A 60948-nucleotide genomic window follows, 5' to 3' on the forward strand; every position below is an offset into this window, starting at 1 on the left:
TGAAAAATATAGTATACTTTAGATACCTACTTTGACTAAACAATAATTTAGGTATTTAGATAAAAAAAATATGATATACTTTATATAATTATTTATGATATAAACTTTTTAATATAATATTTTTAACTTTAGCCCCAAAATTTTCTATTTTTATTTCAGTCAGTCTTAACCTAAAATGCATGGCTCCATCCATAATTAAAGCTTGACGTTAACAACCATAGGAAATCAAATTATATCAAATTAAAATACCAATTAAATCTTTAAATTATCAATTATCTATTAATTTAGTGGGATTAAACGTTAAATCTTTTAAACAAATTTAAGGGATCCAATCCTAACGCTATGAATAAAGCAATTTGAATTAGAAAGGTTGTCTCATAATATATCTATACGGTATTCAATCTGAATTGATTTAATTGTCAGTCTAATAGTTCTATCAAATTTGAGTTCCAATTACTTCTATGTTGGTTGATGAGAGCATGTAATGTTGAATGCAGAAACATCGCTTGAACCATCACTTCAGGGTTTGGGGTAAGCACGATTTTATGGGACATAGCTTTTGGGACCGTACCGAAAACGAAAGCTGCAGAGAAGAGTGGATAGATGACAAAAGTACTTCACCAAACATACATTAGTTTGCAGCTGCCTATGATGTCTTCTGCGGAAGGTATTCAATAGTTTTATGTACGAATTGAGTGGTTAGGGATGTGGGATGAACTTTCAATATCATCCTTTTTATCAGGTGTACTTGTTTGATGAATAACCTATATTGTGTACCAAGTAAATAAAACATATTGAATGTGTGTACGAGTCTGGTCTTACGCAAACTGTAACAGAAAGTTGCAACTTATAATTGGAATACACATATATTTTTACTGTAAGTTGTAGTGAGTGTAACATCCGAATTTTTAGTCAACGAATGTGTATTAACTCAAGAGGTCTACGGACCGATGAGTCTATGTGATTGAAATCATCGGGTTAAATTTGAACTTAATCGGTTAAGAATTGAGCTCGAATAGTCGTACCAAATGTATAATTAAACAATTGGTCATTTTAAAGGATGAAATTTATATATTTTTGGTGAGGTACAAGAGCAAATATGGGGAGAAAAGTTAACTTCTCCTTTTCTCTTGGTTGATCTTTTTGTCTTCTTTCTTCATAGAAAGGTTCTCTTCTCGTGCTGCTGCCTCAGTTTGAATTTGTGAAGGTAAGTGCGTTAATTAACTCCTCTTGAGCTTGAATTTAAGCTCAATATCTCCATGGATGATAAAGGTGGCTAGTGAGGGGTTTAAGAAGGTTTTGAACCCTTAAAGATTTCCTAGTTGAATTAAATATATTTTAAGCATAAAAAGTTCCTAGAGGTGTTAGCAATACATGCTTTACTTGTTTGATTAGTAAAAGAATTAAACGAGACCTCCAAAAACAAGAACAAAGAGAAACTAGTGTTAGGTTCAACAGGAAAGGTTTTTGATTACTTGAAAACTGAGGTTGTCATAACTTTTTTTTTTTTAAAAAAAACAATTAAATATCATTTTAAAAAAACAATTATGACTTTATTTAAAAAATTGATGATTTTGAATTAATTTGATTAAATTGAGTAGGAGAAACCATAGACCTTCGAGTTAGGTAGGTCGAATACCTAAAAACGTCTTTTTTAGTTCCCAAAAGCTCATTTTTTTTCTTCTTTTTTTTTCTTTGTTCGAATGTCTCTCTTTTCTATTTTTTTCCAGTTCCCAAAAGCTCATTTTTTTTCTTTTGAATCCCTCTTTGGTTTTTTTCTTTTCGAGTTCTTCTTTGTTCGAATGATTTTTTTCACTGAAAAGCTTCTCCCGAATATATGGTTGCATGTTCGATTTATGGATGATTTTGGGTGAAATGATGAAATCTAGGGATAGGGATATGATTTCTCTGATTTTCAGTAGGTTAAATCCTGAAAAATCGAGATTTAACCCATTTTTAATGGGGTTTTAGGGTTTGGTAAGATTGACTGATTTTTTTCTATGTTTTGGGTATGTTGATGACGATGGCAATTACTCCTTACGTGTCGGCATTGGACAATCATCTTTGTCTTCGATCGGCGGCGGTTGGCTGAGATGCATTAGAGTTTAACCCTAAGATTAAATTCTGGATGAAATCGAGTCGTTCGATCGGCACCATATCCTATGGTCGAGAAGCTGGCGCCGCCAGATGAAGGAGTAGCTAGGGTTTCTTCATATGTCAATGAGTGGGCTGTTGGGCTTGTATTGAGCTTTGGATTTTTTTGTTATATAGGCCTTGGTTTCGGGCCTACAAATAAAATGTAAATAAATATTATAAATAATTAAAACCCGAATAAAATAGGTGTCTACAGAGGTAACACACTCTTAATTCTTTCTTACTATTTATATGTCGTCTACATTAGCTTGTTCGTTTGCATTGGGTGTTAAAGCATGTTTTGATAATTTGAGTGCTTGTGGATTAGTTTAAAAGATTTAAACATTAGAAATGCATGAAAATGATGTATTATGATCCCTTAAGACTTTTGTAAGATTTAATAATCACTTTATGGCTTAAAATAAATATTTAAGGAGAGTCTAGATATGTTTTCGAGCAAAACATGACGTTCTTGGGTTTGAGTATACACACCAGATGAACTTGTATGGATATTATTCTTAAGGAGGTAAAATTTATGTTTTTATGAAGGCAGTATCGATACCTTATTCATAGGGTATCAATAATGTTCTTTTGGTATCGATTTTGAGGGTATGATATTAGTATCAATGTTTTTTATTCTAACAGCATTGCTAAATTTTGTATCGATACTCCAGGTTAGTATCGACACCCATCAAGTAAGTATCAATACTCATATAGAAGTATCGATATCAAGAAATTTTAATTCAATTTCGAGGCTTAAAATAGTATCAATACCCAAGTGGATTATTGATATCCTTCAATTGAGTATCAATACATTGTGAGGTATCAATACAAGAGGAAGTTATTAGGACTTTGAATCTATTTTTTTACTGATACTCAAGGAGATTATAGATACGCATTGCTTGGCATCGATACTCATGTATAAATATTGATTATATTAGTGAATGGTTAGTGGATCTTCTTATTAGATGAGACTCGAGCGTGAGGTGTTTCATAATATGGAGATCGAATAAAAAGCTATAAAGTGAAAACTTGATAAAATGTGTTGATAAGCATAAGAAATATTATAATGTGAGATTTTGTAAAACTTGTGCCTTTATTTGACATTTGTGAAATTATAAGGACATTCGAGTTATGTGTGTACGACAGTCGTTTATTATGTTTAATAAGTTACCTATATTTCCTAAGAGTTGTGCTATGTCCCTCGAGAATGTTAGTCAGATGACGCTCTAATATTATGTGACCTAGATTTAATCTTATGTACTCTAAAAGAGTAGGTTAGTCATTTGTACCTTTCTTATGCATGTGTGATCCAGATCTCACCCAAAAGACTTAGGTTAATAGATGTACATCTCTGATGTATGTGTGACATGGATGTCATCCAAAGTATCATGTTAGTATGTTAGACAGTTAGAGGGATTTGAATCATTGAAGCTATATAATAGCTGGCTAATCATGGTGTATGGTTAAATCATGATGTCTACTTCTGTGTAGTAGATAGATTATGTTAATGATTACTTCTTAGATTATATTTATCAGTATGCTTATATTATAAATTCATTTAGTATGATAGAATTATTTATATAACACTCATATTAAATATTTTAAAATAATATATTATATTCAGTATGACAAAATCTAATTTAACTTGAAGTTTTAATTTTAGGTTTTTTAAAATTCAAACAATTTAACCGCTTAATTCAATTCTATTATTTTATTATCATAAAGAATTAACCACATGGTCCATGAGAAATCTACTTTTATTTAATATGGACCCAACATCTCCACTCGAAGTAATTTTCGTTTTCTTCTCTTTTTTTTATAGGCTTAGAATTTTAGCTAAAAAGTAATAATGTAGGGCCATCAGCCGTGACGTCAGATCATGTGCTGTTGTCTTTCAATTATTTAATTTGCATTTTCTAAGGCCAACTCCAGCGCTACGCTGGAGTGGAGTTAAATTCCACTTTTATTGCTCCAGCAGCGCTGCGCCACTTTCCTACTCTATTTTGGCGTGGCTATTAGTTTCACGCTACTTGTAGCGTGTTAGCAGAAACGCTATAAAAAAGTTTTTTTTTTAGTTTTAATTTTTTATTTTATTTTGTTATATTAAACATAATATAATATATTTAAGTAGGTTAAATTGTAATATAAATAAAAATATATTGAAATCAGATGAATAAACATACTAATTTTGCTCTACGAAATGCACTGAATGAATATTCTGATTAGGAGAATTAAGATAAATAATTATACAACTTATGTTTTTCACATTATTATTATTAATTGTAATTTTCTTATTTATTTGTATTTTTGCAATGTTATTTATGAATGTTTTATTAATACTTTTTATTTTGATATTTTTTATAAATGTATATGTTTTATTTTATATTTACAAAATTAATATTATAATAGTTAAATATTATGAATAAAGTAGAGTTTGTGATAATGTAGAGATAACGTTGGAAATGAATTAATGTTTCATCTTTAAAGTATAGATATAGATGTTCTAGAGTAGAGATGAGGGCTGAAGATGACCTAATAACATTATGCTCATAACGTGTATCAATTAAGTTCCATTAACCTCAAAAACAAAAATTCTAATACTTTTATTATAATCACTAATTTTTTAATTTAACAACTTATGTTATACAAATTTTTTTTTCAATTTCCGAACATAAAATTCATTGCTTTGCCGCATGAACCGAGGAATTTTAACAATTAAGTAATTGTTATTATTTTGATAGGTTTTGGCTTTAAGTATCATGTTTGCAGGGGTATTTAAACGTTTATTATCAAATCGTTAAAAGTCTTTTGAATAGATATTATCTTGTAATCACCTCAAATTATTCACACACAAAAATCTTCACTTTGCCCATGTTTTTATATTTGATATTTATTTTTCTTAACCATTAATAATGCACATCAACTATGTAAACAAAACTACTTAAACTCAAAACCTGATTATTCAATAAATTTCTTTTTTATTTATTATTAATTACTTACTTTATAACTTTTAATTATTATAGATACTTAAAGTGGGTGCTAGATTTCTTTTTGTAAAAAAAAAAAATGGGTGCGAGATATTATGAAACAGATATTTTTCCACCGATGATTGAAATAGTGTCTGCTGAGTGAGTATTAACGGGGGGGGGAAATTAATAGTATATGATGATTATAATATATTATTTAATCATAATGTTTTTAATAGTTAATAGTGTACATATTTCTCGTAGACATGATTGTTAAAATCTAATTTAATGAATTTATTAATTGGACATTTCAATTCTAATTTTTTAAGTTATTTTACTTGTATCTTTTATTCAAGTTAAACTGTAATTTTGTAGATAGTTATTTTATATTAAATAATAAATTTTAAAAATAAATTTAAAAATTATTTCACAAAACTTTTATTAGTTTAGAAATAAAAAAAAATTAGGACAAGTTTATCACAAAGTCTTGTTTATTTAAGTAAATTTCTTATTTAACAATGATAGATTTTATCTTCTTAATGAGATCTTTATGAATTTAACTATCGGAGATAAAATATCTTATATCCCACGAAATCATGTTCAATGAAGTCAAAATTATCTTATACTTATTTGATAAGACTAAGATGGTCCGGTATGAGTCTTGGTCAGCGAGCCTTCAATTGTTGCTTTAGTGTTTGTTGGACCCAACTGGAGGTGACCAGGCGAGTTGCCGAGCTGGTGCCAGTTTTGACCTTCGGTTGAGAGCGTTGGCTGGTTGTTCAATCCTCCATTTAGATAGTAGGGAAGTTTTTAACGAGGTCAAGATCTAATTTATCTTCTTGCTAATAAAAATTCTTTGCTGAGAAAAAAAATAATATTTATCAACTATTTTTTTTAGATAAAATTTATAACAATTAAAGTAAAAAAATAGACTTGTGTCATGTGTGTATGTTTTAAGAGTTTTATTGTTTCGTAAAACTCAAATTATTTAAAAATTATCGTAAGTTTGATATTGAGAGTTTGCTCACCCTATAACCAATGTATGTAATTAATGTATAAAACTAAGATGATTGATTGAACCGTGTAAATAAAAACTCTAATATTATTATTTATATTTTAATTTTTTTCAGTAATTTTAATAATTGATTTAAGTGATTACCAGGTGTAATTCCAACATCCATTGAATTATTACTAACGACAAAGAGTTCAAGTGATTAGGCGAGACACATAGCCAAAGCTGACTCCACCAACCCAATCACAACACAGTCCCCATAGATCTTAAAGAAAAAAAAGCTACGACAACCCTACACCGTAGATTTCAATGTTCGTCCAGTGCACTCTCTTTTCTATCCACTCTTCTCAGCTGCTTTGGTTTTCGGAAGGGTCCCGAAAACCTTATCCCATAACGTGGTGGTTATCCCAAAGCCCTTGTTTTGGATCCTAAAGTGATGGTTCAAGTGATATTTCTGCAAACCAAACATGTTATTACATGACAGTACACTCTTGTCTAAATGTTTGAAGCAACACAAGTGTGTTAGTGTCTTACCTTGAGGGTTTTGATGGATTGTTTCGTGGGTTGGCCATGGTGAACGTAGTAATGGATCATATCGTATATAACGTACCCGATCAGTCCACCTCCGAACATCACGGGTCTTATTGAGAGAGTGAATAAAATACCATATAGATTCCAAAACTGGGGGACAGAGAAATAAAATATATCGATTTAGGGTCAATAATTTATGTTGATGTGGACATCATACAAATTTGTCATCAAATTTTTAATATATTATATGCTATAAATTCTTATTTTATTATATTGCAAGGACGCATATCTCATGGGAAAGAACTATTATTTTATCAATTTTACCCATCGAGATTGTCTTCAACGTCCAAATTAAACGGGGACCAACTTAAAAAAGGTTAAAAATATCAATGATATATTAATGGGTAAACTACGTATTAGTCTCTCAAATATTTTTGCAGTTCTGTTTTAGTTGTCTAACAATTTATTTTTCAAAATCACACCTAACATTATATTTTAGTTCTGTTTTAATTATACGTCGTTATAAAATAAATATAACTATTGATGTACTATTATTAGCTAATGTCACATCATTATTAAAAAAATAAAAAAAAATATCACTTCAATATTGAAGTTTTTTTTTAACGAGTAACTAAAACAGAAAATTAAATATGATTTTGAAAATAAAAAAAAATTGGGTAACAAATAGGGAACCGCGAGATCAGATGAATGATTAAATACTTAGTTTACCCTATATTAGTTTCGATATTGTCACTGTCTCTAATATAAATTCTAAGTTATATTATTTAATAATTGATTTGTTTATATATATATATATATATATATATATATTCATTTTAATCACCTAAATATCTAGCAAGCATCGTTTAGCTTATGAAGAAAGCAAAAAATTAAAGCAAAAACATATGCATACCATTACGGCTAGTATAGCAGCCTCTGCAGGTGGAATCACAAGCCTTAATCCATCGTTAGGGTGCTTGTGGTGGCAACCATGGATGAGATAGTGAAATGTGTTTCCCCTTTGCACAAAGTCGTCAATGAATTAGTACAAAAAATTAATTCGAATCTAATTTAAAAAATACCGAAATAAATAATACGATTCGAAATAAATTTCAATTTTTTTGGCATGTATTAGTGTTGTAATCATCAAGTGAAAGAACTAACCAGTAACTGTGTGTGTCAAGGTGAAAAAGGAAACGGTGGAAACAGTATTCGAGAAATGTCCACACAAAGGCCCCAAAAACAGACAGTATGGCCACTATGGGAAGTGGGAGACCCATTGTGTATGACATTTTGATGAAATAGAACGCAACCGGCAGCCATACGATTGGCACCACCCACCACACAGTTCGAGTCAACATCTGTTTCATGTCAAAGAAGGGGGGGGGAACACTATTAGCTCGTTTTTCCACGATCGAATTCGAACAGAGTTCTGAAAAGAAATACGGTACCTCCATGAAATCACTCTTGAAAAACCGAGGGCTTTCCTCGGTCATAATAGGGGTGTGAACCCAGTCTTGGTAAGTTTCTCCAAGGTGACCAACCTGCCATACATTCAAATAAGATGCGAAGCTTTATGAACATTATTTATTCAACCGGCGTACATTTGAAATAGAGACGAACATATAATTCTACAAACAAAAGTACCTGGAAGACAAGGGGTTTATTCAGATCAACAGTAAACTCCTTTCCAGCCATCTTTTGCTACTGCAACAAACAAACCAGGACTTAACATACAGAATCATCCAAAAGATTCTACTTTTATCTCAATCAAAGTGATAAAAAAAATCAGATCTTAATAGAGATGAAGGAAGAATCTGCAGAAAGAAGAAGCAAAAGCACACAAACCTAGAGAGAAGCAAAAGCACAGAAATTTGTTTAGTGAAGTGAAGATTGAAGAGAAGAGAGGGAATTATTCAATAATTATATGGAGGGATCCTTTATGGGAATCTGAAACATTAATGAACGGTGGCGAAAGCAAGTCGAGTACCTTTTTTTAATTTTGGTAGGTGAGTTCCAATGAGCTTTGCTGGATATATGATTCTGCTCTCATGTAAATAAAACAGTCATTTTATTTTTCTTGGAATGTGTTTTATTGACGTACACTTTCTTAATTTAGTGAGAAAATCTCAGATCCCGCCTCGAAAAAGTATATAAATATAGGCTAAAGTACATAAATGGTCCCCAACTATAAGGAGTTATTTTTGTCAGTCCTCCGACTATTAAAAGTTATAAAATGGTCTCTCAATTATAGGGAAATTTTTTTTAAGTCCTCTGACTATTAAAAGTTACAAAATGGTCATATGACTATTCGTATGTTCTAAACTCATTATTTTCTGTTAAAAAATTGATGACCGTCTGAGCTGAACGTTAACCTGCTAATTATGATACGATAAAATGATATTTTAACGATATGTATTGGCACCATCATTGCTTTTAAACATTGGTTTAACGGAATAATGTTAAAAAAATTAACGATGATAAATAGTTTGATGAAACAAAGTAAATTAATTTAAACATAATATTTACAAATGATAGAACTCCTATTTAAAATCTCAATATTTTTAAATATAGACTTCATAGTTGTATACATAACTATATCATTTAAAAACATTAATTTATTTAAAATATAATTTTGTATATCATCTCATTAAAATAATTTAGAAAAGGATGGGTTTACAATGCATGACACACACTAATATACACCGCTAACGACACATATCGGTATGCACCACTAATATTTTCATATGGTAAAATTTATAAATGATCATTATTTTTTGTTAAAATAATTTTATTTGTCATTATAATTTTAAAAGTTGCGAAATAGACATTAGTCTTTGGATTTTGTTAAAAAATAGATATCGAATATTAAATGTTGTTAAGGGTGTGACGTAGCATGCTAAATTGATAAAAAAAAATTATCTTATTTGATCCCTTAATTATAATTAAAATATCATTTTGATATATATATTTTTCAATATCTTAAGTAATAATTCTAAAAAAGAGAAAAATTAGATTTTTTAAAAATATATATATGATAAAAACATATTTTTTAATTTAAAAAATAAATTTATAAAAGTTGTTAGTTCATCAAAAACATCTAAACTTAAATAAATAATCGAATAGCCCTTAACTTTTAGTAACATATCAAATTATTTATATGATACAAACTCAATATCAATAATATAACAATAAAAAATAATATTTTTTACTTACATCTATTTTGTTTTCAATTCAATGAAATTAATAAAATTGATGTTAAAATAAAATCATAATTGTAATTAAAGAATCAAATGAGAATTTTTATTAATTTAACATGTCACATCATCTATTTAGTGGTATATAGTGGCTATTTGTAACAAAATCTAAAATTTAATGTCCTATATAGAAGTTTTTAAAGTTTATATCTAAAAAATCATTTGAATATTATTTAATGGCTATTTGTGAATTTTACCTTATAAAATTAATGGTGAATATAAGTCATGACATTGTTAGAATTTTCCTTTAGAAAAATTATAAAACAATCACATCCAGCACGTGATGTTGGTAAGAGCCAACGTATGACATTGTTTTTCACTTTTGTTACCCTTTTTCGTTACGACCGAGGCTTTTATGTTTATTAGATATATATTATAATTTACTAATAAAAAATTAAATTTTATTTTTTGAATTTTACTTAATTAAAAAATGAAAAAAATAATAATTTAAAGTAATTACAAAAAATTATTTATTCAAAAAAAATTAGCCATTAACGTAAAGTACACACTCTGCGAACATAACTGTTTAAACCCGAAATCTCTAGACAAAACAATATTCATTTTTATCGCAAGTTGCTTAATGGATTCAAAAACTAGGTATTTAAATTATACTTCTTTTTTTATTTTAGTGTTAATTTTTTTTAATCAAATAGATCTCTAAAATTTATTTAGTTACCAATTACGGTGTCTAAAGTTTTATTTTTACTATTTTAAGGTCATTTCATTAATGATCGTTAAAAAGAATTTCGTGAATCAATGATTGATTGACACATAATATTAGTTTTTGATTAATATTAATTTTTTAAAAAAAACTAAATTTCCATAAAAGAAAATTTTATTTTTTAATTTTCTCAACTTTTAAAAATCAAAAACCAAACTGTGAACGGCAGTCAGACAACGATGTTGCCTCACCAATGATGACAAATATATGATGGCTAGATGAAAAAACTAATTTTGTCCGACAGAGTTAGGGACATGTCTTACGATTTCGATGGCGTGCGATGATAAAGGAAGAAATCAACTAGTGTTAGTCCTACAACATAAGGGGTGATCGATGGTGACATATAATATTTAGTGATCTGGGATTTGAGATTTTGGATAGTCTAGGGATTTTATATTTTAAAAAAATAAATAATTTTAATTAAAAAAAAATAAAATAAAAAATAAAATACTTCAAGTATTGATTAAATAATATATTTTTAATGACAGTTAACGACCAAATATATTAAATAATAACTTTAAAAACATTAGACACTTATATTGATAAAAATACTTAAGACACCCAAAATAAAATTATTTTTAAAATTAAAAATAAAAAATTAAATTAATATAAAATTATAAGAACATAATTAAATCATTGTAGACAATTTAAATTTTTTATAAAGAACTAGATAAAATTAAATCAATCTTATCCCTGGATATAAGAATTGCCAGGACGGATTTGAAAGTAATACCAATAATATATTTTAATAAAATTCTTTCACACTCCATCCGTAATTGGAGTGACAGAGCTACGCATAAGATTTTGAGATCAATTGACCGTAATATGTTTTACAAATTTTAATTTTGACCATATAAGAATAAAAAAAATATTAACTATGAATTTATATGATTTTTTAAATTTTTTTAATTTTTGACCTCATCCCTAGGTTTGTCAATGTCAATGGATTCAAACTTTTGGGTAAAGTTTGTTTTAATAAATTAATTTTTAAATAACAATGATATTTTAAAATTTGTTAAAGTAAAAGTAAGTAAATGATTTGATGAAAACTATTCTTTTGTCGTTTTATTATTTCATTCAATAGATATTGACATTTATATTAGTATATTAATTATGATTAAAATATTGTTTTCAATTTTAAATAGTTTAAATTATTTAATGTGAAAATATTATATTAATATTTAATTACTATAAATGATACTGTTTTAAAACAGTAATCATATTAATATAATTTTTTAATTTTTTAAATATTATATTAATATTTAATGAACGGTGGGAAAGTAGACAGGGTTTTCAACGAAAACAAAAAGTTAAAAAGTTAGTCGTAGCTAGTTTGGTCAACAAACATATAATTAATCTTATTTGATTACTAACGTTTTTAAAATTGATCACTTACCGTCAAGAAGCTGACAATCCATTTTTAGCTGACATAATAACAATTTAAATCTTAAATATTTACAAATCATATTAACATACTATAAATTTTAAATAATTTAATAAATTCAATTTTTTACATTTACAGATTCTATCAACATAAATATAATACAATCACTCTTAGAGATTGTTTGTTTGACTCTGAATAGAATCATTTAACGTTGAATGTAGAACAGTTCAATATTTAACGTGTTTGTTTCTAACTTTTAAATAAAGACTGTATTGAATGACTCAATAAAACAGTATTGAATGATTCAGCATCAAAGTACATTATGAATGATTCAAAGTCATTATCAAACAATATGTTACCTTCAGAGTTAATTCATACAAAACCTTTGAATCACTCAGACCATTAAATCATTCAACACTTAATTATTCTAAAATAAATAAACAACCCTTATCTTCTTATTAACGTGTTAGGTAAGTCGTGCTTTTAATGATTTTTGTAGGGCACGCCCTTACTAACCTGATAAAGTTCTCCGACAATGCTTACAATAATTGATTCACCCAAAATTAAAATAAAAGAAATAAAAATAATTGTCAGATCTTTTACAATAATACAGTTGAAACAAATTATTTTAATAGTGCATTTTTGAAATTATTTCTTATAATTACTACAGTACACCCAAATATGCAAATATAAATTTTGGAGATACGTATGAAATGTAATGTGTCTCTCATATTTTTTTATTTAATTTTTAATCTTTAGATAAAAAATTAGGAAGACTAAATTTGGGTTGATTTTATCGAAATATCATCCTGACAGATAATAATTACCTGTCATATACCATTTTCTTAATTTTATCGATCTAGCATCCTTTTCGACAAGGCGCGGATCACCCTTCGCTCCTTTATGGGGTTTTGTCTGAGCTGGTGTCACGTAAGGAAAGGTGCGGATCGTCATCCGCATCTTACCATTTTTAAAAAATATGCTTAAAAAATTAAAAAAATAAAACTATAGGGACTAACATCGTATTTTAATACATGTTAGTTCATTGAGTTGAATAGCTTAATAAGGTTAGCTTATATAAACATATTAGAATGTTTAGGTTATGTTTCATCAACTCATGGAACTAATATGTATTAAATTACGATATTAGTCCCTATAGTTTTATTTTTTAAATTTTTTAAAGTATGTTTTTTTAAATTTCTAAGACGCGGATGACGATCCGCGCATTGTTAAAAATGTCAGAGGTTCAGCTAAGGTGCGGATGACGATCCGCGCCTTCCCTTACGTTGCACCAGTTCGGATAAAATCCCGCGAAAGCGCGGATGATGATCCGCGCATTATCAAAAGGGTGTTAGATCGGTAAAATTAAGAGAAAGGGTGTCTGACAGCTAATTAGTACATGTCAGGGTGATATTTAGGTAAAATCACCAAATTTGGGGAGGGGGAGAGAGCCGCATTGTGATCGGGAGAGACTAGGGGAGTCAAGTGCAACTCCGATGTGTTTCGAGCAAATAAAAAATAAAATATGAAAAAAATATAGGAGACGAGTATTTGGGGTGTATTGTAACAATCACCTTATTTACATTATTATAAAAAAATAATTCTGAGAGTGCACTATTCAAAATTTTTTTTCCGACTGCATTATTGTAAAAATTCAGCAGAAAAGAATTAGTCCAAAATGCTAAAATGATTATATTAAACTTTTTTTAAAAGGTAGAAACGTCCGCGATACGTGTTAAAGTCACGTATTTACAGTAGCACAAACATGTGTCACGGATTGTGAGTCGAGACCCGAGACCCATACAAACATATACACTCGAGGATATGTTCGTCAATTCAGTGAGCTCACGTTACAAGTCTCTGATATGAGCGACAAAGATGCCCTCTTCACCTTTATAGATGGTTTGCAACGCTGGGCAAAGATAGAGCTATAACGAAAAGGTGTTAATGAGCTTTCAAAAGTTATATTTACCGTCGAATCACTGTTCAAGTTTGTTAAGGACACGGCGACCAGAGCTAAGTCTTCCAGTTCTCAAAGCGAGGGTACCGACGAAACCAAACCCAACTAGTGGGAGAGGGAAAAGGAGCGACAGCCATTAAAATATTGTACAGGGTGCGCATCCTACAACTAACGTGTGTTAGGATTTGTACCTTTTGTGCTAAAGAAAATTATAATAGATTTCTCTTAGACCAAGACTTTGTATAAATAATATCGTTCATCGATCTGAACTACACAAATAAATTTTCTTATAGTTTCGTTAACGTTTTAATTTTTCTAATAATTCATCTAATAGCAACTGATTCAAACATTCGTCTACACTACGACACTAACATATAACCATTATACTTTCACCATCACCCTTGATTTATTAATAAAGACAAACACTTCAAGTGATTAGGTGAGGCACGAAGCCAAAGCTCACCTCACAACCCGAATCACAACGACGACAACACAATCCAGCTACGAAAAAGGACAACAACCTACATTGTCCTACACGACCAAATTATTTAATGTCGTCCACAGTCACAACATGGGCTGCTGCAAGTTTGATGCATGCATGCCTTAGCATACTTTGTTATCTCTTCTCTATCCACTATTTTCAGCTGCTTTCGTTTTCGGAAGGGTTCCAAAAGCTCTATCCCACAACGTGGTAGGTATCCCAAAGCCCTTCTTTTGAATCCTAAAGTGATGGTTCAAGTGATATTTCTGCAAACCAACATGTATATGTTATTACATGACAATACTCTTGTCTAAATGTTTGAAGCACCAAAAAAGTGTGTTAATGTCTCCTACCTTGATGCTTTTCATGGATTGTTTGGTGGGTTGGCCATAGTGAACGTAGTAATGGGTAATATCATATATAACATAACCAATCAATCCACCTCCGAACATAACTGATCTTATTGAGTGAGTGAATAAAATCCCATACAGGTTCCAAATCTGATAAATAAAGATCGAAAGAAAAACATCGGTTGAGTGATAATAATACAAACCCTAAAATAATATTGTTTAATTTATATATATATATAGTTTCATTTTAATCCCATACCATTAAGGCTATTATAGCAGCTACTGCAGGTGGCCTCACAAGCCTTAGTCCATCGTTAGGGTGCTTGTGGTGGCAACCATGGATGAGATAGTGAAATGTGTTTCCCCTTTGCACAAAGTTGTCAATGAATTAGCACAAAAAATATAATCGAATACATTTGAATAATAACATTGAATCGAAATCGAACCAGGTTTGGTTTATCAAATCAAACACTACGATTCGAAATTGTTTTTTATAAGCGCCAAGAGAAAAAACTAACCAGTAACTCTTTGTATCAAGGTGGAAAAGGAAACGGTGTAAACAGTACTCATGAAATGTCCACACAAAGGCCCCAACAATAGACATTATGACTTCTAAGGGAAGGGTGAGACCCATGGAGTGAGACATTTTGATGAAATAAAATGCAACCGGCAGCCATATGACCGGCACTAACCACCACACAGATCGAGTCATCATCTGTTTCATGTCAAACAAGAGAAACAAGCATCAGCTCGTTTCTTATCATTTGGGCCCGAATCGATCCAAATCATCTGTTTCATGTACCTCGTTGAAGTTACTCTCGAAAAACCGAGGACTTCCCTCGGTCAGAATAGGGGTGTGAACCCAGTCTTGATAAGTTTCTCCAAGGTGACCAACCTGCCATACATCCAAATAAGAGATGGAGTTTATTTCTTCATCTACAAGACTCGAGCTCGTTACTTAACCGGCATAATACGCCGGAAACCGAAAGTTGTACAAACTACAAAGTACCTGGAAAACAAGGGGTTTATTCAGATCAACAGTGAACTCCTTTCCAGCCATCTTTTGCTACTGCAATAAACAAACTAGGAGTTATGTTTAGTGGGAGAGATGAAAAAGGTAAAAATAAAAGGCACACCAACCTAGAGAATGTGTGTCAAAATCTCAGCACAGAATTATGTTTAGTGAAGTGAATACTGAAGGGGAAACACATTAGTAATATATATAGATATATGATGTCTAAAACTCACATAAAAAACAACAATATGGCTCGAATAAAAAAGGATACAAAGAGTTGATATATACAATTATTAAGATAATAAATAGTTTAACAAAAAAACAAGAATATTTTAACAAATTAATATAAAACTGAACTTTGATATAAACATAGTATTTACAAATGATAGGTTAGATCTAAAATTAATTTTATATATTAGTTTATCAGTCGCATTTGCCACATAAGCCCTTTCTCCGTGGTCACATTCAATGCAGTTGCCATCGGTGATTTATCCGATATGTTATACTCTTCGGATAGGCATAACCTCAAAATTATATTTAATAATTGTAACCATTATGTCTAAGACAAACTACAGATAGACTTTCGCATCATAAGTTTGACACCAACAATCTTATAGTTGAGGTATTTATATCATGAGGAAAGAGTAAGAGAGGGGATATTTTCTCTATTTCCCCTTCTCTCTAGAACTTTTCCATCTTCAACTTAGAACAATCTTCTCTCTCACTCTATGTTTTTCCTCTCCTCTCTCATAGAGAATCATCAGCTAACGGTAGTTCTTGCAATAGCTACGACTCTGTGCTTAAATCAGAAGGAATGAACTGTCAATGATCGAGGCAACCCATTTATTACTATCAACAATTGATTTGATGAACGTTAAACACTTCTAACCTAAAAGAACCAATCTAGATGAATTCCTAAAAAGCAAAACAACTACTCTTGCCTTCGATATTCATCTGAAAGCATTTTCAGATCTGACATCCAGTCTCCTGGAGGGATAATAAATTATGATCATATAAGGAGCCTGACCCTCGCGATCCTCCAAAAAGAGATCACACTAGTGAAATGTGATGTCAATATGAACGACTGTCAAAAGGCTAAGACATGCAGAGGATTGGAAGATTAGTAATGGGGACTTAGATTCCTTTCAAGTCCTTGATAAGTCAGCTGATGCCATTGGTAGTTTCAAGTTGTATTAATAATTTCACTGTCAAGATATATTGGTGGACGGTGGAAGCGCGATAGGGGAGGTACAATGAAAAGCTTTTCAGAAAATGGAAGGGTCACAAGAATAGCCGAAGTCTTATAGACTCATTTATGGTTTTTTAAATCATCTAGTGGAGTTAAAGTGTAACACCACGAAGTCGGGGCTAAATTTTTCTGAAAATAAATATGGATTAAATTGTAATTTTATTAAAAGTTTGAATCAAATTTATCATATGAAGAAAGTCCGAGGAACTAAAGCTTAATTTGACCATTTCTCAGGTTAAGTTGATTTTAAACTCTCGCGTATTTGGAAAACACATGTTCACCTTCCCCAATTTAGTAATCTCACGTTCTCTCTCCTCTTTCTTTCAAATTTTATTTTTTCTCTCTTCAAGAAAGCTTTTAACGTCGATTTATCACTGTTCAATAGTATGTGAATGATGCCGTCGGCACCGTTGTGTTCCTCATCATTTTTTGAGTCAACCGATATCCTCAAATTTGACGTCATCATCAGAGTGAAGATGGGTGAGAAGAACGAAGTTTTCGCCCGTTCATGAGACGAGTCTCTGTTGTTCTCCATCGCGAAACAACATCAGTAAGAGATTCCTCGTCCTTTAAAATTCATTTTTGGAAACATTGATGAAATTTGGACCACCATACGCGCCCCACGCGTCGCCCCTGCTCGTGGGGATTGTCTGGCAGCCATGAGGCTTCTAGAATCGGCTTGAATCGGTTCAAACCGCTTTAATTGAAAACATAGACTAAAATATAAAAGTTATAAAAATATTGACTAAAAACATACATCCAATTCTTGCTATTTTTTTAATTATAGATTATTTTATTATTATTTAAATATTTTATAAGTTTTTAGATTTTTTAATTGTATGATGTAATTATAAAATAATATTTGTTCATAATTTTTTAATTAATTGACAATAAATATATACTCTTCCAATGTAATTGTTGGAATTTAATTTTTTTAGAGAAAATAATATTACATTTATAACTTAAATCAATTGATGGTTCATAATATATTTTTAATTTCTTTGAAAACAAATGTTATATTAACATCAAGGACACGTGACTTATTATACGGGTTGTCAAGCAAGGACACAAAGTTTATTTTGTCCAAATTTTGTTGTGTCTAGAGATTTGCGTCTTTGATACTTAAATTTTCAGCCAACCAATTCCCAATGATTAATTTAAAATTCACAAAACCTAGAACCTAGATAAATGATCATGTAGCAGTCTTAATATACGATTAAAAAAGTGTTATTGATTTTGTTATTATTTAAATAATAAAATCGGTAAAAAATTACCAGAAATATTATTATTTTTATTGATTTTGTTATTATTGGACGTTTTACCGATTTTGTTAATAAAACCAGTAAAATGTTATAGGTTTTATTTTTTTTTTCTACCGGTTTTATTATTGTTGGGTACTTTACCGGAAATGTTAAAAAATATGAATGTTTTAGATATAAATAATAATGTTTTAGGTAATTTTTTACCTGTTTTGTTATTTAGATAATAACAAAACCGGTAACATTTTTTTTAGTTGTATATTAAAGGCGCCGAACTGTAGAACTTCCCTAGAACCTACGCCTACCCTTCATGGTAGTTCCGCTGTGTCGCAATCTAATTTAAAAATAATTTAAAACGGTTTTAACTTATAATATTATCATGTTTAATTTAAAATGTTATAAAATTTATAATATTCTCAATTAAAGTTGAAAAGTTACATTGCATGGTAGAGTTTACTATCGAAAATGTTATAAAAAATGTAATATTTCTATTGCAATCTAATTAACCTAAAATATTATCATGTCGAATATAAAATACTACACTTTAAATAAAAATTTTAATTACAACTTATTTTTATTATTTCTTAACCTTATATTAACAAGTTATATTTTAAAATCTCATACCCTAAGGCTCTTTAGTCGAACAACTTAATTAATTACCCATACTCCACCACCTACCACCCTTCATTTTCTTGTGGAATTTATACGAGAATTTTGGAGAATCAAGGTTATGATACATATATATTGTACATAAACAGTTGTTGGAATTCGGGTTTTTAAAGAAGTATAATATCTTTTTATTATTATGATTACTCAATAAATTTATAAAAGCCAAAATTAAATATACTTACACGTTCGGCATCTTATAGTTTGAAGACAAATTGAAATTTGAATAATTAAAACATGGTATTAAAATTTTATATTAAAATGATTTAATATAGTATTTTGATCTAAGACCAGTAATTCAAAATTTAGTAAATTAAAAAAGAAGAAAGAAACACAACATTAATCACGGGTGTACAAGAAAAGCATAGCAGAAACAAAAGGTTCAAGTATTGACATGTGCTTTACTTCACCAACCCATTACGAGGATCCAATCTCGTATTTAGGGTCGTTTTAATCAGATCTTATGTTTGGAATAAGTTCTCACAGCTTCTTAGGATATTTGATACTTAAATACTATGGTTGGATAAGAATTCATAACTTTTTAAGATATTTAGTGTTTAAACTATACGAGTCAGATTAGTCGATCCGAATTAGGTTAATAAATTAGACTTATTTTGAGTTTTTATAGTATTTAATCTAGATTAGTTAATCAATAGATAATATACTGGTAATTAAATAAAATATGTTAGTTCTCTTAATTTCCCCCCGAAAATGATGGTAATGTTTGACTGAATATTCATTTTGATCTTTATTTTCCTTTAAACACTTTAGGTCTTAACATTTCATTTTGGATTAATGCATCCCCTATAAAAATGAAAACCTACATTTTCAAACAAATGTTTTTTATGTGATAGTGCCACGTGTGCAAAATATATTAATTATTTTATTCTTTATTTAATAGTTTTGTCATCCAATTATTCTAAACAAAATAAAATATATATGTTGTTGAGAGGACTCAAACCCAAAATGTTGGGAAGGAGATATCGCCCCTAGATAACCAGGCAGAGTGATTTACTGGTATATTGACGAAATTTTAACTGATAGAGTTAACGACACGTTAATGGAATGACCAAAATAAAATGATTGTGATAGTTTAAGGATTAATATAGAATGTTTTAAAGTTTAGAGATTAATTTAAAATATATGATATAATTTAAGGATTAACATAAAATATTTCAAAAGTTAAAGATTAATTTTTATTTTATAGAAACTGCTAGTTTTATTAAAAATAGAAAATATCCAAATTATAATAAAAGTTTGCAACTACAACCGTGAACTAAACATATAATGAAATTTTCCTATAATTATTAATACAAGAAACTAGTCACTTAAGATCACGTAACGACTATGTAAGAAAAATGTTAAAAAAAACTAATCAAATTAAGTGGAACAAAAGATAGATATGAACATATCTGGCTGTATCAGTAAATGAACCATAAAAGATGATCAAACTATTGAAACTTAAAAGTTCATCTACAAATCACAAATCAGAGTCAAACGACGTGAAAAAATTATCTACGAATGTAACTTGCATATCCAAATTCAATTATAAGATCCAAAGCAGGGAATATCAGTATGATAATAAATAAGTGTCATATTAGTCAGTCTTGGCGATGTCAAATCTAACCATGAGAAAAAGGATAAACGAAAACAACAACCAAACGAACTAAAATATATCAAAAGACAGATGAAAACATGTCATAATGTCAAAGTTATTAAAAATTAAAAACAAGAAAAAAACTAATAATGATTAAGAAAAAAAAGAGAGATATAGAGCACCAAGGAATTTTTTTTATCAAAATATTTTTTATTTAAAAATTAAATTTTAAAAAATCTTAATTTAAAAATATTATACATAATTATATATGTATAATTTAAAAAACTTGATTGACCAATCACCATATAAATCGACGTTTTCCTACTCATTTCATATACAATACGCCAAAGAGTTGATGAAGTATTTGATAAAATAAAATAATTATTTATTGTCTCTATAAATCACCTTCCTCCAGGTTAACATAAACTAAAACTCATTACAAATGCTGTGTGTCTATTATTTCATTATATGATTTAACATGTACTTAAATAGATAATATAAATTCAGTTTAGTACTTATTATTTACAATAGGTTCGGAACAAATATAAATATTTATTATTTATTATCTGAATTCATTTTATTCTTACATAGAATAAACAAATTACTAATGAATATACATTAATAATTTATATATATCTTGCATCTTGAACAGATCCCTTAGTGAGGAAGAGTGGGGATACTTTGTTCATTCCTAAAGAAGTTACTTGGATCAACCTTAGTCTTAATTTGGACCAACCTGTTGAAATTGGCCTTAAAATACTTTATCCCATAAACCCTCCCTTCAACATAGCTTAGTCTCCCATTGTGATTGACACCCAAATCAATGTCCCTATAATTTAGGAATGCCTCCCTAGGGTTCTTGGACACAAAAGGAGTCATGTACCCATAGAGCTTCCTAGTCAACCCTACGTAAAGATTTGATGCTTCAAGTCCACCTTGGTTCCAATTTGTGACATATTGAATCTTCCACAAGTTTCCAGCTCTATGAGGGAATGGTGTTGCTGTGGATGCAATTTCACCCATTTTCCCACCATATGGATTGAATATCAATTGGGGCACTTGTAGTTCAATCATTCTTTGCCATATCCACTCCAAGCCGGCCCGAGGGACCGGTTCTTTCACGTAATCGGATTTCCGCTTGAGATAAACTAACGAAGGGGTTCGATTCAACAAGACATCGGTCGGTGAATCGATTGCGAGGTTGGTCCAGAAAAGGACTGATCGTATCCAGCTTGTTTCGATGCAATCTGATTGGGACAAACCGAGTAAGGGGATGTTTTCGTTCATTATGGAAATAAGTCTCTTGGAGTCTCCGAGGTACAACGAAAGGAATGCGACTCTTACGGTCTTTTTGTCGGCTTGAGTGCTACTATTTACGACGTCAATGACGAGACGGATGAAGAGTTCGTCAGGGAGCGTAGCTGCAACATGTTGCCATTGATAAACGATGTCCGTTGCGTTGTCTTCGAGGGTTTTTTCGACACGAAAGACTGTGACGGTTTCCGGTACGCGAACCAAGTTGATTTTGTATGCAAGTACAACACCAAAGCTTGCTGCTCCACCACCTCTTATGGCCCAAAAGATATCTTCACCCATCGATTTTCTATCATGGAGTCTTCCGTTGACATCGATGAAGTAAGCATCAATGATATTATCGACGGTGAGACCGAATTTCCTCATCATATTACCATATCCACCGCCACCAAAGTGACCACCTACACCAACTGTGGGACAAACACCACCAGGGAATCCATGTACATTGCTCTTCTCAGAGATTCTATGGTAAAGCTCACCAAGTGTTGCACCACTCTGAACCCATGCCGTCTCAGTTGATACATCGACATCAATATCTCGTAAATTGAACATGTCGAGGACGAAGAAAGGAACGGAAGCCACATACGATAAGCCTTCATAGTCATGGCCACCGCTTCGGATTTTCATCTGAATGCTGTCCTTTTTGGCACAAACAATGGCGGCTTGGATATGCGATTGATGCAATGCGGTGACGATAAGAAACGGTTTCGGGGTGAAGGTCTCATTGAATCGAAGATTTCGAATCGACGACTGCAGAACGGAGGAATACGAAGGGTTCTGAGGAGTGAAGATGGCTTCGGAGATGGGATGTGAAGGATGAGAATTGTCTAAAAGACATTGAACGAAGGTTTCATCCATGGCTGAAGCTGCCATGGACGAAAGAAGTAAAAGAGCAGAAAGCATATGAACTACAACACTAGGCCTTGAAATTCCCATTTTTTGGTTTCTTGAATTAGAATATGACTAGGTGACAAGATTTTGAAGGAATTTATAGGATTTTAGGTTCAGCCCATAATGCATTATATATAGATTATATATATATAAAGCAAAACCAAGACCGTATAATTTGACCTAGACAACTTCACCTGGTGGAAGATGGATTAGACCAGCTGTAACGTAAAAGATTTGGCCTTTGACATTCAGAATTATGCGAATGTCAACCGTGTTAGTGTGTTGGCGATGGCAGACATACATATATATATATATAAAGAAAAAGATTTGCATATATTAAACGTCATGCTATCGTTCTTTATCTCTATCACTTCTGCAATCTCCAAGGGACAGCCGTATTTAAAAATAATTTTGATTGATAATATAATTTTTTATGAAATGAACACAAATGAAATTTTAAGATGAACACAATCAACAAATAAATAATTGATAAAAAATTTAAATTTTAAAAATAATACGTGTTTATTGTGAATTAAAAGAGGATTCACCACTGCTAAGGGATGAAAAGTTAACCATATTGGGTTTCGGCTTAGGGTTTGAGAACGAAGAAAAAAATTTAAAAAGTACACGTGCAAAGCAATTAGCCACCCAAAGCAGGGTCAAACGGCTGCATGGCTATATGTACATGAAGAGCCAACAACTCTACTTTTGAACACCACCCATCGGGTCAAAAGCTAAAAGATATTCTTTTTGTAAATATCGAATGTACGAGTAGGACTAAAAATTGGATGGTTAAGATTTGAATCCTCTAAAAGTAAATATTTTTTCATTTTATTATTGGAAATCAGATTTAAATATCTAAATCTACAATATAAGTAACGCATATACATATAATAAATATCTACAAATTCCTATATATTAGGATGTTCATAACCGGATACTCGAAGTTATGACTAAAAAGTTATGTCCGTCACACTTAACGACAAAGTGACTTGATTCTTATAATCGATAAATAGAATGATATATTTTCAATTTCCTAAAATATGATAACCGAATTATAATCTTACTAATAATTAAGTGGCATATGGTTGTGATTTACCCTAGTAAATAAAGCAATAAAAAAGTACAGGTCCTTGAGTAGTGCACGCATGCAATTTATATATAAGATAAAGATTATTGACTAAATAGTCCATTTCCCTATTTTTTTAATAAATCAAAATTGTTTAATATATTTCTCAAAATAATTAAAAATATTTAATATAAATAAGTTCCAGTTTTCGACTAATTGAAGTTCCATCTTTTTTTCTAGAAAATCTAATTGTTATTTTATTTCATTATTAATTAAGTACTTTTCAAAACTCACAACTCGTTTCCTTCAAAGAAAAAGGGAAATTGTATTTTATCTTTTGCTTTGACGGAGAAAGTCAAAGATTTTTTGTGTATTTAGAAAGGGATAAAGGCACGTTTGGGTAATTTACAATTTATATAATTGTACTTAACCTTTATTTCATATAGATCATAAACTTTTAATTTAATTTAGTTTTTATTATTAATAAATTAAATCACCTTTATAAATATCGGTAAACTATTTTAATGAAAAATTAATTATAACTTTTTATTATATTTTTTAGATTTCATTATATATCAAAGATCATGTTAATATATATATTAGTAGTAGTAGAAGTAGGTGAAATTAAAAATCTTTTTCGTGATCATGCAGAATTGTACGTTGCTTGTCATAAATGATGAGAATTCCTTTCAACTTGGCCTTTCTTCTATATATGATATATACCTATTATACCGATAAAAAAATTCAATATTTTAATGGATAAAGTATATAAATGATCCCTGCTATAGTGTATTATTTGATTGAATTCTCTGATTATTAAAAATTACAAAATGATCTTCTTTCTATAGAATGATATTTTGTTGAGTACTTCAACTATTAAAAGTTACAAAATGGTAAATCCGACTATTAAAAGTTACAAAAGGCTTATTTAACTATTAGAAGTTATAAAATTGTCATCCGACTATTAAAATTGTTAACATGCTTACTAGAATATGATAAAATCATAGTTTAATTATGTCACCGATACCATTATTGCTTTTAAGCGTCAACTCAACAAAATAATGTTTTAAGCATTGGCTTGACTACATAATGTAAACGAAGAATCGATACACAAAATACAAATCAAACGACTCTAGTATGTGATTTATTTCATACCGCTCTCGCATTGATTTATTTTCCACTTATAAATTTCTAAATTAATATATTTGTACATATTTATTATTTCTAGACACGTGACATCAATTGATCGGCCATGTCAACAAAAATTTAGCGAAATTAAGTTTTTAGATTAATATATGTGATGATTTTAGAATTCAAGTATCAAGTGGGTAAATAAATGTCTAGCTACGAATCAGGTGCTTAAGACCAAATTCATGGGTCTATTTTTAAAGACGTGTAAAGTTTATTGATCGACTAATGGTGATATAAATTTCTAAATTAAATAAATTAAACTAACCTTAATTTTATTTACATTTTTTATATCTCTATCAATATTAAAATTAAAAGTTTAACTTTTAATAATTTATTTTATTACATCCTCGAATGCAAGATATTGGAGCAAGAGGGATCATCAAATGGATAGAGGTTAAATTATAAGTTAATATACTAATCGTGTAGTAAATACAAATTGTATCAAATGGATATTTACTATAAGATTAGTACACGAATGATCTCTCGATTATAAGGGCTATTTTGTTGAGTTCCCCGAATATTAAAAGTTACAAAATTATCCTCAACTATAGGACGTTACTTTATTTGAGTCATCCGACTATTACAAGTAATGGACTGGTCATTCGACTATTCATATATTCCAAACTAGTCTTTTTCCGTTAAAAAATTGATGACAGTCCGAGTTGGACGTTAACATGTTGACTAGAATATGATAAAATCTAATCTCATAATCTCAAATAATTATACAACTCAAATGCTTATGGGATCAGATTTTATAACATCTCTATCAATTGGTTAATGTCCAACTCAGATGACCGTCAAATTTTTAACGGAAAAAGATGAGCTTGTAACGTATGAATAGTCGTTGGCCATTTTAAGTCAAGGGACTCAACAAAGCAACACCCTATAGTCGAAGGATTATTTTATAACTTTTAATAGTTGAGAGACTTAACAAAGCAGTACACTATAATCATGGATCATTTGTATATTTTATCTATAAATTTATATAGAAATAATGAGGATGGTGAGGGTCCAGTCTCATTATAAAGTGACCCACTTCTCTCTAGGCCGGGCATTAGGCCCATTGACACCGTCACTATAAATTTATATACTAATCGTGTAGTAAGTACAATTGTAAAATTATAAATTAGTCCTTCTAGAATTTATTAAATGAAAGAGTTGTTATTTAATCCTAAAATTTATATGATAAATTAAAACACGATCGTGGAATAACTGTTTTATGCCATTCGAGAAAACATTGATGTATTAGGGACATGATTAAGTTGTTTAATTAAGCTTGCACATAGGGTTCATTCAAACCTTGGATATATTTTCTATCGATGCTAAATTTTTTATGTAGTCTGGATTGATTACGAGGTAATATTTGTTTAGAATTTTTTTAATCAATTGATAATGCTCACACATCCTATGACGCAACTGCTTGAACCCGAATCCTATATGGAGAATAACATTCATTTTTACTAATAAAGTCACTCAAAAATCATAATAGCGGTGTCTTTAGGTCAAACTGGATTGAAGCCTATTTTTTAAAAAAAAAAAACTAAGTCCAACTTGATCTATTTAAATTACACTTTTTTATTGGAAAATAATAAAATATTAAAAAATAATTTTATGTTAACTTTTATATATCTCCTTAAATCAATTTAAATAAAATAAATATTTTAAATAACTTAACTTATATTTAAATTTAACCAGATAAGCCAACCTAATTAATGGGTAAGTTTGGGTCAGAATTAAATTATAAAATTTTGAAAAGTAACATAATTTTACATTATATTAACTTGTAATTTTGTAGTTTTTAAAGAGAGTAAACTAAAATTTTACCATCTTTTAGGTCAAAATAAAATTTCACCATTATATTAACTTATATATTTGTCAATTTTACTATTTTGGGAGCCTAGTCTCCATGGTGTCAACCGATTTTAAATTAACCATTTACTATTTACAATTTTTTGGTGAAGGGGACAATTTTCTGGTCATCGTCAAATGCAACTGAATGTAATTTTTTTTAATTTATATAGAAAGATTAAAAAAAATAAAAGAGACAGCTGGCTATATGAATTAAGTAATTTCTTAATTTCTTGTGACAAAATAAGAATATTGGCTTGACCATAGTACTTCTGCATGTTACATCGTCACATGTTTAAATACAATAGTTGTATTTATTTTTAAATAAATAAAGGAAGGAATTCATTGACATGACGTTGAAACCACAAGTTTTATACCTTTCTACAACCTTTAGATCATAGTTATCTCAAGGGGTCATATTAAAATATTATTATATTTTAAAAGTAATATATTATTATATATAGAAGAAGAATCTACTTATATAAAAGAAATAGTTAGAAAATTTTAATTTATTCAAAATTTGATATATATTATCTATGAAAATAGAATATTAATTTACGGTTGGAATAAAATGAGTTGAACTTGCATATGAAAACAGTAAAACACAAAAATACTCCAAGTTTGAATAATTAGAATGACTCATATTCATGGTATTAAATTCAAATCGATAATCAAATTCTAGTGTTGTGAATGGAGGAAATTAGGTTGGAATGGTCGCTCCCATAATAGGTCTCTACAATACTTGATCTAGATTAATCGATCAATAGATTGAAAATCAGTTATTATACCCAAAAAAAACCCTATTTGTATAAAAATGGGAAAATTGAAGGGTTATTTCCAACAAACATCCTTAAATATGGTTTAAATTTTAAATTGGCCTCAAACTCTAAAACATTTTGATTCAGTCTTTAAATTATTGATATTATACCGACTTAGTTGTTAGTCTGGACATTAAATGCCAATTAACGTTGAGTGTATATAAAACATGTGGATCAAATTTTAAGCATGCGTACTTATTGTATGAACAACTTGTACTATAAATGTTAGGGGGCTTCCTCGCCCATGTAGGCGTTGGGAAAAAAATTCTCCATATAGGGTTCTACCCAAATTATTTCTTGAACTGGGATGTTTGTTATAGTGACCTCATTGGTCGCCAAGTGCTTCTTGCGACAAAGGCTCCTCTGTTACAGCAACTCTTCTCTCTTCCCTCGCTGTTGCAGCTCCATAGGTCGCCAAGTGACCTATGGTGGTCACTGTAGCAATCACCATACTTAAGCAAATAATTGTTCGACTGCATTATGTGAATAATTTTTTTTCCATTGCATTATTCAAACACTTTTGCCAATGTTAGGGTACATCTCAGAACCACGAATTTTGATCCAATATATAATATAATACATGAATTTTGATTTTATGTAATTGTACATATGAAATTTTGAATTGATTCAACCTTAAATAGTAGTTTAACTCATCGTCGACATTGTAACACCGAGGATTGATTTAAAACTTGAATTATAATTTGAGGACATGCCGGTGAAATTAACCCGTTTTTAACACCCATATCTGAATTTCTTATTAGTACTTGAGCTATATTCGATTTTCATATTAGTACTTGAGCTATATTCGATTTTCATATTAGTACTTAAACTATATCCGATTTTCATATTAGTACTTAAACTATATCCGATTTTCATATTGGAATGTGAGGCAAATGCTTTAAATTCCGTTGGTTATGGCAGAGTCTTTGAGGGAGTCGAAAGGAAAGAAAAGGTTGACGATCATTATAACTATTATATGCGTCGGAATATTTGCCATTGGCTTAGGCATTTGCTTCATCTTGCTTGCCTTGCGGAAGAAGAAAGGTAACTTCTCTAAACTATTAATATACTTTTTATGTCATCATTTTTTAAGAATCAATCTCCTATATCTTCTTCATATAAATATGAAGTGGACGGCTACTTAAAAGTTAATTTTTAAGTAAATTAATAACATATAATAAATATATTAAAATATGTGGTTTTCATTAATTAAGACTATAAATAATAAAACGAGAAGGGTTAATGAAATAATTTCTTCTGATCTACGAAGTATATGCTCTTTAAATTTGAATGTGTCAATTTGACTCCTTATTGTTTTTTTCCTAAAAATATTTGGGAGATTTACCTTAAGTCCTATGATAATCGACCTTAGTATAAATAGGATTGAAACGGTTAAATTATAAAAACTATATTGTAAATTATTTAATTATTAGTAAGATTATAATTTAACGATCGAATTCTAATTCAATGATAGAAATAATATTTTGGTGGTTGATCTTTCTCCGTGTCACTCGGTTAGTCTTTCTTTTTTCTCTCTTTTGAATAGTCTAGAGTAATTAGAATTTAGTATTTGTTCAGAATTTTTTTAGTTAATTAACAACGTATATATACTTTACAGACGTAATTACTCGAACTCGAATCCTCTAGATGGAATAACAATCTATCCCTTTTATAACAGTTAATTCCCAACATGATCCAGAGCAAGAAAACATCGATGAGGGAAGGAAAGCAGATTTGGAGGTACCATTATTTGATTTTGAGACGATATGTAAAGCCACGAGCAATTTCTCACTGCGAAATAAGCTCGGACAAGGCGGCTTTGGAGTAGTATACAAGGTATGTTTGTAAAATCCTACTCTCTTAAGGTTCGATAGATAAAATCTCGAGATTAAAATAACATACGACACCTCATAAGTACAATACGTAATATAGAAATTCACTCAACTTTTTTCAGGGAATATTGGAAAATGGACAGGAAATTGCTGTGAAGAGGCTTTCAAAGAGATCATGCCAAGGAGTTGTGGAGTTCAAGAATGAAGTGTTATGCATCTCCAAACTTCAGCACCGCAACCTAGTGAAGCTTTTAGGGTGTTGCATTGAGCCACATGAAAGAATAGTGACCTATGAGTTCATGCCTAACAAAAGCTTAGACTCCTTTATATTTGGTTAGATTATTTCATTTTCACCAAATTATTATCGAATAAAGTATATCATAAGTCACTCCAAATGATCATTTCAATCATTAAACTATTAAAAATTATAAAATGATCATTAAATTTATCGAATTGTTACAAAATAATCATTGCGAGGTTACAATAATTGTAAAATTTCGATAAATCTAGTGTCCGTTTTGTAACTTTTGAAAGTTTAATGACTAAAATGATTTTTTTGAGCATAGTTTAGTGACCCTCTAGCGTAATTTACCCGTTATTATTTTGAAATTGATTGAATGCAAGTAACATGAATATATAATGTGGCAGATGAAAAGCAAAGCGTATTACTAGATTAGCCTAAGAGGTTCCAAATTATCAATGGAATTGCAAGAGGTCTTCTTTACCTTCATCAAGATTCGAGACTCAGAATTATACACAGGGATTTAAAAGCTGTCAATGTACTACTCGATTATGAGATGAATCCAAAAATTTCTGATTTCGGTTTGGCTCGAAGTTTCGATGGAGATGAGACTGAAGCCAACACAAATAGAGTGGTTGGAACGTAGTAAGTATGGATGAATTTTTTTTCATAAACCATGTATGTTATGAATGTGATTTTTTTTAAATCGAATTGACGATCTTCTGCAGTGGTTATATGTCTCATGAGTATGCAATCGATGGATTATTTTCAATAAAATCCGATGTTTTTAGCTTTGGAGTTCTGGTGCTAGAGATAGTAACCGGGAGAAGGAACAGGGGATTCTCAGATCCAGACCATAAGCTCAACCTTGTTGGGCATGCAAGTGCTCGGACAATATTCTTCGGTCTAATTATGATCTTCATCCCTTTACTATGATGAAACTTGAAATTTAATCCACCCATTTTAAATTTGTTTAATAAAGATCCTTTGACGTTGTTCATCAGGCTTGGAGGCTTTTCAATGAAGGCAGTTCATTGGAATTGCTTGATGAAAAGACAAAGACATGTGAAATATCCGAAGTGTTGAGATCAATACATGTGGGCTTACTATGTGTACAACGTCGCCCGAAAGACCGGTCATGCATGGCGGCCGCGGTTCTAATGCTGAGTAGTGAGACTTCTTCATTACTTCGACCAAAAAAACCGGCCGTTGGTCCGGAAGGTCCCGTTGAGTTGCGAACTCGGAGAGGATTTTATCGAGTATCCGAGAATCAAGCTGCCGGACTCGCGACACGGTTGGTTCAACCGGACCATGGATTTGAAACAATGCAAGGATCGATGCTTGGGGAACTGCTCTTGCACTGCCAATGCAAATTTTGATGTTAGGGATGGTGGAAGTGGGTGCATACTTTGGTTTGGTGATCTCATTGACATTAGGGAGTTTGAACAAAATGGACAGACTATTTACGTTAGGATGGCTGCCTCCGAAATAGGTATCATATATCGTATTTTCTATTTACGTACTTACAATTTTTTTATCAAATTAGATACTTGAAGTATTTCATCTTTTTCATTTAAGTATTTAAAATTGACATATTATTCAAAAATATGTGAAAATAACATAAATCATTTACTAATATATCAATAACTAATTGACATTTACATATTATTATTTAATATATTTATGTATAGTTCTCATTTTTTAAATAATGAGGTGGCGCCGTTGATTTACAAAGTTATATAAACTAGTACACTTGGGACTTTTGTTTTCAATTACGTACAAGTGAGTACTTTGGGATAAGTAATTAAGAATTAGAATTGAACGAGTAATTTCAAATTTTATGAGATTAAAAAATGTATCAAGTCAATATATTTATAATTTTAATTACATCGATTGATAAGTAAACTATCCTAATTTTCATATTAGTACTTAAACTACATCAGATTTTCATATTAGTACTTAAGCTATATCCTATTTTTATATTAGTACTTAATGTATACCCGATTTTCATATTAGTACTTAAACCATAACTGAATTTCATATTAGTACTTAAGCTGTATTCGATTTTCATATTAGTACTTAAACTATATCCGATTTTCATATTAGTACTTAAACTATATCCGATTTTCATATTGGAATGTGTGGCAAATGCTTTAAATTCCGTTGGTTATGGCAGAGTCTTTGAGGGAGTCGAAAGGAAAGAAAAGGTTGACGATCATTATAACTGTTATATGCGTCGGAATATTTGCCATTGGCTTAAGCATTTGCTTCATCTTGCTTGCCTTGCGGAAGAAGAAAGGTAACTTCTCTAACCTATTAATATTTTTTTATGTCATCATTTTTTAAGAATCAATCTCCTTTATCTTCTTCATATAAATATGAAGTGGATGGTTACTTAAAAGTTAATTTTTAAGTAAATTAATAACATATAATAAATATATTAAAATATGTGATTTTCATTAATTAAATAATAAAATGAGAAGGGTTGATGAAATAATTTCTTCTAATCTGCGAAGTATACGCTCTTCAAATTTGAATGTGTCAATTTGATTCCTTATTGTTTTTCCCTAAAAATATTTGGGAGATTTACCTTAAGCCCTATGATAATCGACCTTAGTATAAATAGGATTGAAACGGTTAAATTATAAAATTTATATTGTAAATCATTTAATTATTAGTAAGATTATAATTTAACTATCGAAATCTAATTCAATGATACAAATATTTTTTTAGTGGTTGATCTTTCTCCATCTTACTCGGTTAGTCTTTTTTTTTCCTCTTTTGAATAGTCTGGAGTAATTAGAATTTAGTATTTGTTCAAAAAAATTTAGTTAATTAACAACGTATATATACTTTACAGACGTAATTACTCGAACTCGGATCCTCTAAATAGAATAACAGTCTATCCCTTTTATAACAGTTAATTCCCAACATGATCCAGAGCAAGAAAACATCGACGAGGGAAGGAAAGCAGATTTGGAGGTACCATTATTTGATTTTGAGACGATATGTAAAGCCACGAGCAATTTCTCACCGCGAAATAAGCTCGGACAAGGCGGCTTTGGAGTAGTATACAAGGTATGTTTGTAAAATCCTACTCTCTAAAGGTTCGATAGATAAAATCTCGAGATTAAAATAACATACGACACCTCATAAGTACAATACGTATTCGACTACGTAATATTGGAATTCACTCAACTTTTTTCAGGGAATATTGGAAAATGGACAGGAAATTGCTGTGAAGAGGCTTTCAAAGAGATCATGCCAAGGAGTTGTGGAGTTCAAGAATGAAGTGTTATGCATCTCCAAACTTCAGCACCGCAACCTAGTGAAACTTTTAGGGTGTTGCATTGAGCCACATGAAAGAATAGTGATATGTGAGTTCATGCCTAACAAAAGCTTAGACTCCTTTATATTTGGTTAGATTATTTCATTTTCACCAAATTATTATCGAATAAAGTATATCATAAGTCACTCCAAATGATCATTTCGATCATTAAACTATTAAAAATTATAAAATGATCATTAAATTTATCGAATTGTTACAAAATAATCATTGCGATGTTACAATAATTGTAAAAGTTCGATAAATTTAGTGTCCGTTTTGTAACTTTTGAAAGTTTAATGACTAAAATGATTTTTGATCATAGTTTAGTGACCCTCTAGCGTAATTTACCTGTTATTATTTTGAAATTGATTGAATGCAAGTAACATGAATATATAATGTGGCAGATGAAAAGCAAAGCATATTGCTAGACTGGCCTAAGAGGTTCCAAATTATCAATGGAATTGCTAGAGGTCTTCTTTACCTTCATCAAGATTCGAGACTCATAATTATACACAGGGATTTAAAAGCTGGCAATGTACTATTCGATTATGAGATGAATCTAAAAATTTCTGATTTCGGTTTGGCTCGAAGTTTCGATGGAGATGAGACCGAAGCCAACACAAATAGAGTGGTTGGAACGTAGTAAGTATGGATGAATTTTTTTCATAAACCATGTGTGTTATGAATGTGAATTTTTTTTAAATCGAATAGACGATATGTCTCCCGAGTATGCAATCGATGGATTATTTTCAATAAAATCCGATGTTTTCAGCTTTGGAGTTCTGATGCTAGAGATAGTAACCGGGAGAAGGAACAGGGGATTCTCAGATCCATACCATAAGCTCAACCTTGTCGGGCATGTAAGTGTTCGAACAATATTCTTCGGTGTAATTATGATCTTCATCCCTTTACTATGATGAAACTTGAAATTTAATCCACCCATTTTAATTTAAAAAAAAAAGATCCTTTGAAATTGTTCATCAGGCTTGGAGGCTTTTCAATGAAGGCAGGTCATTTGAATTGCTGGATGAAAAGACAAAGACATCATGTGAAATATCCGAAGTGTTGAGATCAATACATGTGGGCTTACTATGTGTACAACATCGCCCGAAAGACCGGTCATGCATGGCGGCCGCGGTTCTAATGCTGAGTAGTGAGACTTCTTCATTACTTCGACCAAAAAAACCAGGCTATTTTGCAGGCGGAGATGAAGATGATCCTTTTTCGACCAAATTCCCCTTTCCTTCTAATTCATTGACCATAACATTACCTAGATAGTAATTTTATGGAAAAAGGAACAAGTCTTAACTCGAATGATATTTCATGAAAATTGTGATTAAGATATAAGTAAGTGTAATTGTTTGGTTATATGATTTGAAAAGACTCAATTAATACTTCATGAAAGTTGTGATTTAGATACACGTAAATGAGTATAACTTGTGAACTTAAAATTATGTTATTTTTATGCATTTCAAGCGTACAATATTTCTTGTATCTCAATATAATTATCACACTTAAACTTTTCTCCATCAAATTTATTGAAATTTGACTTCTATTATTTAATTACTTTAATTAATTAAATATTTTTATAAGACTCGTATTTAAAACCATTATATTCAAAATTGTATAGTTAAAAGCTTAAACTAAAAATTATTAACCACTAAAAATAAAAATATGATGAATTTATTGAGACTAATGGAATTTCGTGTGTGTAGTAAATAGGCTTTCTAAGCATAAGAATATATAATTAAAAATTAAAATATCAAAGACTAAAATACTAAAGAGATTATATATGTATGGTCTAAGGTTGGAGAACTCAACCGACAGCAAGACATAAATGGTAAGAAGGCAAGGGTTTTTGAGAATTCAAAAAATGGAGTTCGTTTGGTTTCATGTTGTTTTGGCTCTTAGTTGGTGTACTTTTTGGAGATCTCAAAAAATGTTTTAAAAAAGGTAATAACGTGGCAGCTGACGAGGGGACGTCCTTTTGGTAACCGGCCCATCACACTCGTATCATGTCGCCTTCGCTTTAAATTTCTCTCCTTATTTCTTTTAATATTTGTGCATGTAATCATTATAATGATCTATATTTACAATTTATTATACTAATATATTAAACTATAAATTTAAATGAATTTTTGAATTTAAAATATATAACTCGTTTCAATAATAAAATAAAATATTATTATTTTCATAATTTTTGGATTCGAATAACTATGTTTGCAGAGTATATGTGCATTGCTAATATGTTAAGAAAGTTTTAAATATATATGGTCTATAATCTCTCCAGACTAAATTAAGAAAAAATGAAAAACATACATTTTATGACATTATATTATTAAATTGATATTAAAAATAATAATATTTTAATATATTTCTAACTATTCTTAATAAAAGTAATATTACTTAAAAATTATTTATTTAATTCTACTATCATATTTTAATATTAATTAAAAGTCATTTATTTAATTAGAGTCTATGTTGACATGTTCATAGTTCAATTGATTTGGTTTATAAATTAAGATAATTGTGGGGTTGTAAAAGTATATAATAATTAGAAGTTTTAAGCTCGACTATTGTGAATGATAATTTTTTTTAGGGTAAATTACATTCTAAACATGATAAAAAAATAGGGTACACTGCCTATTTTATCACTCATCTATTACTTAGTATTTATTTTGGTTATCTAATTATTAATTTTAGGGTAAACTACATATTTGATACTCGAATTATCATTTTTATTCCATTTTGGTCACTGAACTATCATTTGTTTCAAAATCATACATAACGTTTAGTTTTTGTATCATTCTGATCATTTGAGGTTAAAAAAATAATAATATTATTGACGTGTCATCGTAAGATAATATCATATCCTCATTGAATATTAACAGATTATTATTTAGGTCTTCCGGCTGTCATATGGCTAGCTTTGTTGCAGGTTTGTTATAAATGTACGGAGTGTATGGATTATTCTAGTAGGTGATTGTAAATCAGTTAAATATGGTAATGAGTAGATCACTTTTCATTTTTACGAGTATGCTAATTTACCAATTGAAAAATGAAAAATGTTATGTAAGTTGTACTATTAATATTTTAATAACGGGTGATAAAAATAAAATCAGATGTAATGTTAAGTATGATTTTGAAAAAAATTGAGTGACCAAAATAGAATAAAATTAATAGTTGAGATACTAAACTTGTAGTTTACCCATTTTTTAAAATCATACTTAATTTTACGACTTAGTCACCTGTCATTAAAATTTTTACAGTGATGCTGATGTGTCATCAAGATTATGTCATATTAACATTAAAAAAAATAAAAATATCACATTAATATCACTGTTAATTTTTTAAAGACATGTGACAAATAAAACTAAAATGTAACGTTAGATATGATTTTTAAAAAAACAATAGTTAGACAATCAAAACAGAAACTAAATAATAGATGAATGACCAAATATATAATTTGCATTAAAAAATATAGTCAAAACTTATCAAAATATCAAACTTCTATTAATTTTATATAATAATAAATTTAATTTTTAATATTTTTTTAATAAATTTAACTTTTTTTAAAGAGGAATCAATTCACCTAATTTTAAAATTAAGGACTCAAATGATCTTTTAACCAGAAATAAATAAAATATTTGCTTGGAATGATGGTGCACCAAAACATGAGAATGAAAAGGAGATTTGAGGTGGCAGTGTGTTGTCAAACTTGTCAGATGCAACTACTTCTCCCTTCATTTTGGACTTTATTAGATTCCTTACCAATTAATATTACTTAAAAAAAGACCCCATAAAATAGAGAAAATGACAATAAGATGTCAATTCAGTTTAGAAGTAGATGGAAGCAATTTCAAGCCTTAATTGAGATCAAAATACATACAATTTCATCAAAAAAATGGGTAAAAGAAAGTAAATAACTACAATTATTTGGTCTAACAGATTAAAACGTTAATTTTTTAAATAAGATTAAGAGTTCAGACATTGACGTTGTAAAAGAATAAATTGAATTGAAATAATTTTTTTCACAATAGATTTCGACGATATCGATTTAGGTTAATTGATCAATAAATAATTTATCGATAATTAAATTAAGGATTAATTATCAAATTTGATCATTGAAATAAATTTGAATCTCTTAATTCAACGTGGAAGCATGGAATTGGGAAAATAACCTATTCATGGCACACCACAAATGGCTCCAATTATTTGCTATTCTTATTAATTAATTAATTATGAATATAATTTATAGTTCTGACATTTGCTTTATTTTAATAGCTTTCAATATAATGATACCATTATTACCATAAATTAACCTGTTTTACGAGGTTTTGATTTAATGGTAGAAAGAAATTTGAGGAACTTTTAAGTTAGATTTAATTTTATTTTTTAATTTGAATTTAACTAATAATTATAATTATCATTTTTAGTGTATTTTGGATTTTAATTACATTTTTCCTGAAAATGTTAATTATTTATCTTTAAAATTTTTTAAAAAGGCAAAAAGATATCTTTGGAGTAGATATGAGAACTTTCTATTCACATTCTATACATTTCCTCCTAATTAATTTTTTAATAATCTGATATAGACTACAATATAATTTTTCTTAACCATTCACGACGTAAGTTCACCCTACATACGCAGTTATTCGAATATAGAACTCTAGGAAGAACTAGAGACGAAACTATGCTTCATACTAGTGTTATTGCCCTCTTTTTTATTATTAAAATAATTTATGAATAAATCCTAAATTAAAGCTCATAATTTTAATTTATTTTGATTCTCCCTTATTTTCTATGGTAATTATACTTTGCCCCCTTATTATTTTGTGGTAATTATATTTTGTCTTATTGAGTTAGAATCTGGCTCTCTTTGACGAGAATAATACTCTTCTTAACCATAAAAATTACTTAATGAATTTCATTTTCTCCTAATCCAATTATTGATTAAACACTTCTTTAAAATATAATATACGAATTAAAGTATATATTACCACAAGGGTTAGGTGTAATAGTAACATATATTATTATATTCTCAAGAAAATTATTTAAGTAGAAATAGGAATCATAACAAGTTAGGTTGAGTTAAATTTTTAGTTAATTTAATTTTGATTTGAATATTATATTTTTTTCAACAACTGATTCAATTTCAATTTAGAGAAATTTTACTTGACTAAAAACTTGATTCAAAATATAAGGTAAAAGCTCGTACTTGATCTAAATATATAAAAAAAATATTTTTATTCGATGAAATAGTGATTTAATTAAAAAAATAGAGAGAAATAAATTATAATAATGATTCTTATATATATTTCGAAAAATGAAAGATCATAAATGATCAAACTATACCAATAATTAGTTGATTTAGTAAGACGATACACTAGATTCCTTAAGAAATGTTGGGGGATCGAACCCTAGCGTTTACGAATGGAGAAAACTAGATTGGGAGGGTCGTCCTTGTTTCTACAATACTCGATATGAATTAATCGGTCAATAAATAAGATACCAATGATTAATTAAAAAAAACAAGAAATGATCAAATTATAATAAAAATATTACACATGTAAAAAATACATAACAGAGGGACCTTCTGAAAATTTTAACCAATTATTATAACGTATAAAAGTACACCTAAATACATAGACGACTTTACTCCAAAAGACTGGATTTTGTCTTGGATTCATAGCTTCATCCTGTTGGCACCTCTCATCACCACTGGACAGGGAGAAAATTCAGCCTATTCTTACTCATCTCTACAATTTTTTTTTTATTTTTTTATAAAAATTATGGAACTCTTATTCTTCTTCTTTTAATATTCAAACGTACGCGTATGACTCCTCTGTTTCGCTCTCACATCTTCAATCATCGTTGGTTTGTTTTTTTTAGTTTAATTTATTTTGCTTTTACTTTTATTTTATTTTAATAAAAAAAATTATTGGCTTGTACATTTGCATGTATTTATTATATATGTGATATTAGATCGTTTCTCAATTTCTTCATTTGATATTTTTTGGCCACCATCAACCCATGTTTATGTTCTTTGATTTCTATTTTCAGGTAAATTCCATTCATTTTTTTTGTTGTTCTTCCATTAAAGATGGGTTTCTTTTCTTCATTTATATTTTATGACGGCTTTGAATTCCCTTGCTCTTTTTGAGAACGATCGAACTCCGTTGATGGGTATTTTTCATTTCTTGTTTTTATGGGTCATTTGGGTTCCTTACTTTGTTTTCCTCTCTGGGTTTGTTTCTGATCAATAAAATTAGAATAAAATGATTGATTATCAATTTATCTGTTTTTATTTGGATTAATATTTTTGCATATCGTCATTTTCGGTTGGTTTGTTGTTTTATTCAGTGGGTGGAGGGCCCATATATTGAACATTTTTAACTTTTTTTTTCTTTTGGTTTATGGATCTCTTAATATTTAAGAAATATGATAGAAATTGTTGTTTTTGTTTTACTTTTTGCTGCAGTTTTGCCAGAACAGCATTCCCAAGTAAGGGTGTTTGGTTAATTACTGAAATTGAGGCGTAAGTTCAGGTTGTTACCAGCTTAAGACAAGTTCTAGGAAGCTTTTTTCCAGATGCTAAATTTTGCTAGAGGAAGAAGCCAGCAAAGGTCTACCAGATCTATGCCTTTTGCTGGTAACATCTCTCTTCTTCAATTCCAACCCAATTTCTCTTCATTTATATTTATGATTTCGACAGTTGTTGTGGTTGTTGTTAATGTCGTTGTCATGAGACTTATTCATGCAGTTTTCATTTAGAAAGGTTAAATCTTGAAAAAGGAGGTGAGGAAAAGAAAACAACTTCATTTCATTTCATTTTCAGTTTACCCTTTACTTTCAATATCTTTGTAGCAATTTGTTACTGAGTGTAGAAAAAGTGTATTTTGTTATGTCTACAGTTTAAGACATGGTTGAGTTGACTTGGTTGCACCTTAATGCATTTATAATGATTTAAAGATGGGAAAAAGGTTCTCTGAATTTACAATGGTTGTTTGTGTTTTGCATGTAGGTGTGGAATATCATGATCCCAAAAGGAAGAGTAATTTTGTAGGAAAAATCCTTATGGCTGCAACCCTTACTGCCTTATGCATTATCATGCTCAAGAAATCCCCTACGTTTGGTACTCCAAGTCAGGTAGCTTCTTGGTTCTATCTATCTTTTTTTAGTTCTCTATTCTGCAATGCTGAAGTTAAAATGCGCAAGAGCGGTTGATAATGGTTCTGACTATTTGTTTTCTGTAGAACATCAGTTATAAAAAGATTGTTCCGAATGTTTGTCATGCAGATATTTATTTAGCTTTGGTAATTGAACATTAATCAGCAATTATTTTAACTTTGCTATTGTTTTCACTTTACATAGTTTATGTATGAACATATTTCTGGGATTCTAACAAGTATAGAAGGACCCAATGCCATTTTTGTTAAGACTTCATTATTGCTTGCCGTTGGCTTAGTTTAATCAAGCTGTTCACTTGATTATGGATGTTCCATTTTCCCTTTGCATATGGTTAATATCATCATCTGTTGTTTCCGTAGCAATGGCCATTTTTAGTTATGTAATTTTTCAGTTATGTAATTTTTCAACTTCTGACATTAATTGACTTCTATCTTTTCAGTTTTCCAAACATGAAGAAGCCGTAACTCATGTTCTTGTAACTGGTGGTGCTGGCTATATTGGTTCACATGCTGCTTTACGACTTCTGAGGGAGTCATACCGTGTAACTATTGTGGTATGTTTGTAGTTTAGGATATGGAAATATCATTCTTTTTTGTAATCTTTCACAGCTTGTGCGTGATTGGTATGGGTTTTACAAGGAAGAATTTACCTCTTTTGTAGGACAATCTTTCACGTGGAAACATAGGTGCCGTCAAGGTTCTACAAGACTTATTTCCAGAACCCGGAAGGCTTCAATTCATTTATGCTGATCTCGGTGATGCAAAAGCTGTATCCTTGTATTGAAATTTATCATGAATATTCTTTTTTAAAATGATCACTTTAAGGCTTTGAAACATGGACGTGGTGTATCATTTCCTTGATTCTATAGTTTAGGTAAATAAAATATTTTCAGAAAATGCATTTGACGCTGTGATGCACTTTGCGGCTGTGGCATATGTTGGGGAGAGTACAATGGATCCTCTCAAGTGAGTCTCCTTTATGATTTATGTTTGTCATAGTTAATATAGGCCAGATGAGCTGTGAAATAGTAGGTTGCTCTTTATGCTGTTTTATGCTAAACGGAAATTGAAAATTCGACAAGAGCTGACTTAGTTGAAGAGCTTCGCTGTGTGTTGTGTGCTTTAGAATTCTCTACTTTCCTTTCTCTAACCTAACAGTTCGACTTGAAAAGAAATTTACCTCGGAACAGAGGTTGGCTCATTGTGTCCTTTCCAGGTGCTTTCTTCTAATCAACCATTACTATTCAGACACAACCTTTGCTTCTGCTTTTCAGCAACCTACTGGCACTGCCACCAACATGACCGTCTACGTTTCCTCTTACTATTTTAACTGAAATATCTCAATGTTTTTAACACATGTTTTGGGGAAAAAGCATCTGAATCTATTATAAAATTTTCTTTTGAGAATTTGGGGAGAATTGAATCCTGTCAGAATCAATTAAGATTGACTCCTAGATCTGTTGTTGTGAAATGTTATTTCATGGTTGATTACTTTATATTATTTGAAACTTCTCAATCCGTACTGTATAAATTAAAATGTTCCATTTGGTGTTTTTGGCCTTGATGTCAGGTATTATCACAACATTACTTCAAACACGTTGGTCGTGTTAGAGGCAATGGCTGCTCATGATGTTAGGACTCTGATATATTCTAGTACATGTGCCACATATGGGGAGCCTGAAAAGATGCCAATCACTGAAGAAACCCCACAGGCAAGTTGTAAACTTGGTTCTTAGTTATTTCCCTAATTTTTTGTTCGAGGCCAATAAATTGAAGGATCTTCATATATCAACTGGTTTTCTGGACATTTACGGTTATAATGCAAGGCAACTAACATTTGTTTGGAACCAACTCAGGTTCCAATCAATCCATATGGAAAAGCAAAGAAGATGGCAGAAGATATCATCTTGGATTTCTCCAAGAACTCAGATATGGCAGTTATGATCCTAAGGTTTGTATATTTGTTTAGTTCTGATTCTTCTGAAAGTGAATCTTTGTTATACGTGTTAGATTTTCTTGATATTGTTTTTGTATTTACTCTTCTGGTTTCTTCGTCTGAAAATGTGTAACTTTTGGAACTTAATGTCAAACGGAAGGCTTAGGCCTTGGGCTGCATATATAAGTGTTTGTAATACCGGCAATCTGTATAGTTCAAGATTGTTGGTAAAAATAAAAGCTTAGAATGTTGCTTATTCTGATCACATGTAAGTATTTAATGATTGTCCGCCAATTTTCCATTGGTTAGGAGTTCACATATTTTTGTTGAATATCTTTCAGATACTTCAATGTGATCGGGTCAGATCCTGACGGAAGATTAGGTGAGGCTCCCAGACCTGAGTTGCGTGAGCATGGTCGAATTTCAGGTGCTTGTTTTGATGCGGCTCGTGGTATCATTCCAGGTCTAAAGGTATTATATTTCTTTTACCCTTACATGTGCAACTTATATAACAGTATATAACTAGAAATACGAGTTGTATTTCTAGTTATTGCATTTTGAGAGACCTTAGGAAGATTATGAACACTCATACTGAAAGTTAATTTTAATTATGGAGTGTAGCAGCAGGAGCTTTTCTTGAAGGCTCATAGATGATGATTTTGCAAAAGCCAATGCTTTGAGTGCCTGATACTTGCGGGGGTGTGTGTATAAATATATATATTTCTGATGACATCACCTTTGCAAGCATCTTTTTAATTCATTAGGGTAATTTATTAACTCCTGAGAGATTTCAAAGATCTGGACTGAGTGAAGAAATATCTGTCGTTTCACATGTTCAACAATAATGCTTCTTTTTCGGGTGAAAAAGTTCATCTAATGTATGATAAAATAAACTGTCAACTTTTTGTCACAACTGTGCTTTTCAGGCATATCTGTATGAGCTGTTCCATGTTTGATGTATCATGTATGCTTGTAACCATTATTAACTGTCATCACACCTGTCGGTCCACATGTTTGCGGCTTCACCTTTTTGGGCTTTCGTGTAGGTCAAGGGAACAGATTATAACACACATGATGGCACCTGCATACGAGATTATATTGATGTTACCGACTTGGTCGATGCTCATGTTAAAGCTCTTCAAAAGGCAAAGCCCCAAAATGTAGGAATCTACAACGTCGGCACCGGAAGAGGTAGATCGGTGAAGGAGTTTGTAGAGGCCTGTAAGAAAGCAACGAGGGTAGAGATAAAAGTCGACTATCTTTCCCGCCGACCTGGAGATTACGCAGAAGTATTCAGTGACCCAAGTAAGATCTACCGTGAGCTGAACTGGACGGCTCAACATACTGACCTCAAGGAGAGTTTAAAGACCGCATGGAGATGGCAAAAGGCGCATCGTGATGGATATGAAGCCTCTTAGGTGATACGATATTCCTCATTGGATCACCGACATCTTATCCGGAACGGCTAACACAGATACCTTGGATGTCCTCGACTTCAGCCGTGTTTCTTCTTCTTTTCTATCTGTAGCGTTGAAGGGAGGGAGGGAGGGGAATTTTTCGAGATCGAGAAATATTTTGCATTGCTATTACATTATTTGGATAGTTGATTATATATGTATTTGAAGTGATAGTGATAGTTTGAATAACATTGATTATCAGGCTTAGGTATTTCTTTTATTCTTTCTTCTTGCATCATTACCTTCAATAAGGCTGCCTTTGTGCCTACTGATAATTAACAAGCCATGGGGTCTTCCAAAAATTTGACGTTTAATGGAAGAAAATGCGAAAGTAAATATTAAATAAATAAGAAAAAAGCTTGATGTACTAAATTTTTATTTATTTTATATCGTCTTTTTTATATCTGCATGTGGAAAAATTAGGGAAGTATAAAGCAAAGAAATTGTCAGCAACTGGTGACTTTGGATTAAATTATACATAATAGAAAATATAAAGGTTAAAATAGAATTAAAGAAAGCACGTGGGGATGAAAATGAATAGAAAAAGTATAAGGAGTCAGTTAAGAAATTATCCCTTTAACACAATAGTGCACATTAACTAGCGCACTTTAGAGCAGCGTGAGACATGTATTATGTATAGAGTACTTGGAATAGGGGCGGAGCTTACTGAGGGCTCAAATCCCGTTAAAATTTATATATTTGGTATAGTTTTGATCTAATAATATTGTTAATTTATGTAAACATAAATATTTAAATTAAAAATATAATAATATATTAAATATTTAATAAAGTAGAGACCGAACTAAATAAGGATAATTTAGTGTTATCAAAATTTGTGATTTAATAACAATTTAGGTCATTGTAAGTTTTAATATAACACAAATTAAGTGTTATCTTGTGAATTTTGAGTTTTATTTTTCTTTATAAATTTAGAATGAATATAAAGTAATATACGTACAATGACTCTCAACTATTTGACAATAAACGCCCATACCCGTCCATGAGCAGTGCTCAAACTCGAGACTTCAAGGATAACAACATTCCCTTAATCATTAAGTTCGCTTAATTCGTGTTAAATTTTGAGTTTAAATACCTAATAAATCTTTATATTTTTCTTAAATAGTCCAATATTTCGGCCCATGTCAATATTTAGTTCTGACTCCGTCCCTGATTAGAAAGACACTTTGCAACCGTAACGCCTTCACGAAATCGTTGAAAAATTCGGCCATGTTTTTCTACACAATTCATTTTATTTTAGTTCCGAAAATAATTTTTTAAAGATATTAAAAGGGAAATTTTTTCTCTCCATATAATTATCCCAACATTTTTACCACTAAAAGAAATTATTGTTCTTTCTAAAAGACTCAAATTTGAGCGAGTATGTCTGTAAGATGTGTTGTCAGTTGTTAGGAAATATTCTATGCAAATATTTCTTTGTATTCATTCGGACTATTCAATTTTTTTATAAAAAAAAGACAATTTTTATCTGTATATTTTTCTATTCATTTTTATCCCTACATATTTTAATTCTATGACCCTAGATAATCTCTATTTATTTATATATATATTTAAAATTTCAATCCTAACTCAAATAATAATTATGAAACGAGTAAAGTTAAATTCAGCTATTAGTATTTGTATTATATTTAAGTTGAAGATCTAATTATTATTCACCAATTTAGTTATTTTAAATTACTATATTTTAGTCATATTATCTAGATCTGAATAAAACTTCAAAATTCAAAAAATAAAGAAATTGTAGAATATGTGTACGCATTCTACAACTAATGCATTGTGAAAGAATAGATGACAACAAATAGTTTCTTTTCTTTCTTTATGTAGTCCAACAAGAAAGAAATTTAAATTTATCAAATTCCATTTACAAAGAAATGAAACAAAACAAAATTACAATAAACTCCGAAAATAGGGGGGGGGGTAGAAATGTGTTAAATCTTTTAATACAAAACATGTGTTTTAAGTTTACATTTGGGTTAGTCTTTGAAACTCTATCAATGGAATATTTTAATTCCACCCATTTTTTTATACATATATTTTTTTTTCTATATTTTACAAAATGGAAGAGTAAGCAATTTGTTGTATTTGATGAGGAAATGCATTTGAATGGGTTAAAGAAACTGATAACAAATGAAACTTTCCATCTGTCCATCCATCCTAAGTGTTTAAGCTCTTCAACAATGGCTGAAAAATGCCGTTTTGAGTTGGCTGCCTTTGGTTCAACTCAGCTCAAGTTTCTTTGTCTCTGTCTTTACCTTTCATCTTCTTAACCAAATGCCTCCCCTTCTCCTCCATGTGAAGTTTCTTTTCTCCAAATTTCCCCCTCATTTGCTTCTTGAAATGGCGTAGCTTCGCCCTTCTCCCCATCTTCGGCCCCCAATCATTGTCATCGGATCCTGCACTATGCCTTTCGAGCTCTCGCATAGACTTACTATATAACGAAGACAAACTCGAAGCTTCCTCTAAATTCCGATGCATTCCATCGGGTAGGTCTTCGGTTGTGGGATGGGGAGTTCCTAGATCACGCAGTGACCTATAACTTGGACAAGAAGAAAGCACAGGCATCGAGCTTATCTACGGTCTGGCTTTGGAACCCCTCTCTGCTTCTGGAATCGAATCCTTGCTGCTTTCTAGATCACTATTTTCGTTTGCTTTTGATTTGGCAACCTGCGGAGCCGGAGCTTCACGGTTATTGGAACAGCCTTCTTGAAGCCATATATATGGGGCATCATTCCTTGGGATCCAATCATCCTTTTCTGCTAACATCCATGGAATGTATGCACTCTCACAATTTGGAAGCACCATAGTTTCCCGGATAGCCGCCTACGCAAATCACGTGCAATTTTCTTTCATTCGATCAATGCTGAATCTGACAATGAAATTCGTGATGCGACAAAAGATAAAAATTGTAGCACTTATTATGCTCACCATACTGCCAGCAACGCTCGAACCCCAAGGCCGAAGATAGAAAAAAGCAAGCAAGTCTATAACTATTTGAATGATCATACCAGATGATGCATGTAATTGAAAGGGTAAAATTTGCTAACATGAGAACATGCAAAAACAATCAATAACAATACCATCTTCAATCTCAATATGGAAATTTTGATTAAGCAAACTAAGGAATGTCACTACGTTACAAATCGAATTCGTACCTTAAACCGATTGATCAAGAATAGCTCGATATGTCCATTAGTAATCTTGTGATCCCCGACCGAAGACTCCAGGTCGAACTCTATGTCAGGCATTGATGTGAAGCCAAACCATAACTGATCAGAAGGAGGTAGCCTTATATATAAACGCAGTGTTCCTCGAAGGGATACAACCCTTACTGACAAAGTCAAAGGCACCTTCAATTTGAAATATCATTTAGTTTAAGCACATTAAAAACAAAATCTTTACAGCAACAGACATACTAATAGCATGCTCAATTCCGTATAACATAATGAAACCATCCATACAGCAGCAGTTTGTTGTTTATATTAACCAGCTAAGTTTTGTTAGAACATAATGGCATGACAAATCACCAGATTAATAATATCTGAACCATCCGGTTGAGATCAAGGGGCGGAAACACAGGCCTCAACAACGACAAGAAAATAAACATATTGCTGTTTCGGAAAATGTTTGGCCTACTTTATGATCTACATGATATGAGTATTTGGCAAAAATTACTATCTAGTGACTCTCTTAGTATATACGATTTTCTGCAGGCTAAGAGCCTCACTAGTCAGATTGAGAAGCTTACATTTCCAACGGTGCAAGACATCAAACTTCTTTGACATTGATCGGAAGCCCCAAAATTACAAACTTCCACAACAAAGTGCTATTTCCCTTCAATTAGCACTGACAACAATCTAATTTCCCCAAGGATTCTTCAAATTTGCTTAGACCTTTTAAACCATTCAGTTCATAAATGCCACTTTCCGACAAAATCAGCTAGAACTAATCACTAGTCATCCCAGCTAAAGCTAATCCAAAAGCATGTACAGTAACTGCTTCAGGCAATAATTTCAGATTACTTGTCCTCCAAATCCAGCTATGTGTTTAATATATCCAAAATTATAACAGTTCCAAAATCCAAACTCTATAATTTTATTACTGATGTTTCTCTATCAGACTGAACTATTAGTTCCTCTGTTCCAAAAAACTTGTCACATACTCACATGTGACAGATTTTATGGACAGGAAGTTATTTTAGACCTTTCCACCACATCACTTATAGGTCCAATAAATCTAATTAATGTCGAAATTTTCCCCATTTCATACTTAAATTTGGACAAAAGCCTCCAACTCATCAGGTTATGATTCTCTCATGCAATTATTTTAGAAAATAAACCATTGTACTCCCAAAATTAACTGCATTAGTACCACCATATCTGGGGACTGGAGGTAGAGATGAACTCCATCTTTGAATGAGGAATTTAGGCCCACCCAAGCCTTTAAGGTTTCCTTTTTTCATTTATTTATTTATGTTGCTTCCAAAACAAAACTATTATGCAATATAAGTTACATGAACAATAGGAAATGAAAAATATATGCGTCTACACTATTTTGCCAAGTATCAACAACAGAGATATCAAAAACTCCATAAAACATCCCAAACATCAAAGCAAACAAAGACGTAAACAATCCTCGACATTCACCTCAGAAGGGAATGCAGGGCTAGCTGCATTCTGGAGTTAGCACCAGTTCTGATCCCGAAGACAGAAAAATAACTCTGTAATTTGGAGACATTTTTTCCAAATGTAAGTATGACATGGGAAACAAAAGAAACTGACATGCACTACTTGATTAATTGGACCTATAAGCGATGTGGTTGGATAAAATATTTCTCTTTATGGACAGAGGGAGTCTTTGATTCCCTTACAACATTTATAAACCAGCATCTCCTTCACTCCATCTTCTTCAACATCAAACTCCTTAAACTCCATATTCTTTAGCAGCTCCTGCATCCCCCTCCATTCCATCAATCTCATAATCTTCTAACCAAAATTTCACCTCTAATTTGAGTCTCACCTACGTGGAACAGCAGTCTAGCCTAAAGATTGAATAGTTGTATACTTTTCTCCATCTTCTCTTCATGTCTCTTTAAATTTTTTGAACTTCGCCGTTTAACCACAACATGTCCACTTTTAAATTTTTTAATGTATTGGGTAGTGTAAAATATGTATCCTGACATGTAGGTCATATTCGTGTCAAACATAAATATGATACAACCATGAAGAGGGTATAGCTAAGTCTATTCTTGATAACATGTAACTAAAAGATTTCCATGATATTCTGGTACCAGCCAGCTTAGGAGAAACTTCAAGGAATAACTATAAAGTTAAACTTGCATGCTCCTAGACTACTCTATATCTGGGAGCAAAATATTTTCTTCTGGAACTGAAAAGCTATCTTCATTAATAATGTGAATTCCATTTTTATGAGTTTATTTAACCAGAAACACTTATATGTATAAAGAGACACACACACCTGCGAAACCTGTTTGGCTATGTTATTTAGGACAGACTTCAATCCAGACCCTGATTTATCTTTAGAGCCTTTTCCACAATCTGAAATAGGACATTCATTCTAACCAAATTAAGAGAAAGCAAAAAGACAAGTATAGGATTGATTTAGAATTTATACTTGGATGAAATAGGTTAAGCTATAAAAGGATGCATTTGAAAACAAAATGCCTACAAAGTAAAAATTGCATCACCTTTGAATAAAAAAATAGAGGGAAGAAAAGTGAAATGTTGAACTTATTAATTTGGAAATTTCAAGAGCGGAATGAAGCGTAAAGAGGACAAAACATATTATGCATGCATTCCTCTACATACTACTGAAATTATAGATCAACAAAATGTAAATAGATTAGAAGATAAAGGAAGCTAACTAATAAATTTTAGTATAATTTTACAAATACATCCCTAAAGTTCCTCAATGAAACAAGGATATAAAATTCTCTGGTTTCTCTCCTTGGCTGAAATACAAACAAGTAGACAGATAATTTCCAGTTCACTCTAAGAACCACTTCATGTTTCTCCCATTATTTATTTCTTTAAGTCTCTTTCCTTGTCAGATTGAGGAATAGTGAATGAAGTCAAAGTACCAACCATAACTGCTCCTCGAGCTATATTTGGAATCAAACAAAACCACAAGGTTCAATAAAATTTCAGACAACTGCAATAGAAGCAAAACTGCAGATTTCAAAAAATGGTATACGACTGAGATGCAAAGAAGAATCTAGGGAATAACATGCATGGATTGTATTTATGGGCATCAGCATAGACCTACTAAGAATAAGAGTTATAGTTCTTTTAGCATTATAGTGCTCTTTCTTTAGGACGATAGATTATTTTGAAGCTTTTTCCCCTTTTCTTTATTAATTTTCCTGTTTTCCTTAGATTTTAAGAGCATAATTCAACTATAAACACATGCCTCATACTGTCAAATCCTACCGAAGCTGTCCTATATTAGCCTCATCTCACTTTTGAATTGAGAAACATGTAATCCAGGGGAAAATTCCTCGAATCAATTAATTATGCCTATTCCCTTCGCACGATTCCTTCATGGTTTACTGGATATCAGATGGCAAAGCTGACCTCAAGACTAGCTAATGTGGGTAACCTTATACAATAGATATCAAGACACCGAGATAATTGGCATCTCATATACATAGTCATGCTACCTGCTTCTCTTCATAAAACCTCATATACTAAGAGGGACATCATTAATGGAAAGATAACAAGAGATGACAACTCCAGGAAAGAGATTTGGAGTAAGCATGGAGTTCCATCTTGGAATTTTTCTAAGTTCACCAACATGTGTCCGAGTGCTTTGAATATAAATGGAAATCCACTTTTTTGACAACTTGATAGTTAAAGAATTAACAAACCGTATGCATGCATCATGCATATCTTTTTGAGCCATGTTTATTGGGAAGTGCATAAATATGCACTATCATTATTATACTAACCAATTCTAGGGTCGACAAGATCCTCTTTATTAAGATTCAAATGCTTTCCGAAATGTTCAAAGCCTTCAAGAAGATCTGAAGACATATTCTCAACAGAATTTGATTCAGAATTTGTATTCTCTATGCCTTTCTGAAAATCTAGGTCACGGACTTCAATTCTTGTCTCAACATCCATCAGAACCCCACCACATTATTCAGCATCAACCTCGAATGCCGATACCTCATTCATGTCATTTCCAAGAAGCCTCTTTGCATGGATATAAGGTGGGAGATTCCCGAAGTCTATGTTAGTACAAAGGACTTCACCTATGTAATTAGGGGTCCTCATGTTGGACAATGTTCTCTGTTATATCAAATCATCAGAACTATCATCAAATGGACGTTGAAATACTTTCCAGAAGAACTAACTACAGAAAAAGTAGACAGCAAAATGACCACTGAACATCTGAATCAAAACATCAATGCAGCAATATTACACACAAGAAAAATGTAATCTTCATTGATCTCCAAAATCCAGGCCAAAAAAATTTGTCATCCCAGGTGATGTACTAATAAAGGAAGAAGTTGAATTAAGAAATTTGGAATTAAAAGCTTTAGAAACAAAATAGGTTTCCTTTTGCCCTTTTTGGCTGGAAACCAAACCAAATAGTCAACGTGAATTTTTTTTACGTAATAAATGATGTCAATACAACTATAACTAGCAGATGAAAATATGTTTCATTTTATCCTTAAGCGGGGTGGAGGCAAACAGGCAGAATAGACTTACTCAGAAAATGAAACAGAAACCAACAAGAAATATGAAGAGGCAATACCAAGCACAAGACAAAAGAGAAAAAAGGAAAATAATGTCTTAATTTGGTGATTTTCTAACCTGAATCCATGCTTGAAGGGAACTTTTCAACGCTGCATTGGCTTTGATGTCAAAAAAGACTCGAGAAATTATCAAGTTCCAGCAAAGTATTCCTTCATCAGAATTAAGTTTGTCATGTTCAGACTCGACGTCAGAAGTGGCAGAAAAAGCAGAAGCAGAAGCAGAAGCAGCATTTTGACTTGCTGAACGAGAAAACCTTGCGGCGATGAAAACGCCATATTTTCCTCAGTTGAAGTGTTAAGCGTATTGTTTGACACTGTTTCTTGGCATATATGCTGTTTCTCACAAGCCTTCTTCTCCTCATGGGCAGATTGATTACTCAAATTTCCCTTTTTGTCACTAGCTTTTGAATTCTTTTTCGACAACCTTTTCCAAAATAATTTAACTTTTGATATAGATCCATCGGACTTGCTTCCCTTTTCCGTAGGCTCAGCACTGAAGCCTAAGGAGGGCTTCATAAATGAGGAATATCCAGCACTTAGCAATGCCATGTAAGCATGGAAGTCCACATTCAACTTGGTGAACCATCTGTTATTGTCCTCGCATGAAGCAAGACGAAGACCTTTGCACCATGTCTCCTTTTCCCAGGCAGTCTCCAGATAAAGGTAAATGATTTTACTTCCATTGTATAGCAAACTCTTGCTCTAGACTTTTATCGGATATCTCTTGGCCCTGTCAAACCATTAATTCGAAGCGAAGGAATGAAGCAGAGTCAAATGTCTTGAAAGTGTTGCGGAAGACGGCTATCGGATAGAGTAAAATCGCAACTGATAATTTAATAAAATAAAAATGAAGATAAAAGAGACACAAAATTTACGTGGAAAACCCCTAAATAATATAGGGTAAAAACCACGGGCAATGGTAGAAAAATTTCACTATGAGAAAATAGGAATTACAACCTCTCTCGATCTACCAAGGAAAAAACAATGATAATTTTCTCTTGATAAAAAGGAGAAAACAACTCTCAATAAACTCTCTAAATTTTCTAGTATTGGAAGAAAGCTAGAATGCTTTGGGATGATTTTGAAGCTAAATGAGCTAGGGTATTTATAGTTGAAGCTTAAGGACTAATTTGTAAATACCCTAAATTACAATGACTAAATAAAATTTTTCCATTACCATTTAATTCAACAAAATCAAGCTGTGAATGTTGAATTGTCCATTGCACCTTTCGGTGCATTAAATCACCGAAAAATAAAGTCTAAAAATCTGACTTTTAACAATCTCTCACTTGAAGATTTGATTGGAACAATCATATCTTCACACCATTCTTTCTACCTTTTACCTTCATGTTGCTTACGTTTCTGACAGGCCACAAGAGGATCGACACCAGATAAATTTATTAGCATTGATTGCCTTCGTCATGAAATCTGCTATGTTGTCTTTGGTATGGATCTTCTGCATATCTATCGTTTCTTCTTCCACCTTTTCACGAATGAAATGGTACTGAACTTGTATGTGCTTTGTCCTTGAATGAAATATTGGATTCCTTGCTAGATGCAAGGCGCTTTGATAGTCACAAAACAGAGAGACATACTCTTGATTGTGCCCAAGCTCCTCCAATAGCATCTTCAACCAAATTGCTTCTTTACTGGCTTGTGTAACTACTACATATTCTGCCTCAGTTGTGGACGTAGCCACAACTGACTGCAATTTTGAAACCCAGCTTACAGCTCCACCAACAACTTTGAACACATATCCTGTAGTAGATTTGCTTTTATCCAAATCCCCTGCATAGTCAGAATCTACATACCCATTGATTAGTAAGTTTGATCCTCCGTAACATAATGCAACATTTGAGGTCCCTTTGATGTATCTCAGGATCCTCTTTACTGTATTCCAATGCTCTTTGCCTGGATTCACCATGTACCGACTAACTACTCTCACTGCTTGTGCAATGTCTGGTCTTGTGCATATCATAGCGAACATTAAACTTCTTACTGCTGATGCATACGGTACTCGAGACATCTTCATCCTCTCTTATTCACTGCTAGGACTCATACTGGAGGATAATTTGAAGTTAATAAGAAGAGGGGTAGAAATTGGCTTACAATCTTGCATGCTGAATCGTGACAAGATTTTCTTCAAGTAATTCTTTTGTGAAAGCCAAATCTTCCTATTACTTCTGTCTCGGTGAATTTGCATCCCTAGAATCTTGTTTGCTGATCCCAAGTCCTTCATTTCAAATTCACTAGCCAATTGTGCCTTTAATTCTTCAATATGATCTTTGTTGGGTCCTGCAACCAACATGTCATCCACATACAACAGCAATATAACAAAATCGTTATCACCAGACCTCTTGAAATAAGCACAAGGGTCTGCATTAAGTCTGTTGTATCCAAGTCACATAATGAAGGAATCAAATCTCTTATACCAACACCTAGGCGCCTGTTTTAGACCGTACAGAGATTTGTTCAACCTGCAAACCAAGTTCTTCTTTTCTTCTTCTTCAAAACCTTCAGGCTGGAGCATATAAATCTCTTCTTCAAGATTTCCATGAAGAAAAGATGTTTTAACATCTAGCTGCTCTAGATGTAAGTTCAATGTAGCACACATTGCCAAAACTACACGAACTGTTGTTAGTCGAACCATAGGAGAAAATATTTCATTGAAATCAATACATTCTTTTTGAGCATATCCTTTGACCACCAGTCTTGCACGATATCTCTCAACTTGATCGTCACCATTTCGCTTGATTTTGAAGACCCATTTGTTACCAATTGGCTTCATTCCTTGTGGTAGTGACACAAGGTCCCATGTATTATTTTTATGAAGGGCTTCAATTTCTTCTTGCATCGCCATCATCCACAGTGAAGCATCTGAGCTGTTTATTGCCTCCTGATATGTTGATGGCTCACCGTCCTCTGTTAAAAGGCAGTATGCAATATTACCTTCTATAACATAATCTGAGTGCCAATTGGGACGTCTTCTTACACGATCTGATTGACGAGTTGTTGGAGCTTCAGAACTCTCTGGTTCTTGTTTATCATGTGCTGGTTCTGCTTCAGAAAAATCTCATTGTTCAACCTCATTTTCCACATGTATCTGTGTAGTCTTTGACTTTTCAGCGCTATCATCGTCTTCTTTTCTTTGTATTTTATCTTCTACAAAGATAACATCTCTACTGATGATCACTTTGCGGGTAGAGTGATCCCACAAGCGATACCCCTTTACTCCATCAGCATACCCCAAGAATTTGCATTTCCTGGATTTTGGATCCAACTTTGAAATTTCTTGGGAGTTGTACATCACGTACACTATACTTCCAAATACATGGAGGTTTGAATAATCAGCTGGTTTTCCAGTCCACATCTTCATTGGTGTCTTCAGCTCTATTGCAGTTGATGGAGCTCGATTCACCAAATAACAGGCGGTATTGACTGCTTCTGCCCAGAATGATTTTTCTAGGCCTGCATCCCTCAACATTGCTCTTGTTCTTTCTAACAAGGTTCTGTTCATCCGCTCTGCCACTCCATTTTGTTGAGGAGTGTTCGCCACTGTAAATTGTCTTTTGATGCATTCTTTCCTGCAAAAGTCATCAAATTCTTCGCTTGTGTATTCTCCTCCATTATCTGTTCTGAAACACTTGATCTTATTTCCAGAATCAAGTTCCACCCGCGATTTGAAGTTTTTGAAAGTTGAAAACACGTCTGACTTCTTCTTAATAGGGTGCACCCAACATCTCCTGGAGTAGTCATCAATAAATGAGACAAAGTATTTTGCTCCACCTAGGGATGTTACTGGTGCTTGCCATACGTCAGAGTGAACCAATTCTAGAACACTTTTGCCTCTAGAATTTGATGTGTTGAATTTCAACCGGTGCTGCTTACTTGTTATGCAATGCTCACACAAAGTAAGTGATACATTTGTTAAGCCTGGAAGTAGCTTTTGCTCCACAAGGACTTTTATTCCTTGTTCTGACATGTGTCCAAGTTTCTTATGCCATAGCATTGCAGAATCTGAACTACATGAGGCAACAGAGGCTTCTGCTTCTAGCAATGTCTCTCCCTTCAGCATGTACAAGTTTGCAGCTTTCTTTTCACCTTTCAGCACCACAAGCGCTCCACAGAACACCTTCATGATTCATTTCCGTGTTTCAATCTTGCTAGCATTATTATCCAACAATCCGTAGGATAATAAATTTTTCTTCAGACCTTTCACGTGCCGCACATCTCGAACAACTTTAATTATTCCATCATACATCTTCAATTTGATGGTTCCCACGCCAACGATCTCTAAGGCATGATCATTGCAACTATACACAGATCCTCCTGAGACAGGTTCATAATGATGGAACCATTCTCTTCTTGAGGTCATGTGATATGTTGCTCCCGAATCAATGAGCCATATATCTGCAAATCGTTTTCTTCCTTCCACGGTGGTTGACACTTCACAGCATAGAGCATCTCCATCATCTGAAGTGTTTGCAGTATTGCCTTGTGGATTGGAGTTTTTATTTAGACTCCAACAATCCTTCTTCAAGTGACCCTTCTTTCCACAGTTGTAACACTTTAAATTCTTCTTGCTTCTCGACTTCGATCTACCATGTTTGTGACTGCTGCTTTGGCAACGTTCTGTTGATCTCCCTCTCATCGTTGTCAACGCTTCTGCTTGTTGTAGATTTGCTTGTCTATCTTCCTTGTTCTTGCGCCGATTTTCTTCTTGTAGAACAGCAGCTGCAACGTCATTGAAGACTAGACTGGTGACATTACTGTTTGTCAAGTTGATGATGAGTTGATCATATGAATCCGGTAGACTTTGAAGTAGAAGTTCAACACGTTCTTGTTCTCCTATTTTACAGCTTAAGGATGTAAGCTGAAAAAATAAAGTGTTCAGTGTATTTAAGTGCTCCGTCACTGAAGTAGATTCTGGCATACGGAGAGTGTACAATTTTCTCTTAAGGAAAATTTTATTGTGCAGCGATGTGGCCTCGTACAGTTTGGTGAGATGATCTCATATCTTCTTAGTTGTCTTCTTCTCCTCAATACTTGACAATACTTCATCTGCTAATGCTAGATGAAAGTTTGCCATAGTATTTTCGTCCATTTCGATCCATTTGTTGTCGTCTGTGAAATCTACTGGCCTTTCGCTGATAGCTGCTAGACAACCGTCTTTCCTCAGGAGAGCCTTCATCTTCAATTTCCACAATGAGAAATTTCTCCCATTGAACTTTTCAATATCAAATTTCGTTGCCATTGCTTCGTTTACGGATAGCTCCCACTATTTCACTATCGTGAATAGTTCTCTAGAACTTTCAAAGAATGGGTAATAACTTCTTACTTTCTTATGTTGGAGGATCCACCTTTTGGTGATAATAAGCAGATATTACACACTCTAATTTAGCTCTGATACCAATTGTTGCGGAAGACGGCTATCAGATAGAGCAAAATCGTAACTGATAATTTGAGAAAATAAAAATAAAGATAAAGGAGACACAAAATTTACGTGGAAAACCTATATAGGGTAAAAACCACGGGCAATGGTAGAAGAATTTCACTATGAGAAAATAGGAATTACAACCTCTCTCGATCTACCAAGGAGAAAACAATGATAATTCTCTCTTAATAAAAAGGAGAAAACAACTCTCAAGAAACACTCTAAATTCTCTAGTATTGGAAGAAAGCTAGAATGCTTTGGGATGATTTTGAAGCTAAATGAGCTAGGGTATTTATAGTTGAAGCTTAAGGATTAATTTGTAAATATCCTAAATTACAATGACTAAATAAAATTTTCCCATTACCATTTAATTCAACAAAATCAAGCTGGGAATGTTGAATTGTCCATTGCACCTTTCGATGCATTAAATCACCGAAAAACAAAGTCTAAAAATCTGACTTTTAACAGAAAGCACATAACTGGAACAAATGATTAAGCTTATATTAAATTATGTTATATGGACTTGGATATCAATTTTGGAAACTGGTATGTGTCTACAAGTCTCACTTGGCTTTTGATTAAAATTTTGGATTCGCAGAGTGAGCTAAAAATATTCAAAAAAGTTATATACAGGTACGTGAAATGAGTTATAACAATGTCTCAAATAAAACTATATAATGCAATACCACATATCGATAAACATGTTCCTTCTTATATTCATTCATGTAATTTTATGTATTAATATTTGAACACAATGGCTTTTTAATTCATTCCTTTTGCTGGAAGTATGAATTCTTTACCAGCCATAAATTCAATTCGGATCCCAATTGCAGGAGTACAAAGGCCACGTCGACTTTTCTAATAAAGAATCGAAAAAATATTCAGTATCCTATACTACCATTGAAGAACGTTCACATCAGAATCAAACTATAGAAATGGTGGACCAAACTTCTTACTCCAATTGCAGGAGAACAACGACCATGTCTACTTTTCTAATAAAAAAATCGGAAAATATTCAGTATCCTATACTACAATGAAGAGTCAAACACGAATGCGGCATTCGGCAACCATTACAAGAAAGTATGTGGCCAATGGCATCTATAATCTTCAAATGACAATGGCATTTTATAAATTTCAAGAAATGGAGGAAACTATCAATGCCATCGCTGTTTATTAATAACAAAACATTGATTTTATAAAACGAATGGACAAATGATGGAAAGGGGGGCATAATACCATTTCCTGGAGTTAGTAGCGGAAACAGCCTGAATGATGCAGCCCTTAGAGGAATAAAGATGCAAGAAGAATCCGAACTGGTCAGAGTCAGGTACCGGTCTTGGATTTTGGCATGTTTTCGAACCGGAGAGACCTCTATCGTTACATCCCTTCTTCTCTTCTGCTCTTTGGATGCAATTTTTTCTGAATCAAGAACCCAAACAACCCCCTAGGACAATGATAACAATGAATTCAAAATCCCAGAAAAATTATCCTAACAATTACAACAAAAAATAACAATCTGGGGTTCTCCAAAATCGACAAACCTGCATGTTTTGGGCAAATGGAATCGAGGGAATGCTGGGGATTCCGAGCTGCTGCTGCTGCTGCATCGGTTTCATGTTTGATCCTTCGTTGGATTTTGCGATTCAAAAGAGTCACCACAACCAAAACTACAATCAGTTCCAAACCCAGGATTGCAAAAATCCCAGCAACAAATCCAACGAAGAACGCAATCAACATCCTTCCGAATTATATATATATATTATTGTTTTGATTCCATTTGCGAAGAAATTCATTGTTTCATTTTTTTTCATTTTTTTTACAGAAATATTTGATAGGAAAATTAAAATAGTAAATCGCAAAAGGAATTTGTCATTCTATGCAACATTCTTTGATTCTCCTTAAACTATTCCTTATTCTTCCGGAATTCATGCACCATTGCATTCCACTAGGCGTTGTCAGTTATGGATCAAATTCATATATTATGAAAAAACAATACAGTTATGAACAATAACGGTAAATATATTGTACAAGTCCAAGACACAATTTGCTCAACAAGTGACCAAAAAACTATACTAAGTATACAAATGGTCCACTGACTATAAGATATTATTTTGTTGAGTCCTCTAACTATTAAAAGTTATAAAAAAGTCATCTGACTATATGACGTCACTTTGTTGAATCCCTTGACTATTGAAAGTTGCAAAATGGTCACTAGACTATTCATATGTTCTAAACTTGTCATTTTCAGTAAAACGTTTACGATCGTCTGAGCTGGTCGTTAACACGTTACTGAGATATGATAATCGTTTGAGATTCTGGTATCAGATTTTAGCATATCTCAATCACTAGGTTAACGTCCACCTCAAACTGCCATCAATTTTTTTAACGAAAAAATATGAGTTTGAAACATATGAATAGTTGAGTGATCATTTTGTAGCTTTTAATAGTCAGGAGACTCAACAAAGTAATATCTTATAATTGGAGGACCATTTAGTAATAAGTCTGAGAGTTAACAAAGCAACACCCTATAATCGGGAGACCATTTGTATACTTTGTTCTAGAAATTAAGTAATCCAAAATTTCTGAATATTTATTTATTTTTAAAAAAATTGTTGAGTTAATCGAATGACGAAATTGGCCAAGAGGGGGGTGAATTGGCAATAAAAAATTTGTGGAAGCTTTTGCAGAAAATTGAAAGTAATTGCACAGCGATTTACAGTGGTTCGACTTTCTCAAACAAAGTCTACGTCCACTACCTTAGCTATCCACACTAAGGATTTTCCAACAAATTCACTAATTTGTTCTTTCTTTTGAGGCCAAAGAGATAACCTTACAATTCCCTCAAGAGTATACCCCAACTCTTGAGAACACTCTTTTCTCAAAGAGAAGATTACAAATTTGCAAACTTACAAGAAAACCTCACAAGGTAAGATGTTTGCACAATTCTAGAACAAAGAAAAGAACACTCAAAGATGAATACAATTGAGCACAAAAAGTGTTATTGAAAGCAAAATGAATATTGAATGAAAATAGGCTTGAAATGCTCAAACTTGAGGTTTGATGCTTTCTCTTTGATTCTCTCTTGATTCTAGTTGCTTGATGTTTCTTGTTGTTGATCAATGGCTTCTAAGCTTGCTTAAATACACCTTGGATCACTTCTGAACGTTGGGGATGATTAGAGAAGATATTATAGCCGTTTTAGTGTGAAAACATTTAATAAAACAGCTTGGAGCGTGGGGGGAATCGGTTCCCTCTCATAGGGAATCGGTTCCCTAAGTGTAAAATTCAAATATTTCGACCGTTGAACAGGGGGGAATCGGTACCCCTTGGGGGGAATCGGTTCCCTCCGAGCATTCTGGAAATCTCGGAGCCAAACCATTCAGGGGGAATCGGTTCCTCCTATGGGGGGGAATCGGTTCCCTCTGAGCAATCTGGAATTTTTGGCTTTGAATTGGTTCGAAATACTTTGTAAAATTATTTTGAAATTGTTTTATGATTAAAACTTAATTTTACACTTAAGTAAGGATCAAAAATGATTTTTGAAATATTTGGAGTAATGTTTTGATATTCGAATAGTTATATCGAATATACTTAGAAAATCATTTGGAAAATCTTAAAATCCATTTAACTTAATTTGTTATATCGAAATATTAAAATGTTTCAACAATCTCCCCCTTTTTGATATAACAAAACATTTTAGTAATTTTAAGATTTTGAAATCAAGTTTTGAAATTACTCCCCCTTACTTTAACACTTCTTCAATTTATCATGTAAAACATTTAACACTTATTCTTCTCCCCCTTTTTGTTAAATCAAAAAGACATTGTAAAACAAGGTTTTGAAAATCATTTAGCCAATTGATTTATTAATTATAAGCTTAAGCTGCTAAGATCACAATCAAAAGAGAGGTTAGCCATTAGTTTCATAAATCAATATTCATAAATAATGTGATATGGCAAAATTGGTCATATTGCTAATGATAATGTAAATGATGCAAAAATGAATAAATCACCAAACATA

General features: G+C 31.7%; 4 protein-coding genes and 2 pseudogenes across 9 annotated transcripts; 3 read left to right on the forward strand and 3 right to left on the reverse strand.

Moving 5' to 3' along the window:
• Positions 1-6264: 6264 nt before the first annotated feature.
• Positions 6265-15891, reverse strand: LOC120147171 (dihydroceramide fatty acyl 2-hydroxylase FAH1-like). 6 transcript variants are annotated; one of them, XM_039160602.1, is made up of 7 exons: positions 8494-8588; positions 8293-8352; positions 8097-8189; positions 7810-8006; positions 7559-7664; positions 6649-6795; positions 6265-6568 (listed from the first exon to the last, which is right to left on the reverse strand). In XM_039160602.1, exons 2-7 carry the CDS (start codon positions 8341-8343, stop codon positions 6449-6451), a joined length of 714 nt encoding a protein of 237 aa, XP_039016533.1. In that variant the 5' UTR covers positions 8344-8352; positions 8494-8588; the 3' UTR covers positions 6265-6448. The 6 variants fall into 6 exon arrangements, with proteins under 6 accessions (XP_039016533.1, XP_039016534.1, XP_039016532.1 ...); XM_039160603.1 differs by having other exon boundaries at positions 8293-8349; positions 8494-8561; XM_039160601.1 differs by lacking the exons at positions 8293-8352; positions 8494-8588 and adding an exon at positions 15808-15891.
• Positions 15892-21198: 5307 nt separating this feature from the next.
• On the reverse strand, positions 21199-22912 carry LOC120147170 (berberine bridge enzyme-like 8). The gene has a single exon (XM_039160600.1). It carries the CDS (start codon positions 22832-22834, stop codon positions 21242-21244), a length of 1593 nt encoding a protein of 530 aa, XP_039016531.1. The 5' UTR covers positions 22835-22912; the 3' UTR covers positions 21199-21241.
• Positions 22913-28629: 5717 nt separating this feature from the next.
• LOC120147065 lies at positions 28630-31167 on the forward strand (annotated as a pseudogene).
• A 94-nt stretch (positions 31168-31261) lies between these two features.
• On the forward strand, positions 31262-34394 carry LOC120147066 (G-type lectin S-receptor-like serine/threonine-protein kinase At4g27290). The gene is made up of 7 exons (XM_039160526.1): positions 31262-31280; positions 31965-32087; positions 32709-32866; positions 32997-33207; positions 33521-33755; positions 33823-33976; positions 34101-34394. Exons 1-7 carry the CDS (start codon positions 31262-31264, stop codon positions 34392-34394), a joined length of 1194 nt encoding a protein of 397 aa, XP_039016457.1.
• Positions 34395-39566: 5172 nt separating this feature from the next.
• LOC120147237 (UDP-arabinose 4-epimerase 1-like) lies at positions 39567-43922 on the forward strand. The gene is made up of 9 exons (XM_039160674.1): positions 39567-39768; positions 40141-40265; positions 40747-40860; positions 40968-41075; positions 41181-41272; positions 41877-42018; positions 42163-42257; positions 42584-42713; positions 43289-43922. Exons 1-9 carry the CDS (start codon positions 39708-39710, stop codon positions 43658-43660), a joined length of 1239 nt encoding a protein of 412 aa, XP_039016605.1. The 5' UTR covers positions 39567-39707; the 3' UTR covers positions 43661-43922.
• A 2021-nt stretch (positions 43923-45943) lies between these two features.
• LOC120147067 lies at positions 45944-58720 on the reverse strand (annotated as a pseudogene).
• Between the last annotated feature and the right edge of the window lie 2228 nt (positions 58721-60948).

This window comes from Hibiscus syriacus, unplaced genomic scaffold (genome assembly GCF_006381635.1).
Source record: "Hibiscus syriacus cultivar Baekdansim isolate YM2019G1 unplaced genomic scaffold, ASM638163v2 tig00110933_pilon, whole genome shotgun sequence".
In the NCBI taxonomy this organism is placed as follows: Eukaryota; Viridiplantae; Streptophyta; class Magnoliopsida; order Malvales; family Malvaceae; genus Hibiscus; species Hibiscus syriacus.

Bases quoted from the DNA above. Each gene is read 5' to 3' on its own strand.
- LOC120147170 (XM_039160600.1), bottom strand. From the start codon at position 22,834: ATGGGAATTTCAAGGCCTAGTGTTGTAGTTCATATGCTTTCTGCTCTT.
- LOC120147237 (XM_039160674.1), top strand. From the start codon at position 39,708: ATGCTAAATTTTGCTAGAGGAAGAAGCCAGCAAAGGTCTACCAGATCT. The intron at 41,273-41,876 runs GTGAGTCTCCTT...CCTTGATGTCAG, and splicing joins AGTACAATGGATCCTCTCAA to GTATTATCACAACATTACTT. The intron at 42,258-42,583 runs GTTTGTATATTT...AATATCTTTCAG, and splicing joins ATGGCAGTTATGATCCTAAG to ATACTTCAATGTGATCGGGT.
- LOC120147171 (XM_039160601.1), bottom strand. From the start codon at position 15,858: ATGGCTGGAAAGGAGTTCACTGTTGATCTGAATAAACCCCTTGTTTTC. The intron at 8,190-15,807 runs GTACTTTGTAGT...AATGTATGGCAG, and splicing joins ATAAACCCCTTGTTTTCCAG to GTTGGTCACCTTGGAGAAAC. The intron at 7,665-7,809 runs GTTAGTTCTTTC...CTTTGTGCAAAG, and splicing joins CTTGACACACACAGTTACTG to GGGAAACACATTTCACTATC.
- LOC120147066 (XM_039160526.1), top strand. The intron at 32,867-32,996 runs GTATGTTTGTAA...AACTTTTTTCAG, and splicing joins GCTTTGGAGTAGTATACAAG to GGAATATTGGAAAATGGACA. The intron at 33,977-34,100 runs GTAAGTGTTCGA...ATTGTTCATCAG, and splicing joins AGCTCAACCTTGTCGGGCAT to GCTTGGAGGCTTTTCAATGA.